General features: G+C 52.9%; 1 protein-coding gene across 1 annotated transcript; it reads left to right on the forward strand.

Annotated features, from left to right (window-relative positions):
• The first annotated feature begins 8,660 nt into the window (after positions 1-8,660).
• On the forward strand, positions 8,661-37,641 carry Micall2 (MICAL like 2). Its single transcript, XM_041649335.1, has 17 exons — positions 8,661-8,965; positions 20,925-20,973; positions 24,044-24,185; positions 25,017-25,207; positions 25,849-25,964; positions 26,506-27,606; positions 29,874-30,136; positions 30,930-31,023; positions 31,612-31,772; positions 32,626-32,778; positions 32,944-32,999; positions 33,074-33,197; positions 33,663-33,753; positions 33,853-33,926; positions 34,426-34,540; positions 35,984-36,030; positions 36,183-37,641. The coding sequence occupies exons 1-17, from the start codon at positions 8,823-8,825 to the stop codon at positions 36,254-36,256; spliced, it is 2,994 nt and encodes a 997-aa protein (XP_041505269.1). The 5' UTR covers positions 8,661-8,822; the 3' UTR covers positions 36,257-37,641.
• Positions 37,642-70,567: the final 32,926 nt, after the last annotated feature.

A 70,567-nucleotide genomic window follows, 5' to 3' on the forward strand; every position in this document is an offset into this window, starting at 1 on the left:
GGAGTGGGGGAGAGAAGAGGAATTTTCCTGGGAAGTTCAACACATTGATTCCTGCTGAGAACTCAGGAGTCTCACTGATCCTGTGGGCATTTGCACAGGAAGCAGTCTGGTTCCTGTGACTCCAGGGAGGGAGATAAAGACCCAGAGGAGAGAGAGGCCCTCCTGGAGATAGGAAGATGTCACTCAGCAAGGCTTGGCCTCACTCACCCCAAGTCAGGGCCACCCAGAGAGTGGGAAGGGCTCAGGGCAGGAACCTCCGCAATGCCCAGGACCCCACCAAACCCTAAGTTGAGGGGCCTGTGCTGCCTGTCAGTGGCTCTGCACTGGGCTCCTGCTGGGGCTACAGGTCCTGGGAGCAGAAATGCTGGGGACTGCGCTGGGTCCCTGGTCCCCTCATCGGTGGTAGCAGTACAGCAGGGGACCACAAGGCTCTTGTAGAGACCTCTGGGTGTGCTGGGTAAGGTGTGTCACTTAGAGGCTGTTAGCCAGGACTGGATCCTGCTCTCCCTTCCCTGGTTGGGTCCTCAAGCACATTTCTCAGCCACAGGGAGCTGTGGGGAAGAGTGGGATTCCGCGGTGTGCGGAACCGCTTCTGGCGCTACGTGAACAGAGAGGGAATGTGATTTGACAGGCCGCACAGCCAAAAGTACAGGTCGGCTCCCTGCATCCATGGGTCCTGCTGCCCTCAGTGTCGAGTACTGTTTGCTGTTCGTGTAGCGGGTCGGGCCCTATTACAAGGGGTTCCTATCAATGGTATGAAGAGGATTAATAATGTATTTATAGCACATCGTTGCGGTAGCCGAGAATGATCTATAAATGTGCGGTAAATGTTTTATAATGTTTTTGTAACCCGTTATAAATGATAAATGGCCGACTCTAGATGCGGGATCAAATATTTATAATGCATTGTGCGCAACGCTGGCCTGCAACAGTCCAGGAAAGCCATTAATAATAAAGTGGATGGAAATGTAAAAGTTACGGGCATGCCCGGCAAAGCCATTTATAATGAAATGTAAAATTTGGCTGTTGGAAGCAGCCCATGGCCGAAGCTCCAGCTGTGTCCAGTGTCTCCCATCTCCTGGAGGCCAAAGAGAGGTGAGAGGGAATGTCCAGAAGACCATTCAAGGCTATTAACGTACCCACAGTGGCCAGTACTCTTTGGTGAGGCCTAATCAATTAGCTAGAGGGCCTACAACCGGGATTCACAGCCTTCTCTCACTCCGCTCCCTTGCCTGGAGCTGTAGGGATACCTCCCTCCCCAGCCATCCACACAGATCCGTGAGCAAAGTCATGTTGGGAATCTCTGGGCAGCATCAGGATGTAAAGGCCCTGATCGGTCCTGCAGGGAACAGTCTGCTCTGGGTCTTGCTGCGATGTTTCTTTTACACATGCCCATTTCCTACCATCCCGTTGTCTCCCCTCATCAGCCCTGAGCCAACCACCACTTTAGGAGCACACCCACCAGGTGAAGGTCTACAGGCTCCGCTCTGTGAGGTACCCCACCCAGAGCGAACCACCAAGGCCCCTATAGGCTACAGGACAGAAGCGGACCATAGGTCTGAACTAGCTTTTAAATTTATGTGTGTGTTTTTGTACCCTCTGAGACCAGAAGAAGGCACCAGATTCCCTGGAGTTGGAGTTACAGGTGATTGTAAGCCACCACACATGGGTTACAGACCTGGGCCCTCTTGAGCCATCTCTCCAGCCCCCATGCTAGCTTTTGAATTGATGTGAATGATAGATACTTCTCTATCCTGTCCCGGTCACCAGCTCTGCCTCTGCTGCCTTAAGACGATGCAACACAGATAAAAGCAGGAAGCAGGGAAACTGAAGCTGACCTGGAAGTTCTGCCCCAGACCAGGGAGGCCACACAGAGAAAGAAACCACTGCAGTGGCTGGATCTCCAAACCCCTCCCTGGGCTGGGATGGGGCAGAGCTGGCCTTGAAACCTTGTTTTCTTCAGCCAGAGTGAAATGGAATGTGAGGATGGCTGAAGAGGCCAGGCCAGGGCCACTGCCCTCCCCAGCTCTCTCCTAAATCACCCTCTGGTCCCCACCAGCTGCACTTCTGCCCATTCCTGCCCCAGGGCCTTTGAATGCCTGGCCCTCTGGCCCTTCCTCCTCCTGGCTGCTGCACACCTCCTTCAGGGCTCAGTTCTGACATTCTTTCCCTGGAGAAGTCTTCTAGCCTTCCGGACCCTGGTCCTATCGGCATGTCTGCAAGATCCAGCTGCAGTCCCAGCTGCTTTGCTCCCAAAGGTCTTTGCTGTCTGGCCCTGTGGAATCACCACACCACACACACACACACACACACACACACACACACCTGCTAGATGCCACTGGCTAGTTGTAAGGGCTTAACTTGACCTAAGGGAGCCAAGCAAAAGCGTGGTTTCACTAAAACCCATGCCCACCTGCTCTCATTATGGATGCAGTCACCAGACAGCACAGAGGGCAAAGCTCCAGCATGCCTGGTGCTGGGGGATACAGCAGGGAACCCGCAGACAGCTTTCCTGGTCACAAGGGCCGCATCACAACAGGTTGGATGGACAACCATGAGAGGAACTTGGGGTTTGGAGTTAAGCAGGGGTGGTGGAGATCTTTGAGCAAACAGCCAATAGGAGGTGAGCAGGGAACCTAGCAGACATGGGGGCAAAGGTCCTGAGGCAGGAATGTCGGACTGCATCCCAGGCACAGCTGCGGAGTGGGTGTGGGGATGCTGAAGGGACTGGGACAGAGCCCCGTGCTCTGATGTAAATGAGGTGTGAAGGGCTTAGGAAAAGGGATGGGACCAGAAATTGTTTGTTCAAAGAGACAGGCAGCCTGCCCCACGTAGTAGGCCCCATAGAATCCCAGGTGAGAACTAGGGGAGCCATCAGGGTGATATGCAACAGGTAGATTAGGGGCCAGTGCTGAAGGCTAGACTCAAAAGTGTCCAAGAGCCAGCCTGTCTATCATCCAAGCAGCTGACCTGAGTAGTGGCCTCAGCTTTGTAGGGCTGGGATGCGTGGATCGGGGCCAGAGAGTCAGGCCTTCAGTTTGAGCAACAATGAACATGAGGCTGCCTGGAGTCATCTAGGATGCTTGGGCCCAGGCCAGAGGCAGATGCCTGGGATTCATCAGCAAGAATGAGAGTTTAGAAGCTGAAGCGATCACTTGGTAGCTAAGAGCACTTGCTGCTCTCACAGAAGACTGAAGTTCAGTTCCCAACACCAAGACCGGTGGCTCACAGTCACCGTCTTTGACCCTGCTCCAGTGGCTCTCCAATGCTCCTGGCATCTATGGGTCCTGTACCACATGCACGAACTTGCACTCGGACAAACATATAATTTAAAAATAAACAGTCGGGTGGTGGTGGCACAGACCTTCAATCCCAGCAGCACTCAGGAGGCAGAGGCTAGCCTGGTCTACAGAGGGGTTTCCAGGACAACCAAGGGTACATAGAAGCCCTGTCTAAAAAAACTCAAGGAAATAAGTAAATATAAATAAAAAATACATTTTGTTTGTTTTTTTTCAAGACAGGATCTAGCTGTGTAGCTCTGGTTGTTCTGGAACTCCCTCTGTAGATCAGGTTGGCCTTGAACTCACAGAGCTTGAAGGTGTGTGCCACTATGCCTAGCTTTAAATATAAATCTTTAAAAAAAAACCAACAACAAAGCTGGACAGTGTTGGTGCACACCTCTAATCCCAGCACTTGAGAGGCAGAGGCAGGCAGATTTCTGTGAGTTCAAGGCCAGCCTGGTCTACAGAGCTAGGTCCAGGACAGCTATGACTACACAGAGAAACCCTGTCTCAAACAAAAAAAAAAAAATCAAAAACCAAGCCAAATCAAACAAACAAAAAACAAAATCAGAATGTTCAACTAAAGCTGGTGGTAGCTATGTGCCTGTCATCCCAGTACTCAGGAGACTGAGCCAGGAAGGAGTTCAAGGCGAACATGGCTAGCATGGGCTACACAGCAAGACCTTGGCTCAAACAGCAAAAAGCAACTAAAGAACCTGTCATGAATTCACCAAGGACGAGAGAGGGAAGGCAATCAATGGTGAGATAGGAGAGACTCAAGAGTGTGACCAGTGGCCTCGGGATCTGGCTGCAGGCTGCAGTGTGAAGTAGGGTAATGTCCTTACCTGAGTGACTGCGGAAGTGGTGGGATGGGGACCTCGGGCAGCAGATTCCTGGGCACATGGAGGTGGGATAGGGACAGTGTGGTCCACTGCTATTTGTCTTGCTATGGAGGGAGGAGGGGAGGGATGGGAGAAGCCACGGATCTGGAGGAAGGAAGCTACTTAGAAGGGCCTGGTTACAGGAGAGTCGTCACAGCGCAGGGTGGTCACAGGAGACGGCAGAGCCCATGGACTCATTCTGGGACAAGGGGGACAGGGTGGGAGTCCCCGGAGGATTCCTCCAGAGAGGCCCAATTTGAGTGCAATGACATCTACAGTATAGTGGGATGAGAACCTGTGTTTAGCCTCCCTACACATACCACACATACACACCACACATACACACACACACACCACACACCACACACACACACCACACACATACAGTCCACACACACACCACACACACACACCACCCACGCACACTAGTCACACATGCACACATACACACACACACCATACACATCACACACACCACACACATACACGCCACACGCACATATCACACATACACACACACCACACACACACACACGATACACACGATTCTTCTCTGGACAGCTGTAGCACAGTGGACAGTGGCGCGAGCTGTACACTGCACATCTCCAGGGGCAGCCATGTGACTGGTCCCATGTGCTCCTCTGCACATGGCCCTGTGACTCATCTCTGATGGCCTCCCCAAGGCTTTCCAGGCTCAGCCTACCTCACTCACAGGTGTGTCCTCCTGCTCTCCCAACCCTTAGAAATAGGCCACCCAAGGTATAAATCTTGTAAAAACGGTATGGGGAGAACAGGGACCAGGAATCCCTGAGCATGTGAGGGGAGGGCTCACCTCTGACATTGCTGTAGCTGCAGTGGCAACACTTCTGACTCCTTTTTAAATGTATCTGTGTGTTTTCCCAACATGTATGTATGTGCACTGTGTGCATTCAGTGTTGTTATGTAGGGTTTCCGCCAAGACGAAAACACCCCATCCTGCAGGGAAGTACAGAGATCTACCTGCCTCTGTTCCCTGAGTCCTAGGATTAAAGGCTGCTCCACCACTGCCCAACTGAGCTATTATTTTTTTCATACTTTTAAAAAGCCAAATCTCCTAGAACTGGAGTCACGGATGGTTGTGAATCCCCGTGCGCGTGCTGCGGACATAACCTGGGTCCTCTGCAGAAACAGCAAATGCTTTCAGCTTCAGCTGCAGAGTCTCAGAAGCCCTGTTAGCCTTTTCCCTGGAACCGGCCAGTCTTCTGCGCTCTGCCTCTCTAGTCTGTATCTCTCTCTGTCCTGAGTCTCTGTCAGCATCTCTTTCTCAGTCCCTTGGCATCTTCTTCTCTTTGTCTTTCTCTGTGCTTCTGTCTTGCTCTGTCTCTAGGTGTTTCTCTCTGTGTCTCTGTTACTCTCAGATTGAAATTAGCAAAATGCCCTATAGGGTCCACACACCCCCACACACCCAGGGGACCAATCTGAGCAAGAAAAACTCAACTGTGAGCACATGACCCTGCGTTCATTGAGTACCTGTTGCGCATATGCTCCCTTATGGGGGAAGAGCTGTGCTTTCTTTTGCAGCAGGAGAAACTGAGGCTGAAGTTGGTTGGGAAAGCAGTGGGTTTGATACCCATCTTCCTGACCTCCCCGGGCAGGTCAATCCCCTAGACAATGGCCATCACCAATAAAAGTTGTCTTGGTGAGAACTGGGGCTGGGTGCTAGCAGGGTGGAGGTGACGGGGTGGGGAAAATTTTCTCAGACGGCCACCGGGGTCAGAATTTGCACTGATGGTGGAGGCTTCCATAGGCAAGCACCAGTGAGAGCGGGAGAATGAGGGCTGAAGGGCAGGCAGGCAGGAGCATAGAGGGGCACTCAGGTACGTCAGTGGCCCTCTGGAGCTGGACAGTGGGCTCCTGGAGAGTGCTCTGTGTGGTCAGCTGGGGAACCGAGGCCCAAAGGGAACATGGCAGGGTGTGGCCTGCAGAGGCATGATAAGCAAGACGGGCAGGTTCTAGGAGCTGATAAGGTTCCTGGACTTTATTCAGAGGGAGAGCTGGCAGGAGGGGCATTTGGAACAATCAGGGGGGGACCGCAAGGTGGATGAAGGCACTGATGTCATCTTGGGGCGAGATGTGGGAAGGCGGCAGTGGTGGGCAGATTGGGGTATTCTGGCTTCGGGGACTCTGGAAAGGCAGGTTCTGTGAGGTGCTGGTGGTGACATCACTGGTGGCCCCAAGGGACTGTCACAAATGCTGTCCTCAAGCTACTATGGGAACAGGAGCTGGGGGTGGGGAGCCTGCAAAGGTTGGCCTCGAGATGAGTTGAGCACTCAGACTCTGGCATGGCCCTCTCTGCTTTTGCTCACCCTTTCTTACCCCTTCTAGACAGTTGCCTTCTATACCAGCTTTTCCAGTTCTTGTAACTGCCGCTCTGAAGGTCGGGAAAAGCCTGGTTCCGGGACCAGGCTCCGGCTGAATAGGCGTGATGCTGCACTTTGTCCCCTTGATGAGAACCCTCAGGCCGATCAGCTGCTTTGACTGGGCAAGGGTTGGGGCTGTAATCCCAGGCTTGTGCACTGTGTGGGACAAGGACCTCGCTGCCCTCTTACGGGCCCCATGCCTGCTGCCTGTACCCAGGTGCCTCCTCGATGCCAGTCCATAGTTTGGGCATGGAAACCCTGTCTTCAGCCCTTGACAAGGGTGTAAAAAAAAAAAAAGCCACCTGGTTCCAAATCAGATGCCTCTTTTTGGAAAATCCCTACCTTCCTAAAGGTCCTGCCTAGACAAGCCTTGGGGCCCAGCTTGGAGGTGTCACCTCATTGTTGGTTAGTCTGGTTCATCTGACTACATGCAGATTCCTGAGGGGGGAAAAACCAGGTTGTAGTGTAGGTCTTTAATCCCAGCACGCTGGATGCAGAGACAGGGGGATATTTGTAAATTCAGAGCCAACCTGGTCTACAGAGCAATTCTAAGACAGCCAGGGCTACAAATAGAAACTCTGTTTCAAAAAAACCAACCAACCAACCAACCAAACAAACAAACAAAAAACCATAGAGGGCAGCCACCTGGCCAATTGAGGCTCTGAGAGAGGTATTTTCCTTATCATCCCTATCAGCTATGTAGAAAACAAAACCAACAAGAAAGCAGGAGGCCAAAACTCTCCTGTCTCCACAGAGACCTCTGGAGAGTGCCCCACAGCTTCAGCTTCCTCCTCCGTGAATGTGAGGAGATACCTCTGGCTGGCTGGCACCCCTGAGAGTGAAGGGAAATGAGGCTGCATTTTAATGTTTGCGACAGGGTCTCAGGTAGACCAACTCACCCTGGAACTCCATATATATCAGAGGATGAGCTTGCATTTTTGATGTTCTGGCCTCGACCCACTGAGTGTGGGATTCCAAGTGTGAGCCACACACACAGTTTCTGCAGCGCTGAGGATGGAACAAGGACAGTGTGTAACAGGCAAACATTCTACCCACCAAGCTACACCCCAGCCTCCAAACCGAACAGCTTTGTCGACCCTGAAACAGGGAACTTCCTTCTCCACCAAGTTTGCATTAATCCCATCCTCTGTTTTCCCATATGTCAACAGGCCGCTTCCTCCACTTCTGCACCGGGATGCTAGGAGGCACCTGGCAGTACAGGCCTGCCATCCCAGCCAGCTCCAGAGGCTGAGTCAGGAGGACGACAAGTCCAACAGTTAGTTCAAGACCAGCCTGGGAAACTTGGACTCTATCAATCTTTTTTTTTTTTTAACCTTTTTCTTAAAACTGTGGTGGGTTTGGGCTGGAGAGATCAGTCAGTGGTTAAGAGCATTTGTTGCTCTTCCAGAGAACCTGGGGCTTAATTTCCAGCACCCACGTGGCAGCACACCTGGCTCTAACTCCAGTTCCAGAGGAGCCGGGGCCCTCTTTAGGCCTCCTGGGGACCCAGACACACAAGTGGTACAGATGTATGTGCGTGACAAAGTCCATACATGTAAAATAGTATTAAAGGTTAAAAAGGAAAAGAAAGAAAATCGTGGCTGTGGATGCAGCTCAGCTGCTGGCTGCTTGCCTGGCATGCAGGAAGCCCCTATACTGCGGAAACCAGGAATGGTGTAAGTCAGACAGGCTTGTGACCCCAGTACTAAAGGTGGTGGAAGCAGGGCAATCTCAAACTCAACTCAAGGTCAGCCTTGCTTATACAATAAGCTAGAGACCAGCCTGAGCTACAGAGGTTCCCGTCTCAAGGGAAAAAAAAAGAAAGAAAGAAAGAAAAGAAAACCCCGATGCCTCTGCTGGGAGTCCTGGCTGGAGGCCAAGGCTAGAGCACCCGGCCTTTATTCTCCCAGTCCCAGGAAGGAGGGGCGTGGTCTTCTATGGGCGTGGCTTTCCCGGGGTATGGGTGTGGCCTGAGCAAACTGGGGCGGGGAGGCCAGAACAGAGGCTCCTGTGTGGAGCTTGGGGTTTGTGAGACGGGCCTCCAGGGGGCGTGGCCATATGGGGGCGGACCCTAATAGGCGGGGACTTCAAGGGGGCGGGGCTGGCGGCCTCGCAGGCGGCTCCAGTGTGGGGCGCCGGTCGAGTTCTCTTCTTTCAACCGGGCTGGTTGGTGGTCTGCGGGTCCGGTCCTCGTCCGCGCCTCGGGCCCGACCGGGGCCTGTGGCCAGCTCCTCGAGCCGCCGTCCCGGCCCGCCGCCCACATGGCGGCCATCAAGGCCCTACAAGAGTGGTGCCGGCAGCAGTGCGAGGGCTACCGGGACGTGAGCATCACCAACATGACCACCTCGTTCCGCGATGGCCTGGCCTTCTGTGCTATCCTGCATCGACACCGGCCTGACCTTATGTGAGTGCTCTTTGACCCCTCAGTCGGGCTCTGAGGTGCCGCTGCAAACGGGAAACTGAGGCCACGCCTGCCCTGGGATCTGGGTCAGAGTTTGCAGACACACCCCTCTCCGATGGGTCACCCGGGGCAGGATAGGGTACTGCAGGCACAGTCCACTCGGTGGTCCCCAATGCTGCTGCAGTCAAGTGGCCTCTGTGCAGGCCACCAAGTGCAGCTGGGCCAGGGGCCAGGACGTGGGCTGTCCAGCCGGCTTAGTCAGTGGTGACTCAGGGCAGCGTCCGCCTTCCCCGGCTCCATGAGAAAGGGCAAAGCAGCAGCTCCTGGGAACCTTCTGAGACCCTGTACTGTCCTGAGGTTTGACCCCAAGATCAGGGTCATTTAAGGCATCTAGTGGAAATACTACCTCTTCCCCTGCTTGTCCAGGCATCTTTGGGCAAACATTCAAAGAGGGAAGTCCAAGCCTTTTAGCATCCTAGGGTTATTGGGGGGGGGGGGGCACAATGGAGACTGCGTCACTCTCCCTGGAAGTTACAGGAGCGGGCAGGGGATGGAGTCTAAAACCCTTACCGAAAAAGAGGCTTTGGCATAGGACTTTGGGAAGTAAGCTGGCTCAGTTTTGCTGAGGGACCTTGGCCCACGGCTGAATCTGTTCTGTCGGTAATTCACTTAGCAAACGCTTTGGCAGACTGTTAGAGATCTAACTTAGGCTGGTGGCCAGAGTCCTGGAATGGGACAAGATCACCTGTAGCCCATGCTCTTCTGAGAAAAACTTTGTGCTGGAGTCGGGGCGGCTGGCTTGGGAGTGTTTCTCAGGGAGGGCTTGAGGCTAGGTGAGGCTCTAGGCAGCTTCTGTGGAGCCATCCTTATTCAGGCTTCTTGCTGTGCAGACAGGGAAATTGAGGCTCAGAAGAAAAAAAAACCCCAACAAATGAACAAACAAACAAAAACTTTTCTTCAGGTTACACAGCATGGCAAACAGAGCCAGGTCTGGTACCATCCGGCTTCCTTGTGCCAAGTCTTGCTCTGCTTAGGAAGTGGGAATCTTGAGCAAGAAGTAGTATTCTGCCCCATGGTTGTGAAATATGCTGTTCCCCCCACCCCCGCCCTGAGCTGCTTGGGGAGGCCCCGTGGCCTCAATCACCCTCAGGGAGGTGGATGGTATGAGTTCAGTAGGTCATCAGTGATTTGGCAAGCGGAGAAAGCCTTGATGGATATCGGGCCAGGGATGTGGACCTTGGAAGATGGCCTTAGCGCACGGGGATGTGGGTAGCTGGGTCTCTCTGGGTAGTGCAGGGGGAGGCTGGGTGATGATCTGGAGCAGGGAGCCTAGGTGAGAACCATGGGACAGAATTTCAGATGGAGGAGACGATGGCGTTGGTTTCGGCTGGCCTAGCAGCCTCAGTTGGTAACTAGATGGGGACATGCTCTGAGGCAGGGGGTTTATGAGCTCCGGCCTGACACATAGTACCCACCGACCAGGAGGGGCGTATACACAGCGGTGTAGTTTGTGCTTGCCTGTGTGCTTGTGTGTACACATATGCCAGCACCAGCAAGTGCCAAATATTTGCTCATTTGACTGAGAGTTACTAAGTGCCTGCTGTATACTGTGTAAGATTGCCTCAGCCCCCAATGTGCAGGGAACAACTTCCTGGTCTCAGAGACAGAAGCTCAAGGTGATGATAGGGAACCAAGAGACTGACAGGAAGGAGGCTGGAGGAAGAGGCGCCTGCTGAGTTCCACTCTGGGTGGGTTATCTCACACCCTGCTGACTTCCTTGCTGCCTGTTCCAGTTGAACTGAGAGCTCGAGGTGATGGGGGGGGGGGTGTCTCTTAGTTAACGCTGTGTGGAAGCTGGAAGTGGCTTGTCTCCACGTCGCTGGAGTCCCCCAGATAAGGTCGTGCCGCTGGAGCTCGGTAGATGCGGTAGAAGCTTGGGGGGACCTCTGTGGATTTGGAAGGAGTTTGGAAATGACAGAACTCTAGGGAGTCCAGAGATGGAGGCATGAGCTAAGGGACACCCTGGAGTTCCCAGAAGCTGGGAGAGATAAGAAGGACCCTCCCCTGGAATGAGTGTGACCCTGTGACATCTTGACCCTGGATACCTGGCCTTTGGGGATCGGAGGACACGTATTCCTTGGTGTGGACGTCTGTAATAGCAGCGGTGGGAAAGGAGTGTGGTTTTCGGCAGAATTGCAGTGGTTGGTGCAATTCTAAAGCAGCGGTCCTCAACCTTTGGGTCTCGAACCCTCTGCGGGTCGAACACCGCTTTCCCAGGTCATACATATCAGACATCCTTCATATCAGATTACAATTTATAACAGTAGCAACATTACAGTTATGAAGTAACAACGAAAACAGTTGTATGGTTGGGGGTCACGACAATATGAGGAGCTGTGTTAAAGGGTCGCAGCATCAGGAAGGTTGAGAACCGTTCTTCTAAAGTGTGGCTGAGTGCAGGAGGAGGGACTGCCATCTGCATCTAAGCCTTAACCCCCCACCTCAGTGTTGTATCTGGCTCAGAGTTGGGCTTGCCACCAAGCCATATGATCTGCCTTGGCTCTGCGGGACTCACCCACGTGATGGAAGGAGAGAGGTGACTCCCAGAAACTGTCGATTCACCTGCATGTGTGCAGGGCTTCATGCGTGTTCTCCTCCAAATAAATAAATGCTGTTTTTTAAAAAAGCCCCCGGCCTGTGCCCTGCTGTGCTCTGGTGCAGGTGGTGGGTGGGGTGGGGGTGGGGGTGTCTCACTGCAAAGTTGGGTGACTACCAGGAGGGGAAAAAAAGGGGCTGTCCTCTCTGAGGAGCCCTGAGGTCAGTCAAATCTTGGCAGGGGTGGGGGGACACAGGTCCTAGCACCCCAGTACTCAAGTTCACTTTTCCTTCCCCACAAGACCCTCTGGCAGCAGGAAGGTGGACATCCTGTCTCCTTGTCCCTAGCTTTGCCACCAGGAAGTCCTTCCCTTTGTCTGGTCCTCCTGCCTGCTGAGTGTGCTTCCTGTGGCCCTTGGCGGAGCACAGCTGTGAGGGAGCCAGCCTGGGCATGGAGCCAGCCAGGTGGGGCCAGGCTGCAGGCAGAGAGTTCACGTGTGCTGTGTCCCTGACGTCCCTGACCCTCCCACGTCGCTAGGCCCACAGGACTGAAGAAACAGGCTTTCCAGTGAAGCCACCTGGGCCAGCTCCCTGCCTCATGCCACGTGTCCCTCCCTGCTCCGCCTCAGAGCTTGGGTTTTCCACAGAATTTAAGAGTGCCTGTTCGCAAGGACATTTCCGCTATGAAGCCACCACGCAGCGGCCAGGTGAGAGCTGGGAAACCACCCAGCACAGCAGCCCAGCCCACTCTAGTCAGCAGCCCTGCCCCAAGTAGGGCCGGCTTCCTTTTGGACCTCACTAGGAGCTGCCACACGGTTCTAGCTGGGCCATGGGGGCAGAGGCGTAGTATTCTGTTGGTCTGAGCCAAGAGGTAAGGGAGGTTGCTTCAGGGAAGCTCCCCTCTGGCAGGAGAACCCTGTGGGACCCTGAGATTGAACTCAGGTTGTCAGACATGTATGATGGAAGAGCCTTTACCCAATGAACTGTCTTGCTAACCTGTCTCTCTTTTTGTCTTTGTCTTTTTTTTTTTTTTGAGACAGAGTCTCATTATATAGCCCTGCAGGCTGGGAACTCACTATGTAGATCAGGCTGGCCTTAAACTCACAGAGATCTTTCTGCTTTTGTCTCCCAAGTGCTGGGATTAAGGTGTGTGTTGTTACCATGTCTGGCATCTTTTTCTTTTGTTGAAATGGGAGGGTGGTGTCTCTCGTCCAGGTAGGCCTTGAACTCACTAATGTTGCCAAGGATGACCTTGAACTCCCGATCCTCCTGCCTCCGTGGGATTACGTAAGTGTGCCACAATGCACAATTTTTGCAGTTCTGGGGATGATCAGAACCCAGAGCTTCATGCCCACTCTAAGCAAGCCACACCCCCAGCCCCAATGGCACTGTTCTGTTGTTTATTTGGAGACAAGGTCTTGAACTTGAATTTGGAGACAGGCTGGTCTAGAACTCACTACATAGCCCAGATTGGCTCAGATTTGGGCCAGTTCTCCTGCTTTCGCCAGTGAGCTCTGGGATTATAGGTATGCACCGCCATGGATGCTATAAAGGCAGAGTTCTGTGGAAACTTCCTGCTCTTGGTCATTGGTGGGGTGACCTGAAGGTCCTCAAGGTCCCTGCAGTTCTGGAAGCTAACGTCAAGGCCACCGCTAGAAGCAGCAGGTGGCCGAGGCAGCCTTTGTATGGGTCCCTTGTGGGAGGGGTGCCTCTGACTCTTGTCTAGACTGCAGACTGTCCTGCTGAAGGTCAGGGGTTTCCCAGGGTGTGCTCTATCCCAAAGCACCCCTGGCCAGAGCTGAGAGTGGACTGGGAGGCAAAGCCAGCTTCCTTCCCTCCCACACAGGCTCGGCCAGCGGAAAGCTGCTTGGGCATAGAGGCCTTCTGTTCTCCAGCTTGAGGCTGGCTGCCCAGACCCTGCCACTGCCTCTGGCTGAAACTGTCCAGGACTATGGGAGGGGGCTGCTGTCCTCCCAGGGGACAACCCAGCCTCATGCTGGCCTTCCAGAGGCCTGTTCCCTATGCCTGATTCCCAGACTCCTAGGGGGCTGGTCTCCCGCTTGGTCCCCTTGGTTCTACACTCACCCTCAATCCCTCTCTCCACTTTGGAGCCACACCCCCCCTCTTGCTGTCTCTTCTCTCTGCCTTCTTGCCAGTGAGATTAACTCCAGATGTGCTGGATTTGTCTAGCGATAACACTGAGCTGGGAATTCCCTTCCTAGCCGGGTACCTACCCCTACATAGCTGAGTTTTTTTTTTTTTTCAGGAAATACAAGAATGCGAAGTCAGCCACGTGGGAATTTAGAAGGGGGGGGGACTATTCCCAAGAGCCCCCCAGAGGTGTTGGGGGGGCTGGAGGCTGGCTTCCTCCACAGCTAAAGCACACATGGCTGGGAGAGAGGGGCCATTGTGTTCCGTGGACGGGTGGTGGCCTGGTTGTTCAGACCCCAGACTATTCGGCCATCCACACACTGGCGAGTGACTCTTTACCCCATTTATTGATTTGTTCAGTTCCTGATGAAACGAAATACAGCAGGGAGTGGGGAGGTGAGGGCCCAGTTCGCTCCCCAGTGCCCCTGTGATCATGGTGTGATAACCAGGGATAGCGGTGTGCCCTTGTAATCCCAGTGTGGGGAGGCGGAGACAGGAGACTGTCAGAACTTGCTGCTTTGCCAGCCTGTTCTAACGGGCAAGCTCCAGGCCCCAGTGAGAGACCCTGACTCAGAAAATGGGATGGATGGCTCCCTAGGTCGATGTCTGGCCTCCATATGTGTTCACACATTTGTACACCCGCATGACCCACCCCCTGCACACACAAACACGAAATAAAGGAAAGAAGGAAAACAGAAGAAAGGGTAAGAGAATGCCAGGATCTTCCTTAAGATGTCTCAGATAGAGGAATCTAATACACGTGGGCCGCACACCTCTGGTCCCAGCTCCAAGAGGCTAAAGAAGGAGGATCCAGGTTGGTTTGGGTGGTGGAGTAAGTTCCAAGCCAGTCTGGACTGGGGGCTCAGGGAGACACAGTCTCAGTGAGTGTGAGACTGACTGCTGGGGATTGTAGCTTTGTGGTAGAGACCAGCAGTGTGTATGAGGCCCTAGGGTTGATCCTCCCGTACTGGAGAGATAAGTGAAGTTGGAGGGCAGGGCCGTTCTTCAGAGGCTGTGGAGAGAAGCCTTGCTTATCTCTGCTGGCGTGTGTATAGACTGCTGTGGTCCCTCACGGTCCTCACGCCTTCCCTCCTCTGTGTATGTCTCTGTTCAAGTTTCCCCTCAGCATAGGGACACAGGCATCTCTGGTCAGGCTATCCCAATGACACCATGTTTATTTGATCACATCTGTGATGACCCTGTCTCTAAGTCTGGTTATACTGGGAAGTTCTGGGGTACTGTGAGTGCGTGTGCCCCTCCACGTGTGCCCCTGCACAGGCATGCATGCATGTGTGTGTGTGTGTTATATGTGTGTGCTTCAGTGCATGTACGGAATATTATTATTTCTTGGATGTTTACCACATTGTTTTTATTTTTTAAAAAAAGATTTTTAAATGTTATTTTATGTATATGAATATTTTGAATACATATATGTCTGCACACCATGTGCCTGCCTGGTGCCCGTGGAGGTCAGAAGAATATTTTGGGTCCCCTGGAACTGGAGTTACAGAACATTGTAAGCCATCATGTGGGTGCTGAGAACTGAATTGGCCCTTTGGAAGAGCAGCAAGTGCTTTCAACCACTGAGCCATCGCTGCAGCCCCACCTTGTTATTTATTTATTTGTTTGTTTGTTTATTTATTTATTTAATGTATATGAGTGACCTGCCTTCTATGACACCAGAAGATGGGATCAGAACCCGTTATAGATGTTTGTGAGCATGTGGTTACTGGGAATTGAACTCAGTACCTCCTGAACAGCCAGTACCCTTAACCGCTGAGCCATTTCTTCAGTACCCCCCCCCCCCATCTTGTTTTTTGAGACAGAGTTGCTCACTGGCCTGGAGCTCACCAAATAAGCTAGACTGGCTGACCAGAAGGCCTAGAAAGCTTCCTGTCTCTCTACCTGCCCAGCACCAGAGCTACAAGTTTGCACCACCACGCCTGGCTTTCTGCGTGGGTTCTGGGGATTGAACTCAGGTCCTCTTGGTGGCACACGGGCAGACATGGCACTAGATGAACTGAGAGTTCTACATTCAGATCCACAGGCAACAGGAAGAGAGACAATGGACCTGGTTTGAGCGTTTGAAACCCCAAAGCCTCCCCTCGGTGACACATTTCCTCCAACAGGGCCACACCTACTCCAACAAGGTCATAATTCCTAATCCCTGCCAAGAAGCACCACCCCCTAAAGACCAAGCATCCAAATATATGAGCATATGGGTTCCATTCCTATTCAAACCACCAATGGTTTATTTGGTTTCTTACACTTTCAGTTCACACTGTGTGGTTGAGGGAGGTCAATGCAGGAACCTGGAGGCAGGAACTGGAGCAGAAACCACGGAGGAATGCAGCCAACTGGCTTGCTCCCATGGCTTACTCGGCCTACTTTTTTTATAGCACCCGGGATCACCTGCTCAAGGTGTGTGTGGGGGTGCACAGCCCACAATGGGATATACCCTACCATGTCAGTCATTAATCAAGAAAATGTTCCACCGACTTGCCTCCAGGTAATCTGATGGAGGATTGTCTCAGTTGAGTTCCCTCTTCCCAAATGACCCTTGCCTGTGTCAAGTTGACGTCATAACTAACTATCGCAGCCAACTAGGGAGCTCAGCCTAGGCTATCTGAGACATGGCCTCAGACACTAGCTCTGACTGTAAGCACTCAGTTTGGAATGTGATGCTGGATCCATGCTGGGTCCCGGATGCTTTCTGGGATGGTCAGCCCTTACTTGGTGGTCAGGACTCCAGGGCTCACACCTGTAGTGCTAGCATTTGCAGGAAGAGGCAGCAGGATTGGGAGTTCAGGGTTATCCTTGGCCACAGAATGAATCTGAGGTCATCCTGGGCTATGTGAGGGCCTCTCAAGAATGAGTAAGTAGGAGGTGGAGAGATGGTTCATCAGTTAAAAAAAAAAAAAAATTGGCTGCTCAGCCAGAAGTTCGGTTCCCAGTATCCACGTGGCAGCTAACAACTGTTTATTACTCCAGTTCCAGAGGATCCAAGGCCTTCTTCTGGTTTCTGTGGACGCAGCACACACATGGTCCACAGACATATGTGCAGGCAAAACACCCATCCACGTAAAATAAAGATATGGCCGGGCAGCGATGGCTCATGCCTTTAATCCCAGCACCCAGGATCTCTGTGAGTTGGAGGCCAACCTGGTCTACACAGTGAGTTCCAGGATAGCCAGGGCTGCTATCCAGAGAAACCGTGTCAGGGAAAGCAAAACAAAAACCAAAACCAATAGATAAATAAATCTTTAAAGCAAACATAAATGAAACTCCAGGGCCGGAGAGATGGCTTAGTGGGTAAAGATGCTTTCTACACAGACCTGGTGGCCTGACTTTGATCCCCAGCAACCACAGACAAATGAAGGAGAGAACCAATTCCATAAAGCTGCCTTCTGATGTCTAGACATATGAAGCAGACATATCACCCTCCGCGTCATGTGTACACACAATCATAATAATGACAAAGAATTCTAAGGTAGTTCTGATGGACCGTCTTGTTGGCTAGCTCAGGTGACAGCAACTGAGGAACAGAACTGCTACCTGCTGTACCCCATGCTGGCCGGGGACATGAGCTCAGGGAAGGGAAAAGCAAAGGCATATACATGTCCACCTGGGACCTCAGTGTCCTCAGGCGACCCCGGTCAGTGTGTCGGGCAGAGGAAGGGAACAGCTTGAGTTGAGGTGCGGAGGCTGGGCCTGGTGTCAGCAGGATGTGGTGATTGAGGGACTTGGTCAGGGTGCTTCCATTCAGTCATGGAAACCTTTGGGCCCAGGGAAGCAGTTTATACTTGGTCCTGAGTGTCATCTGGAAATGAATGTTTAGTCTCAGTCTCTGTCCCATGCCCCTTCTCAGAGTGTGGCTGCACTGTTGGGGCATGGAAGGCTTTGGAGTACCTGGAACTGTGGGCTAGATGACAAAATAGAGCTGCAGGGAGGCGCTGGGCCCCCTGGGTGTTCAGAGGCGAAAGTAGGAGGCTGGTAGCTCGCCTCTTCCGGCTCTGTTTGGAAACAAAACACAGCTTGTTGTCCCGCCTCAGAGCAGTAGCCATTTAGGTCAGTGACCCTGGGCGCTGGAGGAGAACTTGTGCTTTCAAAGGGGTGGGGGAGGGGAGGGACCAGTGTGGCTGGAGGACTCTGGCTTGTCGGGTGCTGGACACTCCACATGCCCAGCCTTGGGCAGTCTAGAAACACCTGGCATCTGGGGATAGTCTCAGGTGGATGGTGCTCACATAGGTACATGGAGGCCACCCAGACTTTGGGGGCCTGGAACCCGCCCTTCCCCGCTCTTGTCATCTGTTGGCTCACCTCTCACTGTGCGGGTGGTCTTGGCATCTGGGATGCGTTATCGGAGCTGGTCCTGGCCGGAAGTGCCGAGAATTTCCTGAACGGGCTGGGTAGCTGGTAGCTGGCTGGCTGGACTGAAAACTGAAGGGGGAAGTTTTTTAAGGAGGGAAGGGACACACTGCAGCCCCCCCACCCCCACACACACACCGTGTGGCAAGACTGACTGGTCTCATTTCACTTGGTCTATAAAATGAGCTTGCAGCCCAGGCTTCTCCTGATGTAGACTGGGCAAGGCTTGACTTCTGCAGGCAGACTGGCTTCAGAGCTAGGCTATCCCAGTTGAGGTGGCTATAGGCACCCAGAACCTTCAGTTGAGACAGGCTGTGTACTGGGAACATGGCTGTCACATCTGATCAAATGGTGTACTGAACAAGACTCAAATTTGGGACTGGGATGGAGCCCAGTGGTAAGAGGTGTTTTAGCATGTCAGGGAGGGAAGGAAGGGAGGGAGGGAAGAGGGAGGAGGGAGAAAGGAGAGAAGTTGGGGGGGAGGGACTGAGGAGATAGTTCAGTTGGTAAAGCATTTGCTGTGCGTGCGTGAGGCCCTGAGTTCAAGGCCTGGAACCCATGGGAAAAGGCAGGTGTTGTGGCACGCATCTGTAATCTCAGGGCTGGGGCAGTGGTGGTTGGAGACTGGAGGATCTCCGGAGTCCCCAGCCCTCTTAACTGAATCAGTGAGCTCCAGGTTCCCTGAGAGACCCTCAAAAAGTAAGGTGGAGAGTGATTACGGAAGACACGTGACATCGACCTCTGGCCTCCACATACACCTGCACACAACTAAACATGCACACACACATACATAGAAGACTGAGACTGTAGCACAGTATAGTAACATGCTTTCCTAGCATGTATGAGGCCCTAAGTTCAATTCCCAGCACCTGGAAAAGAAAAAAAGAAAAAGAAAAAAAGTTTTAGGCTTGGGCTGGCAAAATGAGTTAATGGGTAAAGGAGTTTCCTGCGAAGTCTGATGACTTGAGTTCAGTTAGGATCCACATAGTGGAAGAAGGGAACCGACTCTGTCCTCCACACACACACACGGCACACCCATGTCCACGCACAAGCACACTGACTAAATAAATAAAATGTGATAAATATTTTAAATAGAAAAATAAGACTAAGGAAAAGAAAGAGAATTCTGTCTCTTTCAGAAACTTTGCTGTCCTCACAGGCTGGGAAACTGGGGTCCCAAGGGAAGTGGCCTGCCCGAGGCAGACACTAAGAAACAGGACACAGTGTTTGGTCAGAGACCCTTCCTCTGTGCCAGGAAGCTTTTGGAACAATTTAGGTCACTCAAGTGGCAGCAGCTGCCTCCTGGGACCCACAGACAGCAAGTGGATAGATGGGCAGTTGTCGGTCTTTAACCAGTTTGTCCAGGGTGCCAACAGGCTCTGACTGACCTCTCTTGGCAACATGGGGCTGGGCAAGGCAACTTGCAGGTGAGCCGGGGTGTGTCATGTTGGGGTGTGTCAAGGGCATGTTGTGGCATGCACATGGAGTCTGGGGCCCACTGGATACCTGGTGGTTCCCTTGGCTTCTCCAAGAAGGCTCTACTATCCAGGCTGCTTGGGTACTTCCTAGGACCCCATGGTCATATAGGAACTAATTTCTGACGCCCCAAGACTCTGGTGAATAGCAAGTCACACCTTCCCGTGAATGGAGGGGTTGGCCCTGCCTCCTACGGAATGACTTGCATGTGCCCCCAAGCCTCTCTGCCTTCACAGTGTTTCAGCCCACAAGACTTGTGAGCATTGAGGAAGTGTTTATGAGTGGGTCAGAACAGCGCCCCCTGCAGGAGGTGCCGTAAAATTGTAAGTGGTGACCAGATTTATATATATGGGCAGTCACTTGCTAACCCTGTGCCATTCCATCCCTCTCTGTTGGCTTTGTCCTCTGCCTTAGGGCCTCTCATGTTCACTGTCTTGTTCTTTCTCCATTGGAAGGGGCCTCCTCTGAGCTGTCTCAGCTGGACCACCCTGGGCTGGTGGCTATATCTCTCTGGATTTGGGTCCTGCTGTTTCTGATGGGGCCAGGAGTGCCAAACAATGGCTCAAGCTCCTTAAGGCGCTGGAGGCGAGAGGGCTGATCTAGGGGCCCACTGTGGGTTACCAGTACCCAGATGTTAGGGGAGATCCAATCTGTTCGTTCCCAGCTGCCCAGACCCAAAATAATCACTCAAAATTTATACTATTTAAATCACTGCTTGGCCAATCACTTAAGCATATTGCTAGCTAGCTCTTATAGCTTTGGTTAACCCATTTCTATTTTATATTTTACCACGAGACTCGTGGCCTACGGGCAAGTTTCTGACTGGCGAATCACATCTTTCTCCTCTGGTGGCTCCATGGCTTTTCCTTGACTCTGCCTTCTTTCTCCCAGCATTCAGTTTAGTTCCCCCCACACCCCCACCTAGCTCTACTCTGCTAAGCCACAGGCCGAAACAGATTCTTTATTCATTAATCAACAAAAGCAACACATATACAGAAGGACTTCCCACACCACCCAGATGATAGGAGGTGGTGACATCATTGTGGTCAGAGTAGGTCACAAGCCAGACCCGGTACCAGCCTGGCTCAAGACCTGTTGAATTCACAGCCCTGCCCTTAGCCTCAGTTTCCTCATTTGGGCAAGATAGCCGCCAAGGCCCCGCTTCTTTCTTAGAGTTGAGTGACTTTGGACATAAATGCTTTGTTTTGTTGAGATAAGGTCTCCCTACCTAGACCTGCCTGTCCTGGTACTTGCCATGTAGACCAGGCAAGCCTTGAACTCACAGAGATCCACCTGCCTCTGCCTTCTGAGTGCAGAGATAAAAGGTGTGCGCCATCACACTTGGTTTGACATAAGTGTTCTTATCTTCCAGAAACTTCAATGCCCTCCGGAAGGAAAACATTTACGAGAACAACAAGCTGGTGAGTTGGCGAGCTGATGCCCTCTGCCCTGTCCTCTAAGCCCTCTGCCTTGAACTCCCAGCTCTTGTTTTGTTCTGTTTTATTGTTTTTCAAGACAGGGTTTCTCTGTGTAACTGTTCTGGCTGTCCCAGAACTTGCTTTGTAGACCAGGCTGGCCTTGAACTCACTGAGATCTGCCTGCCTCTGCCTCTCAAGTGCTGGGGTTAAAGGCGTGTGCCACCACCTCCCAACCCAGCTCTTTTCTGAAGGGCCACTGCACCTCAGTGGAGCGAACCTTCCACTAGGCTATCCAGGGGTCCCATTCTGGGAATTTGGCCTCCCCACGACTTCTCAGCCAGTCCCAAACTGGTCAGTCTGTGTTCTGAGAGCAACTTTTGATCTTGGATCCTAGGACCCCATGGACCCCTCTCTTCCTCACTGGAACAGTGAGTCCCCAGGGAGTAGCAGCCAATCTCCTTCCCTGTGGATGGCCTTGCCGATCCACCCAGGGCAGAGCAAGGCCCGAGGAAGCTGTGGAAGGGGGGGCTCTGATGGTCCTGAGGGTGGGCAGGACCACCTTCCTGGCCCCTTGATTCCAGACCTGCTCTGTATACCCATTGTGAGACCCTTCCTTCCCTGTGCCAACTTAAGTCTCCCTGCTACAAGATATGCCCCACTATCCCTTGGACTGATACATATCTGTTCTTGCTCTGAGCCAAGCAGGATCTGCATGGGCCCCAATACTGGTCTTTGATGCCGATGCATGGGAAGTGGGGACAGGGGACCTCAAGAGCAAGCTGATTAGCCAGACAAGCCCAGCTGGCTAACTTTGGATTCAAATGAGGGACTCTGAACCAATACATACGGTGGAGAGTGACCCAGGAGGACCTTACATGTGCCCACATGGCCTCTACATGTGTGGGCACATAGTACACACATACTGCATGACACGCACACACACACACATTTGAACATGTGTGCACATACCCCCCCCAAGCATATTAAAAAACATAAGGTAGAGAGCAATTTTGGGAGACATCTGACCGTGTGCTCTGGCTGCCATAGGCATGCACGCATGCACACAGGGACACACACATGCACACACACCAAAGAGAGTTTGTTCATTGTTGGCCGCATTGCAGTATACTGCGCTAATTGCACTGGGCGTGAGGTGGGAGGTGAGGCTGGCGTCCATGGATACCTTGTTGGCAGGTCTGTGGATGGTTCCAGGAAGTCATCCTGGGTGGAGTAAAGGTTCTGGGCTACAGAGTGCTGGGCAAGACACGTAGTTGTGGATCCAGGGTGGGGTGGCGTCCTGAGGCAGATGCAGGGAATGGTGGAGAAAGGATTCTGGGCTTCTCTCCAAGCCAGTGAAAGTGGACCCCTGGGAAGCGTGAACCTGGAGGCTGTCCTCCAGACACTGCAGGAGAAAGGAGTGTCTGCTGAGGTCACACGGGAGGTACACATGGCCTTCAGTGGAAGTGGCCAGATTCTGAGCCTGTTCTGTGGGTCAGAGGAGATTGGAGGCTTGGTATGAACGTGGCATGGGACCCTAAGGAATTGCACACGTGCGAGCAGGTCTACGACCCCGACTTGGCCTCCACATGGAAGCCACACAGGCATCTGGAAGAGAAGCCTCAGGGAAGGGATCTACGAGAGAGCCCTGTGAGTCATCAGGGGCCGGATGAGGACACCAGTGACCTCTGCCCTGGGCTAAATGGAGCTGGTGGAGTTTTACATTTTTTAGATTTTTTTATGTATTTTGTTTTGCAGTACTGAGACTTAAACCTAGGGCATACGTACTCTACCACTAAGCCACACCCCAGCCCCTCACTGGGGGATTCTGGGCCGGAGCTCTACCACTGAGCCACACCCCAGCCCCTCACTGGGGGATTCTAGGCAGGAGCTCTACCACTGAGCCACACCCCAGCCCCTCACTGGGGGATTCTAGGCTGGTGCTCTACCACTGAGCCACACCCCAGCCCCTCACTGGGGGATTCTGGGCCGGAGCTCTAAGGCTGAGCCACACCCCAGCCCCTCACTGGGGGATTCTGGGCCGGAGCTCTAAGGCTGAGCCATAGTCTCAGTCCCCTTTTTACTTTTTATTTTGAGATAGTATTCCTAAGTAGGCCTGGGTAGCCTTGAACTCAGTAGCCCAGCATACTGTTGAACTCATAATCATCCTGCCTCAGCCTCCCAGGTAGCTGAGCTATGCTTGCATCCACAGTTGGCAATTGGAGAAGGGCTTGAGTGGGTAGAAGTCATCAGCAACCACAAGTGGGTATCTCAGTGAGGCCAAGAGTCAGATGCAGACAGGGGATATACAGGGAATCCACCACATTGGGGATTACTTGATAAGGGAAGCAAGTGGGGAAGGCCAAGCATGGCCATCGGTCAGTAATTGGAGCCTCCCTGGGACTTTGGTGCTGGAGGTGGGCAACAGACAGTGAAGGTGGGAGAGACACTGAGCTGTCAATCATCAGCCCAGCTGGCATGCAGCAGGTACTCTGTATGTGTAGGTTCCTGGTGTTCCCAGCACAGTGCGTCCTGTCCCCATCACAGGGTGACAAGCTGCTCTCAGTGGATGATGTTTGGCCCAGGAGGGCTGAAGAGCCTCAGGGCTGTTTCTAGAGTGATAAGCCCCAGGGGTGGGGCGAGTAACTTACACCAAGAGCCTTCTAGAGCCAGGCTGGGTGGTACAATCCTGTTGTCATAGCTACTCAGGAGGCTGAGGCAGGAGGATTACAAGTCCAGGGCCAGTGCTGGCACTCGGGGTGTGGCTCAGTGGTAGAGCACCTGCCTAGAATCCCCCAGTGAGGGGCTGGGGTGTGGTCTAGCAAGTTGGAGGCCCTGGGTTCAATTCATAGCACCTGCTCCCCCCTCCCCCATACAACATAGCCTTCTGGGTCTGATCTCCTGAGGAACTTCTGTTGGAATGTTGGTACTTTGAACCTTTTTACAAATAGACACACTGAGCCTGGGAGTTCACTCAGGCAGGGGTCCTTGGACTTGTAGCCTAGGCTTCTCTCTCATCTGGGCTGGTAGCTCAGCCATACTTCTTTCTACCTTGCTGATTTAAACCTCTCTCCAGGCCTTCCAAGTGGCTGAAGAACAACTGGGCATCCCAGCCCTTCTGGACGCTGAGGACATGGTGGCCTTGAAGGTTCCAGACCGGCTGAGCATTCTCACCTACGTGTCACAGTATTACAACTACTTCCACGGCCGGTCCCCAAGTGAGTCCCTGTCCAGGAGGGCCCTCCCGTTCCAGCGACATGGCCAAGACTGCCGATGCTGTCAGGACCACCAGCCCAGGCTGCAGTCTCCCTCTTTGGGCTCCATGCATACCCTCAGTTCTCATGCCACAGCACTGGGCCCAAGGGTGGGTAGAGATGCAGGAAGGGTACCTTTCTGAGACTACTCATGTGGGTCCTCGTAGCTGTATCTGTTACCAAGGAGACCAGAGGCCTTTGTGCAAGTATAGAGTGAGGCGCCTGGGCTCCCTTGTTCCCCAACCTAGTCCTGCTGGGGGACATTTAGCAAGGCTTGTGCCTTCCCTATGCTCCTGTATGACTCCTGTCCTCGTCTTTCTACCCTCTTTGCTCATCTTGACCCCCAAGGTCTTAGACAGCTGCTGGAATCATTCAGCAGACCCTGCTTGACTGTGACCATGGAAGCTGTATGTCCCGGGCAGGGGTAGGCAGGGCAGGGCGCACAGGCCGGGTCTTCGCCCAGATCCGTGAGTGGGGAGCTCTTTGGCTTCCCACACCACATTCCTCTTAGAAATCTCCGGAATCCCCCTGGGCCGAGGGCCAGCCCGGAATGGTGGTTTGGAAACAGAAAAGTCCCTTTCCGTGACCCTACTTGGGGTTGTCGGCTGGGAGATGGGGTGAGGGCCAGGTCAGGGTTTGCTGGAAAGAATGTGCCCTGGGGCTGTCCTTTCCCAACTCTGCACCCCGCCAGCTGTCCTAGGAGGCCCAGGCCTTTCACTGTGGGCACAAGGACCTCTCAGAGGGTACAAGTGCTGGGTGGGACCCTCCTGACCTGTTTCCTGTGTCTCATGCCAGTTGGGGGCATGGCTGGTGTGAAGAGACCCTCATCCGATTCGACTGAAGAATGTCCTGGAAAGAAGGTCCTGCCCTCGCCTGCCAAGGTGCCCTCACCAGCTCCAGCCCAGAGGTCACCACTGTCTCCAGCTAGGACAAACCCCGTAGTTCGGAGGAATGAGAGTGGCTCAGAGAGGCCATCTCCAAAGGCTGTAAGCATGTCTTGATTGAGTGGGCATTATAGGGCTAAGTATATCCCAAACACAGACCTGTGTGGGATTTTCTCTTAGGGTACAGTACCCCTTCCCATGCTTTGTATCCAGTGTACCCACTGAGGTGGCTCTGCTCAATGTGGCCAAGAGTTGTAATTCCCATAATACAGATGGGTAAACTGAGCCACAGGAGGCCATCCAGGTGGGATGGAGCTGGAGGAAGGGACACTGGGTTGGACCTTGGCCAGCCCTGGCCAGCCCTGGCCAGCCCTGCAGTGCTAAATTTGAGTGCCCCCTGCTGTCCATTAGGGGTTACTGCAGCTTCCATGAATGCAGAGCAAGGCAGGCCTGGATGCCCAGGGGGGTTGGCCTGATCTCAGAGCCTGGTGGGGTAGCAGAAGGTACTAGATTTGTCTTTAGCCCCACATTGGGTCCCCAGGATCTCCGAAATCAGTCTCCTGCTCCCCGACAGGGCCAGTGCGGAGGTCCCGAGTGTGCAGCCATGCCCATGCTGTGGCTAGCAGCTCCCCAGGGTCTCAGCTCTCCAGTCCATCAAGTGGGATCTGTTGGTCACCTCTGGGCTGAGGTGGGAGTCTGGAGATGTCAGCTGCCCCTCAGCAGCCCCTGACACTTCCCTGCAGGCTCTGGGAACTGCAGGCAGTTCCGTCAGCAGCATCTGTGGGATCTGTGGCAAACACGTTCACCTCGTACAGCGGCACCTGGCTGATGGGCGGCTCTACCACAGAAGCTGCTTCAGGTATGATTTCCAAACACTGCATGTCTGGGTCCTTGCTTCTGTCTTCCACTGGGGACAGTACCTATATTCTCCTTTAATGTCGGGGTTGTCCTTTAGACACACTGACTCGATCTCCCTTGTTGTCTCAACCCTTTGTGTTGGTTTTTATTTATTTTTTTACACTGTGATCCTTAGTAACCTCCTTCTTGCCTCCCCGAAGCTTCCAGATTTGGGAGACAAGGAGTGAATCTCATGTCCATCTTCTTCAAGCTTGGGGGGGACTCCTGAAAGCGGGGCACACTCTGTAGTCTTTATGTATGCATCTGCTGACACATTTGAGTGCCTTCTGTGGTGTCCTCACCCCTGACCAGTGTGCCAGTGGACACTGCAGCTCACAGTGATGGATGTCACTCATGAGCAGCTGTCGCATGAACCGGTGACGGCACGCGTGGATACGGGAGTGTGGCGACGGGTGCTTCTGAGAGGATGAAGTGTATGAGCAAGGGATGCATGAGGGATTGAGCAAGGGCTCGGAATTGATCTCAGTGGCTTCCTCCCACAGGTGTAAGCAGTGTTCCAACACACTGCACTCAGGGGCCTACCGTGCCACAGGAGAGCCGGGCGTCTTTGTCTGTACCCATCACAGCCAAGAAGTCACCTCTGGGAGCCCCAAGTTGTCAAAACTAGCCTCCAGACAGCCAGGGGCTGTTGCTGCAGACACCAGGCCAACCAATGCCTCACGGAAAGTTCAGGAGGCAAATGGACCAGGAGAGGGGACACCGCCGAGGACCAAGGTAGCAGCCTGGGAGCCCACTGTAGGCAACACAACTGCCAAAGGTTTTGTCCAGACTGAACTTAACCGGCCAGCCACCTCCCGTGTCCATGTGGGGAGCCCTGCAGGGCCCAGGCTGTCCACGAGCCCAGTGACCACCACTTCTGTGACTAGCAAAGCCATCACCCATGTGACTAATAGCTCCCCGACAGGCTGGTCATCACCTGCCAAGAGCAGCAGCACAGCGACCATTGACTCCCGTCCCCTTGTGCACCCAAGTACTCTGAACTCTCACCCGTCTGTGCCCCAAGGCCAGGCAACTTCCAAAGGTGTTAAGACTCCGCTCAACTCGAGCACAGCATCTCCAAACACAGCGGCCACCCCAGCCTGGACCTCCGCGGCCTCTAGGACTCAGCAAGCCCGAGAGAAATTTTTCCAGAATCCTGCCCCAGCCCCATCCAACAACAGTCCTGCCAGCAGGGTCCCCCCTGTGGTAAATACCTCTACTAGCAAGGTCCCCACTGTGGAAAATACCTCCACCAGCAAGGTTCCCACTGTGGTGAATGCCCCCAATGGCAGGGTCCCCTTTGTGGTGAATACATCCACCAGCAAGACCACCACTGTAGTAAATGCCCCCACCAGCAAGGCCCCCACTGTGGTGAATTCCCCCAATGGTAGGGTCCCCCCTTTGGTGAATACCTCTACCAGCAAGATCTCCACTGTGGTAAATGTGCCCACCAGCAAGGGCCCCACTGTGGTGAATGCCGCTGCCAGCAAGGTCTCTGCTGCTGTGGATACCCCTGCCCAGGAGAGCAGCCGTGAGCAAGCGCTAAGTGTACTTAGGAAGGCCCTGCCGGGGCTGACAGGAGCTGGTACCCAGACGTCAGGCAGGTAGGTGGGAGAGATGTGGGGTGTGGCTGTGATCTGCCCACCAGGACATGGAGAAGTTTTGTCTCTCCATGACTGTGTGGCCTTAGCTACCTTATCTGGGAAGTGGAGGTGGGGGACAGGAGAGAAGCAGGAATGCAGGGTATGGTGGGCTTACAGGCATTGCTGGTTACAGGTGGCCCACACTAGACTTTTATGCTTGTCTTGTGGACAGGAAGAGGGGTGTTAAAATGGAAGTCACACTGCCTGGTTCCATGCGTTGGATGACTTGTGTGTGTGGAGCTGGGTTCTGAGCATCCCTTTGTGCCTGGCACCTATAGTGTCTTCAATTAGACTGACCATATGATGCAGGTAGGGGGAGGGGCAATAGTCATCCCTCACAGGACAGCTTCAGTGGCAGAAGCATATCCTGTGGTAGGCCACATGCCCCACCAGGGCTGCAAAGGAGAGAGTCCTTTTAACCCAACATCTGCAGGTTCCTGGCAACCCTTGGTTGGTAGCAGCCTTCCTCCATGTCTGATTTCATTATCTATGGACTCCACTATCCTCTCTTTCCTTTTTTTCTTGTGAAGAGTGCTGGAGATGGAATTAAGGGTATCCCACATGCGAGAAAGATGCTCTGCCACAGAGCCACGCCCCAGCCATTCACTGGGGGATTCTAGGCAGGGGCTCTACCACTGAGTCACACCCCAGCCCCTCACTGGGGGATTCTAGGCAGGAGCTCTACCACTGAGTCACACCCCAGCCCCTCACTGGGGGATTCTAGGCAGGAGCTCTACCACTGAGTCACACCCCAGCCCCTCACTGAGGGATTCTAGGCAGGGGCTCTACCACTGAGTCACACCCCAGCCCCTCACTGGGGGATTCTAGGCAGGGGCTCTACCACTGAGCCACACCCCAGCCCCTCACTGGGGGATTCTAGGCAGGGGCTCTCCCACTGAACCACACCCCAGCCCCTCACTGGGGGATTCTAGGCAGGTGCTCTACCACTGAGTCACACACCCCAGGTCCTTTTTATGTATGTATTATGTATGATGTGTGTATGTATGATGGGGAAGAGTGCATATGTCACAATGTCTGTGTGGGGGTCAGAAACCAATTTTCTGGAGTCGGTTTTCCCCTCCACCTTCACGTGGGTACTGGGAGCTGAATTTGGGCTGCCAGGCTTCCATGGCAAGCACTTTCATCCATTGAGCCATCTCACCAGCCCAGTCTTTGTGTTTCTGAGACAAGGCCTCATGTATCCCAGCTGACCTTCAACTCCAAGTCCTCTTGCCTTAGCGTCCCCAGTGCTGAGATTACAGGTGTGCATCCCCACACTTACGCCGTCTGTCTCTTAGAAGGTTAGTGGTTTTGAATGGGAGCCGCTGTATTCTAGTGTGACTGCCTTATAATGTGGTCGCATCTACTGCGCCTCCCCGCCCCCTTTTTTAAGACAAGGGTTCTCTGTGTAGCCCTGGCTGTCTTGAAACTCCTTCTGTAGAGTAGGTTGGATTCGAACTCACAGATTTGCCTGCCTCTTCCTCCTGAGTGCTGGGATTAAAGGTGTGTGCCACCACCACTCAGCACCTTCCCCCCACTGTAAAATTAAGATCACACATCAAGTTCCCCAGTACTTCTGAGTTTTAAGGTACCCATTCAACCCATTACAGCTGTTTAGTGAGTCAAGAGGTTCTATCCTGGGTTGGTCCTTGATTTTAGGGTGGGACATTCTTGGCTCATAACTGCCGGAACCTACCCCCACTTGGTACCTAGAGGCTCCTGGGCTGGTGCTGGGGTCAGGAGGGTTATACACTGCTGCCTCTGGGCCGTGATAAGCACCTCTGTCTTGGCCCGAGTGGTGCCACGTGTTGCCTGGGCTCTGTGTACCTGCATATGAGCTGCCTAAGGGAACGTAGGTGACCCAAAGCCACACAGCTCAGGTGGAGGCTGGTGCCTGGCTGGACCGTCCATCCTATGAGTAACTTAATACTTATCTGAACAAGTGCAGGCCAGCCTGTGGCTCCAGCCAGGGCCCTCCTTGGCCCTTCAGCTCTGCACCCATGCATGGTATATCTGGGGGACATTTTAATTCCAGTGGACATCAGATTTAATAGCATAAAAGAGCTACCAGTGCATGTAAATGCCACAAGTAGATGCCACGGGCCATCTGGCCTGGGGTAGATTGTCCTCAGTTCATTGGGGTCACTCAGAAAACTAGCTTCTTGTGTGTGTGTGGTGGGGTGACTCGTGGATTCGCCCACACTTGGTACCCTCTTTCATCTCCACAGGTCCTCCCCAGCCACTTCCTCCACCCCAGTCTCTCTTCCCAAGAATGAAGTACCCCAAAAAGTTTCCTCACCCAAGCTATCACATTCAACCACTCCCCAACCCCCCACTTTGAAGGTGGAGCCTACCGTCCCCCTGAATGTGGGCAATACTTCATGGGCATCTGTATCACTCCAGACTGGCAACAAGAGCCTGGGTATATCTCCAGGGGTTGGTAAGACCAGTCCCGGCTCCAGGCCACAAGCAGAAGCGGCAATACCGAAGGGTAAGAGTTCCTGCTAAGGGATGGGGAGGGGTGGAGAGGTGCAGGGCTCTGGGGTGGCCACTCCCCAAGTATTGCTATATGCCCAGGCTGCCTTTCTCTTTGAAGGCTGTTCTTGGTGTCTGCTGTTTTGTTGCTTAGCTCTCAGAACCCCATAGTCCTCTATGGATCTTCATCTGCTGCGTCTCTGTGGCTGTGGCCAGTGTTCCCAGGGTTTTACCATGATCATCGTCCTAGGTTCATGCGTATACCCAGGCTGTGTTGTCTTTTGTCCTTGGCTGTGTCCCCAGGGTGCAGAAGGAGGCCCTGTCCACCTTCACAATGGCTCTGCCTGGGACTGGGTTCCTGCTGTCCTCCAGGAATGCTTCCCAGACCCTCTGGGTCTACATAGCCCTGCCCTTTCTGTGGGTGCTTGGGGAAGTAGGGTTCAGGATGTACCACAGAGTTGTCTTTTCTGTAGCTTTCCCTTTGACTGAGCTCCCCATTGAATCCACTGCTAGGCATGAGCCAAGAGAGACTCTGAAGAAGGAGCAGTGCCCATTCATTGCTCATCATGTCACCGCCATAGAGGAGGAAAACAGGGTTTCCCTTCCTTGTCAACACCCATTTGACAGATTGGAAATTGAGGCCTAGAAAGGGGCGGTGATTCCCTCAGGGTACACAGCACAGCAGCCAGGCTGGAAACCCTGCCTCTGTCCTGCATGCTGGGCTGGCTCTGGGCTGTCAAAAGGAACAGATGACAATGGCCAACTTGTCTCAGCCTGTCTCACCTGCTTGATCTGTTTCCTACACTCAGGTCCGGGTTCCACCTCTCAGGAAGGCCGGGAGGAGGGCCCAGAAGGATGGAGGGCACGCCTGAAGCCTGTGGATAAGAAAAGCTCTGCCGGGAGGTGAGCGGAGGTGGCTGCTCACTAGCGGGGCCACACCCGTGCCTGTGGGTCTGCAGTATGAGCTGAGCCCGCACACAGTAGGTGCCTAATGAAGTGTGTGCGCGAGCATGGCAGTGTACATCCAGGAACTGGTGTGACCAGAAGGCACACACACACACCTGGACTTTTCAGTATCCACAGAAAAAATTGGTTCACACCAGCTTGAGTGTCCCAGAACTCTTCACCTGCCAGGTGATGGGGACAGAGTGACAGAGACGCCTCATCCCAATGGGATGACTTAAGGGAAGTGGTGAACTCGGAGCAGCAGGTGTGCCATGCCAGGCAGCTCCCATGAGCCTGGCTTGGGGCGGGTGTCCGTCCATTTGGTCTCTGCAAGCCAGAGGCACCCCTCCTGCCCCACATGGAGCATGTGGAGGCCCACAGCCCTGTGTCCTGGGCAGGTCCGGGAATTAGAGGCCAGGATGATACAGGCCTGGCCAGGTGGCTTCCTTCAGACCATGTGGACCTTGGACATAGGCATATATATGGCTCTTGAGACACTTCTGGGTGTCCCCGTCTGGGCTGGGACTCACCTTATCTTCCACCTAGGACTTTGGAGCCAAAGGAAGTACCTGTCCAGGCAGAGCCGAGGGCAGGGGATACTCCCAGCAAAGTCTCCAGCAGCTCTAGCCCCAGCGCTCACATCTTCTTGACTCCCGTTCAGAACAAGAGGACACCGTGCCCGGCTGGTTCCGGGCCCAGCCCTGCAGGTAATGCCTGTGGGAACTCAGGTGTGTCCTTGTGTGTCGGGGGTACATGCTCTTGCTCTGTCTGTGGTCAGGCAGAGGCCCTGCTCGGCCAGAGGGGCTACTTATGTATGTGCATGTGTGTTCCTAGATGGGTTTAATGTACACTTAGGTATTCAGGCACAAATAAGTATACGCATGTGGTCTTATATGAGACATGTATATGGGGGATGAGCTTACATGCATGTTCAGAAACTGATTTTATGTATGCACACATATTTGGACATGGGGTATCAACATGTACATGCATGCTTAGATATAAGAGATATGTGTGACTATGTGTGTTCACACATGGGGTAAGTGTGAATACATGTTCATGCATGGTTCGTATGTGTACTAGGCATGTTTAGGTATAGTCTGTGTGCTCATGTGTGTTCAGGCATGGAACTGTACGTGTGTAAGGCATAGCCTATACATGTGTATGTGTGTGTGTACATGCATGGGATGTATGTGTGTGAGGCATGTTCAGGCATAGTCTGAATATGTATGTATGTTTTGTTAGGCACATGCATGTTTAGGTGTGCCTGTGAATCTATATGGTGTTGGGCCAAGTTTGCTCTCAGCACAGTTGAGCCCTTTGTGGGCCACTTCCCAGGTCACATTCTGTGATGTCAATAGCCTTGTGGGTCTCTCGGATGCTGCTTCCCTGAGTGGATGTGGTCGGTTTGGGCAGGACAGGGGCCCTACCTTGGGAGGTGCATGGACTGCAACCCTGGCTGCTCTGGGACAGAGTAGGAGCTTAGAGCCCTGGTTCCCCTCAGTGTCAGGTCTCTGGCCAGTGGGTCTCACACATCTTTGCCCCCCACCTTTGTTCCAGCAGCCCCTTCTCCTTCTCTGTCACACCGTAAGAAACTAGCTGTCCCTCCCAGCCTTGATGTTTCTGCTGATTGGCTCCAGCCAGAGCTCAAGAAACAGGAAGCTCAGGCCAGGAACAGGAAGGAGGAGAAAACACCCACCTGGGGGACAAGAGGTCAGTCCCAGTGATGCCATCTGGTTTGGAAGATAGTAAAGGGGGCAATGCCTGCTGGGCCTCATGGCCTAGAATAGATGGGTCTGGTCATGCCCATGCCAGTCCAGGTTCTGTTGGGCTTGGTGCCCTGAGCCTGAGGGCCTCAGTCATCTGTCTGTTTTCTAGAACGGTCTGCAGTCCTGGACAGTACACATGGTGAGACTGTGACCTCCCCAGTCAGGGTAAGTACGCAGGGCACTAGGGGGTGACTCAGCTTTGGTCCTGTGCTTGCGCTCATGCTCCGTTTTCCCTCCAGCTGCACCCCGACTATATCCCCCAGGAGGAGCTGCACAGGCAGCTGCAGGAGATTGAGAATCAGCTTGACGCCCTGGAGCTCAGGGGTGTAGAGCTGGAGAAGCGGCTGCGGGCAGCCGAGGGAGGTGAGCAGCTTGGGATACGCCTCTACCAGTGAACAATGCTGCAAAACTGACCACGCACCCATTGGTGGCCACACTCTATACGCTTTCCATGCCCCTAAACGATTGTCCACAGCTCTACTGGCTTTCCACACTCCCAGTGGCTGACCACATCTCCGAGGGCTGACCACATGCTATAGCTGGCCATGTCCATGAGCTGGCCATACCCCAACTGGCAGGCCATGTTCCTATAGGCTGGTTATACCTACACTGGATGGCCATGGCCACACTGGTTGGCCACCCCTTACTGGTTGCATATTGACCATGCCTCTTACTGGTACAGGCTGGCTCCACCCATGCTAGTTGCGGACTGGCCCTCCTGAGTACCTCTGGCTAGCTTCCCCTGTCCCAGGTCTGCGCTTCTGCACCAGAGGGGCGGGGGTGTCAGGCACACTGTGGCCTCTCTGCCCCAACTGTGTTTCTTCACAGATGCTGCGGAGGACAGCCTCATGGTGGACTGGTTCCGACTTATTCATGAGAAGCAGCTGCTGCTGAGGCTCGAATCAGAACTCATGTACAAGTGAGACCCCTGAGCCTTGCAGCGTCCTGCCGGGACCAGCCCACAGATGTGGTGGGAGCAGCCTGGTCGGGCTGGGCCTCAGACATGTGTGTCCTGCAGGTCTAAGGACCAACACCTGGAGGAGCGGCAACTGGACCTTCAGGATGAGCTGCGGAAGCTGATGGACAAGCCAGGTACGTGTCTGTGTCCGGGAAGCCTGGCCTGAGAGCCATAGACCTGCCAGTGTGCCAACTTCCCCATTTGCCCTGCCTTGACCCATGAGAGTCTAAAGGTGATATGGTTGTGGCTAAGCCACGAGGCTTCTGGCTTCTGTTCCTATGCTGCTTCTGACTGTGTGACCTTGGACTAATGCCCTAGCTGTTCTGTTCCTGTGACAAAGTCAGGACCCCACAGTGTGCTCCCTGCCCTGCTCCCGACAGCTAGTGTGAAGTTCAAGGAGATGACACGGGAGGGGCACTTTGAGCAGTGGGGACAGCCTTCACACCACATCCTGGCTGGAGGACCCCTGCCTCAGCCTTGCATAACGAAGTCATAGAAACCAGAGGCCCCACACTCAGGCTCTGGATCAAGTTCTTCCATCCAGCCACAACACATAGGCAGTGTGCCTATCCTGTCCCTGATCCTGTCCCTGAGCACAGTGGGGCCCCTACTGACAGCAGGCTGTCCCCACAGAGGGTCTGAAGTCCCTCCAGGACCGCCAGCGGGAACAGGAGCTGCTGAGTCAATATGTGAACACCGTGAATGACCGCAGTGACATCGTTGACTTCCTGGATGAGGACCGGCTCCGGTGAGGGACAGGGGACCCAGGGAGGGCAGACTGGGGTCAGGGCTGCTCCCGGCTGGTAGGCTACTCATACTCAGTGGGACCCAGGTTGCATGGCACAAGGACTCAGGTTGGGGGAGGCTAGTCCTCGCATGGGGCTCTTTCGCACTCAGGTCCCTAGTCTTCCAGGACTAGCACTGGCCAGGACAGCTAACGAAGGAAATAGACTGTCATTCATGATGTCCAGTGTGGCAGCCATGAGTGGTTAACAGACCATGACCATTGGCTTGTGAAGCTGAACCGTTGAGCCTAAAATGACTTTTGAAAAATGATTTATTTACTACTTTTATACATGTGCCCGTGTTCCTACAAGAATTTATGTGCACCGCATGTGTACAAGGTCAGAAGAGGGCATCAGATCCCCTGGAACTACAGTTACAGGTGGTGTGGGCTGCTATTTGAGTTCTGGGGCTGAACCTGGGTTCTCTGAAAGAGTAGTAAGCACTCTTAACTGCTGAGCCGTCTCTCCAGCCCCTAAAGCTACTTTTATCTTAAACTTAGCCTCATGAATACTAGGCAGGTGCTCTACCACTGAGCCACACCCCAGCCCCTCACTGGGGGATTCTAGGCAACAGCTCTACCACTGAGCCACACCCCAGTCCCTCTCTGGGGACTCTAGTGTGCTATAGCCCCAGCACTGATGTTACTTTATTTTGAGACATGGTCTTACTAAGTTGCCCAGGCTGGCCTTGAACTTACTCTTTGGTCCAGGTAGACTTTGAATTCCATCCTCCTGCCTCAGACTTAGCTGGGATGTTATCCAAAAAGTAGCTGGGATGAAAGGCCTACACCACCAAGCCTGGCTTAGCACTTTATTTTAACCAGATATGTGTAGCTGTGTGTTTCCTGGCGGCTGCAAAGCTTCTCCATGATCCTGGATGTGACAGGAACTGGAGACAGCCAGTGACGTCAGATCTAGTCACAAGCAGAGGGACATGAATGTCAGCATGCTTGTGCTCGGCTCTCTAGTATCCAGTGAGGCCCAATGCCCAGGGTACACAGGGTCATCCCAAAGCTGAACTTAAGCTGGATTCTGTGTGACCCCAACATGGGCTTAGCTAGTGTCAGAACAGGCTGTCTGCTATCCCCAGGTTACTGCTGAGTGGCTGGTCTGGGGAGGGCAGACACTGGGGAGGGCTGGGGATGGAGAGAGGAGTGGAGTGTCTCATGCCATGTTGGGGGTGGAGATAGCCAGGATGAGTGGGGCTGACTCTGGTATTAGTGTGGAGAGAGAGACAGAGACAGAGAGAGAGACAGAGGGAGAGAGAGAGATAGAGAGACCAAGGCAGACAAAGAAAGAGACAGACAGAGAGTGGGAGAGAGAGACAGAGAAAGAGTATGTGCACACATGTTCTCTGTAGCTCCCCAGGGCCCATGTCCCTCACAGTCACCCTGTCCCCATTCCAGGGAACAAGAAGAGGACCAAATGCTGGAGAACATGATCCAGAACCTGGGTAATGATGGGTGCCCAGCAGGGGGCAGGGAGGATGGCCTTTCCGGACTGGGTGGGGTAGAGCTTCCTGTGGGAGTGGCAGCTCCGTGGAGTGGTCAGGGAAGGAAACACAGGAACCTCAGTGGGAGCTTCATGGTTCTGTCCTCCCCTCAGGCCTTCAGAGGAAGAAGTCCAAGTTCCGCTTGTCCAAGATCTGGTCCTCAAAGAACAAAGGCGGGCAGACCTGAGCTGCCCGTAGCTGGCACCAGGGCCCTGGCCCTTCTCAGGAAGAGACTAGTGCTGGGACCCCAGAAGGATGCTTGGGGGTGCCGGGGCCCATGCCTCCCACTCTGAGTCCCTGTATCCTCAATAAAGACAGCGACCCTCCCACATCTGCCATGTGTGTCCCTGTGCCAGGTCAGTGCCAGGTGCTTGGGTGGACACTCATCCTCTGTTCCATTTCTTCTCTGTTGCTGTGGCGATGTATCTGAACAAGGCAACTGAAGGGAGAAGAGCTTGTTTGAGCTCTCAATCCCAGGTTACCTCACTGCAGTGAAGTCATGGAGGGCAGGCCTTGGACCAGCTGATCACATGACAGCCACAGTCACGAACAGAGAGAAATGAGTATGTGCACACTTAGTGCTCAGCTTTCTTTTTCTGAGACAGGGATTCTCCATGCAACCTCCCTGGTTGTCCTGGAACTCACTCTGTAGACCAGGCTGGCCTCAAACTCACAGAGATCCGCCTGCCTCTGCCTCCTGAGTGCTGGGATTAAAGGCGTGCGCCACCACCACCCAGCTCATTTGGCTTTTCTACTTTTAGATAATTCAGGTCCCAACCCCAGAGAGTGCTGCTGCCCTCTTTCAGGCTGGGCTTTTCTACTTCAATTGAGGCAATCAAGACAATCCCCCACAGATGTCCCTCCAGACCAACCTGATCTAGGTGGGCCTTCACTGAGACTCTAGACTATGCCCAGTTGACAGGTGAAGGTAACCGTCACCCCCTCTGGACATGTTCGTTACTCTCTGTCTGTGCAGATGGACAGGAGGACAGAGTGGAACACTATAATAATTATGCCCCCATGGCCTGGGATCTGTGCCCTGGACACAGGTGGCCCTGGGGCAGAAGATGCCTAAGGTTGATGATAGGTCCCTGAGTAGCTGCGAGGGTGTGTCTTCTCAGAGCTGGGGTGTACTCTACAGGCTTGAGAGAGACCAGCGGGGTAAGAGAGGCCTGGGGGAGTCAGGTCACGGATGGGTATGGCTGGTTCGGTAGCAATGTGGCTAAGTGTGGCAGTGTGCTGCCTAGTTTTATGCCAACTTGGCACAAGCTAAAGTCATCTGAGAGGAGGGAACCTCACTTGGGAAAATGCTTCCATAAGATGGGGCTGCAGGCAAGCCTGTGGAGCGTTGTATTAATTAGTGATTGATGTGGTTTGGCCCAGCCTATTGTGGGCGGTGCCATTCGTGGGCAGGGGATCCTGGGTTCTGTAGGAAAGCAGTCTGAGAAATCCGTGGAGAGCAGGCTGGAGCATCCTCCTCCGTGGCCTCTGCATCAGCTCCCGCCTCCAGGTTCCTGCCCTGTTTCTGTTCCCGTCCTGACTTCCTTCAGTGATGGACTCTGGATGTGGAAGCATAAGTCAAATAAACCCTTTCCTCCCCAAGTTGCTCTGGTCATGGTGTTTCCTCACAGTGATGATAACCCTACCTAGGGCAGAAATTGGTCCTGGGAGTCGGGTATTGCTGTGGCAGAGCCGACTATGTGCTCTGGGGAGAACTGTGGAAGGACTTGGAATACTGAGCTAGAAAAGTGATCGAGTGTTGAGATCTCAGTGAGCTGTTCTGTGGGAGCTTGGAAGATAAGAGCGTTGACAGCCTTGCCGATGGTGAAGGCCTGGCTTGTGAAGTTTCAGAGGGAAGTCTGCGAGTCCCTAAGGACTCTACCAGTCGTTTGTCATTCTGAGTTAAGGTTCTGGTTAGCAGGGGCTGAAGAATCAGAGTGATTAACAAGAGAGCGGAACCACTGAAGTAAAACCTTTGCTTTATGGGTATAATGGATGCTGGTTGGCTGGGGCTGAAGAATCAGCTGGGATTAAGAAGAGTCCAGCAGCACTGAGGTGAAATCTGGGAAGTGTTTCCTGAGAGCACACAGAAGCTGAGTTCCGGAGGCCGCCAAGGTTGTACCTCGTGCTGGCGGCTAAACTTGGACGTGTGTAAGAGTCACCCAGGTGATGCTGGTTTTGAAGACATGAAAGGGGTCATGGAGAGCAGCTGAGGTCTGGCACCAGGAGAGGTCAGAAGAGGCCATTGGTGAAGGAGCCACCGGAGTGGCAGTGGAGAGCCCAGGATTGAAGGGTGATGGAGAAGGTTGAGACTTGGCTGTTGGTGAAAGTGCAGGCTGGTTGCAGCAGGTGACCCAGCATTTGGATGCCAGTACCAGGGGATGGCCACCAAGAGCAGCAGCAGAGGATGGAGTGGAACCGGCCTGAGCCTAGCAGTCAAACTGTGCGTGCTGGTCAGGGTGGAGCTGGAGAAGTGACCCAAGCCCAGAAGATCCTGAGTGGATCCCAGATATTGGGCATTGAGTTTTTATACTGTTGGTGTTTGGTTTTACTTTGATCTGATTGTGGCTGTTGCCTGGTTCTTCCCTTTTGAAATAAGAAATAGCTAATTTTATTTTGTAGGATCCCACAGTTGAAAGGCATTCTATTTTAAAAGAGACTTTGGACTTTAAGAAAAAACCCTGGGTTTTTGTTTTTTTTTTTTTAAAGAGACTGAATTTTTAAAGCGTTTGAATTTGTAAGGTGGAAGGACCTTTTTTTGTCTATAAAACGGTCTTTATTGTGATGGCTACTTAATGTGTGATCTTGGGGGTGAGTAAGAGAGAAAAGGCTGTGGCTTTACAGCAGTGTGTTTGTGGCTCAAGTTGGCCAGTTGTGCTAGATAGTTTTATGGCCCGAGCTTGACCCAAGCTTAAGTTATGAGGGGAAGAAACCTCAATTAAGGAAATGCCTCCATGCCATGCATGGTGATGTACACCTTTAATCCCAGCACTCAAGAGGCAGAGGCAGGCAGATCTCTGAATTTGAGGCCAGTCTGTTCTACTGAGCAAGTTCCAGAACAGCCAGGGCTACACAGAAACCATGTCCTGAAACTCCCCCCCACCACCCATAAAGAAAGAAAGAAAGGAAGGAAGGAAGGAAAGAAAGAAAGAAAGAAAGAAAGAAAGAAAACGCTCCCATAAGACTGGACTGTAAGCAAGCCTGTAGGGTATTTTCTTAGTGATTGATTGGGGGAAGGCAACCCATTGTGGGTGGTACCATCCCTGGGCAGGTGGTCCTGTCAGGCTGAGCAAGACATAGGGAGCAAGCCAGTAAGCAGCACTCTTCCATGGCCTCTGTATCAGCCCCTGTCTCCAGCTTCTTGTCCTGAGTTCCTTCAGTGATGGGCTACAATATGGAAGTGTAAGTCAAATAAACCCTGTCCTCTCTGGAGTGCTTTGGTCATGGTGTTTCATCGCAGTAACAAAAAGCCTAAGCAGCGTGTCCTTGTTCATTGAGCCTTGGGCTCCACGGTCAGCTTGGAGCTCCAGGAACTTTTGCGCATTGAGGGCACAAGGCTTGGAGGGGCCTGGGCAGACCTACCTGGCCCTTGAGTTAGCCACTCCCCACCTCTCCCACCCCACCCCCTCTTAAACCATCCAGGGACCCACTGCAGTTCAACCTCTTGATCTCCAAGGGAGGCAGACTGTCACACAGTAGGGTTGACTGGGGGGTGCCAGGAGCAACTCAACTTTATAGATGGGGTGATCACTGAGGTTCAGAGAGGCTCTGCAGTTCCTGGAAGTCACACAGCAGGTCAGCCTCATGTTGGAGACTGGAACCCAGAGGTGAACGGCTCTCTCAGCTCTTGGGCTGTGTCCCATGGGATGGTTACCTAGCAGGTTATGTATGTGGAAGAGGAGCCAGGACACTGGTCCCCCACCTGTTATCTGGCTGCTCTCCATAGACCTCAGATGTCTTGGGACTGCCAGCAGTGCTTGGTAACCTATAGGATGGGACAGAATCTGACCCAGGCCCGTGTGGCATCCCTGCTATTTCCCAGGGGCCCAATGCCTGCTGCTCCACAGGGCACAATGGCAGAGGGGGCCAGGAAGTCACCCTTGAGGCACAGGAGTTGACTGTTAAGCCCCTTCAGTCAAGAAGCAGAGCGTGAAGGGCCTCCGGAACATTGTGGTGGCCTGTGGGGACAGATGGGGCTGTCTTCACCTGCCACCCCCGGCTTGGAATCAAATCAACTGCAGACTCCACTTACTACAGGCCACCAGGATAGCTCACAAGGATGAGAGGGGTCCTATGTACACTCTTTTGGAGTCAAGAGCCCTGAGGGCATCAAGGTATCACAGTCGGATGCTCTTTGTTGCTTATGTATACAGTTAGTGCTTAATATATGTGCCATTTCTGTTTCCAGGCTTAACCCAGAACAGTAATATTCCTGTGTCAGTATGGAGTTGGGTATGGGAGTTCTTAGGGGAGGGCATGTATCCCTCATGTTCACATTGGTCTTCAGCCCTGAGGATCGGAGGACGCTGAAAGATATCCTGGGCTTTGGGGAGCAGGTGGGACTAGGGCCTGGCTCTGGGCTCCCATGACTGAGGCAGGGAGAAGTGGGGGAGCTGAAGCTGAGTGAGCCAGGTGGAGTAAGCCAGTAAAGAGCAGCTCCCCTCCATGGCCTCTGCATCAGCTCCTGCCTCCCAGATCCTGCCCTGTTAGAGTTCGCTGTCCTGTGATGAACAGTGATGTGGAAGTGTGAGCCAAGTAAACCTTTTCTTCCCCAGCTTGCTTTTTTTTGGTGTGTTGGTGTTTTGATGCAGCAATAGAAACCCTAACGTGTTGTAGGGAGCAGGGCCCCTTGTTTGTCCCGGCCGCGCTGCTAGCTTACACCCAAAATACACCCAGAATAATCACACAGAAACTGTATTAATTAAAACACTGCCTGACCCATTATCTCCAGCCTCTTATTGGCTAACTCTCACATATTAGTTTAACCCATCTCCATTAATGTGTATCGCCACTTGACTGTGGCTTACCGGCATGAGTCTAACCAGTGTCTGTCTCAGGCAGGAGAACCATGGTGTCTGACACACTGCCCTTCTTCCCAGCATCCTGTTCTGTTTACTTGCCTATCTGAGTTCTGCCCTATCAAAAGGCCAAGGCAGTTTTTTTATTCAGCCAATGAAAGCAACACATAGACAGAAGAACCTCCTACACCACTAAAGAAGACACATACTATGTCTGGGCACATGGGCATGACCTTGTCTTACAGGGCTTCACCTCCCTGAAGTACCTCCCACTTCCTCTCCTCCTGCCAGGCTCCTGTGCCTGGGGTCTTTGCACAATGCTCTCTGGCTCACAACTGGCTCCCTACTCCCAGGCCTCTGGGTAACTCTGCCCTTCTGTTCTCATGGAGGGTCCTGGGCCAGATTCAGGTGTTGCTTTGTTTCCTGATGTCTAAGGTGCATGACCTGGAGGTCATGGGGTGTTGGGGAATATTATTTTAGGGATGTTGCTTTTGTTTATGCTACATTTGTTTACCTCTGAGAAGCTGTGATTCTCTGCCTGTCTAAAACACCTGATGGTCCTAATAAGTTGCTGAACAGCCAATAGCGAGGTAGCAGAAAGGATAGGCGGGGCTGGCAGGCAGAGAGAAGAAATAGAAACGAGGACGAAAAAGCAGACGGAGCAGCAAGAGAAATGAGGAGCAGGAGAGAACAAGGAGAGGAGGACGTCGGGGACCAGCTACCCAGCCAGCCACGGAGGAAGAAGGAAAGTAAGACATACAGAAATAAGAAAGATAAAAGCCTAGCGACAAAAGATAGACAGGATAATTTAAGATAAGAAGAGCTGGCTAGCAGCAAGTCAAGCTAAGGCTGGACATTTATAACTTAAGAATAAGCCTCTGTGTGTGATTTATTTGGGAGCTGGATGGTGGGTCTCCCAAAAGAGTAAAAAGAGCAAAAACATTCACAACAAGGGGGGTTCATTTCTCTCCCACTGAGGACCCCATGTGCCAGTATAATGCCTCACACACGGGGTGGGGTCCTCTGATATTTTCTGAATAAATGAATGAATGAAGAAGACCTGTGTCTTGGACCACCAACTGCTTTTTGAGCCTCAGCGGGCATCAATGCAGCCAGTGTCCATTGGCAGAGACAGACACTGGCTGAGCTCTGCCCTGCACCATCTTGCTGTGGGGCCCTGGAATTGCACCTTAGAGCCAAACTGCGGAGGATGAAGGGTAAGAGAAAGTGACTCCCGAGAGCATCTGAGCTGGGGACCATTCCTGGTGTCCAGGCCTAAAGGATGCTGTGGGCTTGCTTAACTGTGTCCCTAGTGACTCAGTGCTGTCTTCATAGTTGCTCAGCCACAGCTGAGTGTGAACACCCCAGCATGGGAAATACACAGGGCTCACTGGGGTGTGCTTAGGAGTCCCAAGCTCTGAGACGCTCAGTGTGAAGTGGGAGGTGGACATGAATTCCATGGTCACTCTCATCTTCCTGGAGGCTTCACCCTTCCAGGACTGGGGAGGCAAGGGATGGGACTCCAGCTGTGATACTTGCCAACCACATCCTTCTGGGCTCTGCGTCTTGCAGTTGCTCCTCCCATAGTGCCTGCTTTGGCTCCTGCCTGTCCCACACATTTGGAGCCCAGCCCACCAGGTCTGCTCACCAGAGATCTCCGAGCAGGGGCCTGTGGCATGTGCCAGGAGTCTGTTGCTGGTCTGCTGAGCTGGCTTCTCCTCAGGCTGGGCTGCACTGAGGAAGCACATCCCTCCCTTCATTCCCAGACTGGAGTTCAGGGGTTCTGCGTTAACTAATCTCTCAGGTGATTGGAGCCCTGATGGAGATGGATAGCCCGAATGCGGCCCATTAAACTTCCAATAAAGAAAATCCCCTCACCTTCGTCTGAAGCCGCTGGCACTTTATAAAACACACTGGATGTAATCCAATTGAAGGTGCAGCCCGGAGGACACCTTTATCTTATCTCAAATTGAAATTACATCATATTCTCTTCTTAAATTAAAAAGCAAGAATCTTTATGTTCACTTTCACATGGTAGTGTAAAACTTAATCAATGGTTTTCAAACATTAGACACCCAATATGGACTATTTCTATTCTTGTTATTGATGGGGAAGAAATTTCCAGAAAGGAGTGGTGGGTTTGTAGATGGAGATGTCAAATGCTGGGCTTGTGCCAGGTGAGATGGATGTGTCCATGTGCCATGGCAGGTCAGGAGCTGGGGTACAGGGGGACCACTTTGGGATGGGTGTGTTGATGTTTTAAGATTTTCCTGTGAGTAGGGACTTGCAGTACAGGCTTTTCGTTCCAGCTACTATGGAGGCCGAGGAAACACCACCAAGAGTGTAAAGCAGTGGTTCTCAACCTGTGGGTTGTGACCCCATTGGGGGGCAAACGATCCTTTCACAGGGGTCGCCTAAGATCATATGAAATCTTGTCTCAGAATAAAACAAAGGGTTGGTAAGATGGCCCAGTGAGCAAAGGTGCTGCCAGAAGACCTGAGCTTGATTCCCAAAGTCACATGACTGAAGCAGCAACTCCTACAGGTTGGTTTCCTCTGACTTCCATACATGTGCCATGGCTCATGGACACAGACATTCTCACACTAACATTAAAAAAATGTAAAAAACAAGTTGGGAGTAGATGTAGTTCAATGGTAGAGTACCCGCCTAGAATCCCCCAGTGAGGGTTGGGGTGTGGCTCAGTGGTAGAGCACCTGCCTAGAATCCCCTAGTGAGGAAATGGGGTGTGGCTCAGTGGCAGAGCCCCTGTCTATCATGGGTGATGCCCTGCATTCCAACTATAGCATCATAAAATAAAACTTGCTGTAACTTCTAGTTTCCCCAAACCCAGTCCTGGCAGCTGAGGACACTTGGCTGTCTTTTGTCATGTGACAGATGACAAGGGGCATGAAGGTTAACCACTGCTGATGGGGAAACAGATTCTCAATGCTCAGCAGCATGCTACAGTGGCCACTGGCCACAGGTGGCTGTTGAGACCTGAATCGTGGCCAGAGGAATAAAGGTGTGCAGGAGCTTTAAATATGAGGAACTGCCTCCTTTTCCTGATGTTGGGGATTGCACCCAAAGTCTCTAATACACTATATATATATATATATATATATATATATATATATATATATATATATATTTCCTCTGACTTCCATACATGTGCCATGGCTCATGGACACACACAAACTCTCACACTAACATTAAAAAAATGTAAAAACCAAGTTGGGAGTATATGTAGTTCAGTGGTGATCTCCAGTGACTCAGTGAAGAGCCACGTGTAGGATCTGAAATTCACTGAAAGCCACATTTAAAAAACCAGTAAAGTGGTTGACAACATGGTTGGCCCATTAAAGATGCTTGCCACCAAGCCTGCAGATATGAGTCTGACCCTTGGGATCAACAGAGTGGAAGAGGAGCACTGACTCCCCAAGTTGTCCTCTGACCTCACACATGCCAGAAGTATTCTTTGGGTGTTTAAAATAGCAAAAACTAATTTTTCAAAATGGAGAGTTCTAGAAGCCAGAAGTCTGAGATGTAGGAGTCAAGGCACGGTGCTCTGGGAAGGCTGGGAAAGATTCTACTTCACTCAGTGTGGGGTGGCTGTCAGAATTCTTGGCTGTGGACTTACCTCCCTAGTTTTCTCTCCATTTCTCCTTCTGGGCATCCTTCCCTGCACCAGTGTGCCCAAGTTGCCCTCTCGTGTGAATGCCAGCCACGGGCCTGGGGTCCGTGACACCCAGGACAGCCTCTGCCAGCCAGCCTTGCTGTTAGGAGTGGAATGGGAAGTGAACACCCTGAGGCTCCTGGTTTAGCGCCTGGTGTCCAGCAGGTGGCACTATTTCGAAGGCCCTGGAGCTTTTAGGAGTTGGAGCCTCGCTACAGAAAATAGATCACGCAGGGTGGTGGTGGCACATGCCTTTAATCCCAGCACTTGGGAGGCAGAGGCAGGAAGATCTCTGTGAGTTCGAGACCAGCCTGGTCTATAAGAGCTAGTTCCAGGACAGGCTACAAAGCTACAGAGAAACCCTGTCTCGAAAAACCAAAAATAAATAAATAAATAAACAAACAAATAAATAAACAAATAAATAAAAATCACTGGGGGCTGGTCTTGGAAATTATACCCACCTCTTCTTCCTGCTCCAACATGTGTGATCATGTGATCGATCTCCACTCTTTTTTTTTAAAGATTTATTTATTTATTATGTATATAACATCCTGCCTCCATGTACGCCTGCTGGCCAGAAGAGAGCACCAGATCTCATTATAGATGGCTGTGAGCCACCATGTGGTTGCTGGGAATTGAACTCAGGACCTCAGGAAGAGCAGTCAGTGCTCTTAACCTCTGAGCCATCTCTCCAGCCCCTCCGTCTCCACTCTTTACCCCTTCCACTGTGGTAGATAGGAACCTCTGAAACCATGAACCCAAATGCATCCTTCCCCTTCTGTATGGTGTTTTGGTCACAGGGACACAGCAGCATGAAGTTACATTTGCCAAAGACTATTTCCAAGGAAGAGCTTTGGGGTACTCCCTGTCCCCTCAGGTGGGATTGCAGCAACCCCCTGCCTAAACTACATTGGTTTTCACCAAGGCTGGGGAAACTGTAGGAAATATTCCCACGCTGGTCTGCATTAGCTGCCTCCTGCGGCTTTGGAAAAGGCAGAGGGAGGGGGAGAGGGAAGGGAAGGGAAACGAGAGCTGGTCGGTGGCAGCCACTCTGAGCACTAGAGGAATTACAATCTAGCAGATGAGTACACTGTTTGAACCAACACCTGTGCTGGCCAAAGGCTCGGTGAGTTGGTGCGAACACTGATGCCAATGGAGGTTGGCACTCAGAGGCTTAAAGGGAAGAAGCCTGGAGGATCTAGTTCTTTCTGAAAACCTCCTGTTACCTTAGCTGGAGAACACCCGGGATGTGGAATGCTTTGGTGGGATGTGGGACTCAAGGAGCCTCAGCAGCCAGATTGGTACCATGAGGACTAAGAGAGCCGCTAAGCAGAGACCGGCGGGGCAGAAATGGGGACTGCTCTTAGTGGATACCCTGCTCATGTCCCTGCGCCGTGGATGAGACAATCTGGGACTTTCTGCCCAATGGACTTCTGGCTTGGAGGGGAAATGAACCCAGAATTCTTTGAGGTACCTGATAAGAGATTTCTAATGACCTGCCTAGGCTCCAGCTAGATCCAACCACCTTGTGCCATCCTTGGTCCTCAGACTGAGCTCCCCAGAGATGGAGCCCTGACTCTGACCACAAAATCCCATAGCCCCCTGGGGCTTTCTCTGGGTTCCCCACTGCACTGTCCAGGAGTCATTCAGGTCCACACTACCATGAATCAGAGAGGCTGCAGTTTGGGGGGCATGTTGGCCGTCCTCATCCTCATGCTTTCTGGGACAGAGTGGCTAGCCTCAACCTCTCCTCGCCTCTCCTCTCCTCTCCTCTCCTCTCCTCTCCTCTCCTCTCCTCTCCTCTCCTTCTCCTCCGCCTCCTCCTCCTCCTCCTCCTCCTCCTCCTCCTCCTCTCCCCCCCCTCTCTCTCCCTCCTCTCTGTCATTCTTCTCATCCATTCTGGCTTCTGGAAGGATTAGGAGGGCTCAGGAAGTTCTACCTCTTATCTGACCAGTACAAGAGACTGAAGTGTTACTGCTAGGGGCCACTCCATCCCTTTTAGACTTGAATGCTGGCCTGTGGTGAAGCCGAGGTGGGGGGTAAGGGGTGGGGGTGTTTCCTACCTCTCAACTTTCTCTAATAACCTTTATGTACCCCCCCCCCCGCCAGTGGGTGAGCTATCAGACAGGGACCCTGTACTGTGAAGGGAAGGGGACAGTACCAGCTTTGCCCTGAGGCCTCCCCGGACTTGGCAAGGCTCCAGGTAACAGCCAGGTAGCTGGCTGTGCGCTCCCTCCCCTGGAAGTGTGTGTGGGGGGTCCCAGGGGAGGCCCCCCGCATCACATGACCCCATCAGCTGATGGAACAGGATGACTCAGCCGGCAGCTGTCGGCCCCCTAGAAATAATGACAGAAACAATTAGCAACTCAAGCAGTAGCCTTTCCTTAATTATCTCCTCCGAGTTTAATTAACTAGCTAAATTATCAGCAGTAATGTAGGCATTAATTATGTCAAATTACAGCGTAAAACTCACAAAGTGTGGAAAACGTCAACTCAGCTAGCCTCACCTGCCAAGCGCAGTGGCGGGTGCCCTGTACCTGTGTGCTGCGACTGGGGGCTGCCGAGCAGGGGCCCTGCCAGTGTCCTGGGGGCCTGGGCGAGGGGTTCAAGCCCTGGGAACAGGGCAGCCAGGTCCTTGAGAGCTCATGGGGCTGAGACAAAGTCTTGGCTCGGGCAAGAGGGAGGGAGAGTACCCTGCTCCTTGGCCAGATGGCCAGGATATTGAATTATTAAATTATGAATATTAACACAAACCAGACACAAAAGAGGTAATAATTTTGGTGCCTTAAAGAAATAATTAACGTAATTTTGATAAATTACATGATAAAGGGATCTCAGAATGGAAGGAGATTTATCTTAATTAATATCTTGGACTGGCTTTGGAAGGTAAATGGCTCCTGTGGGGACAGGGCAGGTGAGGCCAGGTGGCGATCTGGCCCAGCCTGGGACACGTTTCCTGCTGTTGCAGAGTTGCTGGAGGGAAGAGACGGGACCTCAGTTGGTCAAGATTCACGGGAACATCTCAGCTCTGTGCCTTAGTTTCCCTTTTTTGAATCTGGCCAGCTTTTTCAATGCCTTTAGCTCTGACTCTCTTAGCTATTTAAGATTATAAGATTATAGTATGTTCTGGCTTCTAGCAGACTCAGAAAGTTCTACCTCTCGTCTAACCACTACAAACAGTCCAAGCATCCCTGTCAGGGGCAGTCTGGCTTTGGTCAGCTTCTCCCTGTGAATGTTCCGGTTGTGCCCTGGATTATCTGGTTATAGCAGCAGGGTTGCTGGTAAATAATTGATTACTTCATCCCTGAAGGACCTAAACTAGGACTTCTCCCTTCCAGGCCTCAGTTTCCCTCAAGTGCACTGAGCTTGGGTTGCTCAACTTTAAAGATTGTTGGCTGCCTCTTCCCTCACCTCTCCATAGGTGCCAGCCAGTCCTTTGGGGACATTCTCAATCATAGGCACCTCCAAAATTGGTGGGCCAGACTCCTGCAGTGGGGTTCCCAGAGTTTCCCAGTCCTGGTTAAAGTCCCCTGTCTTGGTGTTCTACTGCTGTGAAGAGACACCATGACCATGGCGACTCTTATAAAGGAAAGCATTTCACTGGGGCTGGCTTACAGTTCAGAGGTCTAGTCCATTATTGTCATGGTGGGAACTAAGGTGGCAACGTGGGCAGATATAGAGCTGGAGAGGTAGCTGAGAGTTTTACATCCAGATCTACAGGCAGTAGGAAGAGAGAGTGACACCTGGCCTGGCTTGAGCATCAGAAACCTCAAAACCCACCCCCAGTGACATACTTCCTCCAAGAATGCCACACCTCCTAATAGTGCTACTCCCTGGTGACCAAACATTCAAACATATGAGTCTATGGGGGCCATTCCTATATCAAACCACCACACCCTCTATTCTAGAAGCCTGGCTTCCTGTGACCTGGGACCATGAGTGTCTAACTGGGGAACTTGCTACCTGGAGGCCCAAAGGCTCTCCTCTCCTTCCCTTGACCCAGCAGCACAGGTTCCTATAGGCCAGCAGCCTCCTGCCTCTGGGCCTTTGCTGGTTGTGTTGCTTGGAGCTGTCATTCAGTTCCCCTGCCACCCTGGCTGTCAGTTTCCCAGTGGCCCTGTCTGGCTCCACCCTGGAGTCCTGTCCCCTCTCCTCTTGTTTGCCTCCCCTCAGTTCACCTTGACATCTGGCTATTTGTAGTCACCAGCCTTCCCCAGAACATGAGTCCCACGAACACAGAGGGGCCATCCCCTCTCCCTGCTACTGTGTTTTGGTGCCTGGTACTCAGTAGGTCTCAGCCAACTCATAGATTAACATGGTAGATGTTTTCCTTGGTCCCAGACTGGCAGATATGCCACAGCACCTGGTCCCTGGGCTCAGCAAGCCATGTCTCAGCAGCCACACATGTGTATGTCCTGCCGTCATGCACTCCGTGGCAAAGGGCCTGTTACTTATGTGTATTCCAGTGCATTTTCTGTGGCAGACACAGGACATCCATGGGGCATGTCACACATTTGCCACACCACATATACCTGTGTGTCACAAGCTACATGTTTTGTGTGTGTGCTTTATGAGCAAAAACATATGAGTGTGTGTGTGTGTGTGTGTGTGTGTGTGTGTATGTTCTTTCAAGAGATACTGAGAGCTAGCTATGTTGTTCCTGAGGCTCTGGGCAAGGCCCATTCTTCTTGCTGGGCCGTAATTTCCTTGCCTCAGGGTCTCTGTCTGTCCTGGACAAGCAGGAGTGGCAATGTCCCTGGGCCTGTCCCTACCACAAACCTGGGCTTGGGATAATATGTCAGCACCATGAGAGGAGGAAGCTGACGCTTGGGCTATGTGGGGCCTCTAGGGTCACACAGAGCAGGATGAGGAGGGATGAGGGCTTCTGTGGCTAGCATGTGGCCTGTTGGAGTTGACAGGACAGCTTTGCACGGCAGATACAGGAAGATGCCCAGAGAACCAAGGCTACTTGACAAGATCCAGGCCATTGAGAGCCCCCGTCTCGAAACACAAGGTGGACAGCTCCCGAGGAATGACACCTAGGACTTGTCTCTGGACTATGCATGCACACACTCACTCATGCATACATGCAGTTCTATGGGTTTAAAAGTTTCAACCTGCTCAGAAGCAAGCAAGCCAGGACCCCGTGTTTCTTTTCAGTCCGGTACCTTTTCAACCTCCATTCTTCATGTTCACAATCCATCCTGCTCTGACATCATGAGGAGCCTGGCCAATCTGTAAAGCCACTTCCTGTGGCTCTACCTCTGTGACATCACCAGAAACAGGCCAATCCTGGGGCCTGGTATCTATAGCTCCACCCCCTGTGCTATTCCCACCCCCCCAGAGCCTGGCCTTGAAGTCATCAGGCCCCCTGCTGGAACGTCTAAGGAGGCCCCTGTTTGAGTAAAAGAAAAAAAAAGTTCTCCACAGCCTGAATGTAATGTTGCACCATCCACAGGGTCTCTGGCCCCTCAGAGTCGGGAAGACTGAAGTGAATTGGGTGAGACACGTGGCTCCCTAAGGTGCTGGAGGACAGTGGTGGAGAGCTGCCAGGGGGCAGCAAGAGATGGAGGGAGTACCTCTGGATGGACTTTGGGAAAAGGAGGGTCCCAACACCCTTCTCTGTGAGGTCCGTGCTTGGAGGCCCGAAGTCCAAGGTCCATATGGCTGCAGACCGTTGTCCTGGTCCAGGAGGTGCCTTTTTGGACCTCTGGGACCCTCCAAAAGCCCAACAATAGTCTCTTCCTACCTTCTGCCTTAATCTTCCCACCTACGTGATGGGGCTCAGTAAGAGAGGAACCCTTTTTCACTAGCAAACAAGAATCATGAGTGCAGCCACACAACACCCTTCAAGGATTCTATGTCATTATCTTCTCACCCAGATGTCGATCATCCATCCATGAATCCATCCCTCCATCCATGTACCCATCCATCCATGAATCCATCCATCCGTGAACCCATCCATCCATCCACCCATTCACTTACCCATCCATGCATCCATTCACCCATCCACCCACTCACCATCCATCCACCCACCTGCCCATTTACTTACCCATCTATCCACCCATTCACCCTTCCTTCCTCCCTTCCTTCTTTCCTTCCTTCTTTCCTTCCTTCCTTCCTTCCTTCCTTCTATCCATCCACACACCCATTCACTCATTCATCCGTCTACCCACCATCTATCCATTATCCATCCATCCAACCATCCATCTGTCTACATCTATCATGTATTATCTATCCATCCACATATCCAACCACCATCCATTCATCCATCACCCATCCATCATCCATTCATCCACCCACTTGCTCATCTTCCCACGATCCATTCACTCACCCACCCACTACCTACACATCTACCAACCATCTACCAACCAGTCGATCCATCGATATTCATCCCTCCACCTAATATCACTCCTGGGTTTTCCATCCTCCATGCCTCCTCTCTCCCCCATCTCCCTATACCCTCATCAGCAGCTGTGTGTGGGTCAACTGGCATCTGAACACCCGAGTGCAGGTGTGTGACTGAGCTCAACCAGGAAACACACTTTCAGCCAGCAGGCAAGGTGGCAAGTGTGAGCACACACATCCCCTGTGTGTGTATGGACAGCGCCAGGCAAATGCTCACAGCCTGAAGGGACAGCATGCGCAGTGGGAACAGAGCTGACCATACTCATCCGGAGCTGGAGAGGAGCGGGCCCCACCCCCTGATCCTGCTGTGACCTTCTGTGGTGCTGGGGTGTGACTGGTGTTGATGCCGCAATGTGTGCCGCTTGCTGAGATCTTTGGGGTGCACAGGGCTCTCCTGGATTCATTTCAGCCTCAGCTGTTGGCTAACAAGTGCACTGAGGAGTCCAGCCAAACTGCTCCCCTCAGGGGTAGCACAGTCAAGTGTTAAGCTTCTGGAGGGGTGTGTGCTCCACCCCCCAGAGTATGACCAGGTCCTGGACCTGAGGATGAGGTGTGGCTGAGCCATGTCTAAAATCCCTGCCTATGCTGACTCATGGATTGGAAGTCACTTCTCAACTGTCTTCATTGAAGCCTCTGTTTTCCTGTCTTTAAAATGGGTATATGAAGGCTGCCTGTGAGGATGGAGTGGTACAACGGGTTGAACACAGTGCCCGCATACCATGGGCCTCTGAGGCTTCTCTGGGAACAGGCCCAAAGGTTACCCCTTCTACTATCCTGCCCCCAGGCCTAGATTTTTCTGATGAAAACCTTGATCCCAAGGCTCAGAGAGGTTAAGTCACTTGCTGAAGCTCACAGAGTCTGTTGGTGGCACTGCCTGGGTGTGAAGGGAGCTGTGTGTAACAGGGTCCTGAGATGATACGGTGCACAATGAATGGGAGAGTCATGACAGCAGAGACCGGGGCAGGGCAGCAAGGGGGCGCCTTCCAAGGTCACGCTGCTCAGACACAGCATCAAGTCGGGTCCCCACACGACCCCCCCCCCCAGGTGCAGCCAGAGTTCATTCCTGCCACAGTTCTTGGCATTGCTCTCAACACCAGCAGGCTCTGCCTGGATCCAGCTGGGTTGGCACCCGGACCAGCACCATCTGTCCCTTACCTCCATCTGAGATGCCTCCCTCCTGTGAGGCCAGCGGGGTGTAGGAGGGCCGTGGGCAGCAGTAGATGGAAACACTAGACTTCCTGCCAGTGACAGCCATAGACTCCGGGGGACCCCACAAGGGACAGCCCTGCCCCAGCTTGGTACTATAGAGACTTCTGTTAACGCATCCAAGGTGTGGGGAGGATTTGAGAAAAGAGACATTGTGGCCTCTGTCCCATACATGGTGCAGGTGGGGAAACTGTGGCACGCGTGTCTCGAACTATTGGAATGCTACTCGGCGAGGCTGAAACCATAACGTCACGGACCATCAGCTGCATTTGCTCCTTTAGCCTCCTAATGCCCAGGTTCTTACCGCCCTCTCCTAAGTGCCCGGACTTGGAAGGTTCTTTGTACAGCTCAGGATCTTGGGTGTTGAGACCTGTCCGTGCTACTTCCTGGATACTGATACAGGGTATGAGGCTGGCATGGGTATAGCACTGAAAAATAATTTTCCGTAACTGGTGGGTGGCTGGTAAGATTCTGCAGCTGGGTAAATGGTGAACCCATTTGGTTGCTTTCAACTGAGGTCATAAGCTACCTTTTTCTCGTCTCAGTTTCTTCGTCAGCAAAATGGAGTCAAGGAATGAATGGCTCAGTGACACGTTTCGCCTTAGGGTGGTCCCGTGATGGGCCCCTAAGTCCAGCCAGCACAGCACCGCCGAGCGTGGCCGGCAGGTGGCGCTGCGGCGTTTCTAAGAGCGCTGGCCTCTGCGGGGTGGTGGCCCTGCCGACGTCCCAGAGGCTGTGTAAGAGGCAAGCTTCCCTAAGCCACCAGCCCACAAATGCCTGCACGACAGTCCAGGGGCACCTGACTGAGCCACCCTGAGGACGTCCGGCAGGCTGTTGTGGCCCAGGCCTGGCATGTCTCCTCTGGGGCCGAGCTGGTGCCCTGGGCTCGAGGAGGCCTTAGGAAAGAGGCCTGGTAGGAGGGCACTGGCTGGCTTGTCTACAGATGAGGCCCATAGGGCAGTAACATCGCTGGCTCAAGCGGTGACTTCAGGAAGTACTTGGTGCCATTATGTCCAGTAACTAAGTCGGAGGGGTGGGCGCTTGCCTATGTATGTGTATACTGGACAGTTGCTGGCCTCAGACAGAAGGACTCTGGATCTTGGTCCTTCTTCGTCCCTCTGGGGATAAGTGATTTCTTAAGGGTGAAGGGTGGGGCCTGGAGGGCCAGGGAAGAGTCCAGAATTGCACTGTTGCACCTAGGGAGGCGAGCATCCCTCGGCCTCATTGTCTCTACCTGTCCACTAGGGTGGCAGATTCCCTTGGCTTTCTCCCCAGGACAAACGGCAGGCTCTGTCGCTGTGTTATTTCCTGACTGGACTGAGCCTAGCCATGTCCTCCTTAGTCACAGGCAGGCTCCACACAACCCCACCAAAGGGAGGACCCTCCCACAACAGAGGACAGCCCCGCCTACCGCAAGGATAGCCCGCCCACTGAGCAGGATAGCCCGGCCCAGTACTCTGAGAAAGCCTGGGTGTATAAGGCCCACAAGCACTGGCCCAGACTTGCAGAATGTGCCCCCGGAGCGTACCCCAAGTGCACGGAGGGAACGCGGGCCGAGAAAAGAGCCGCGTGTGCGCACAGCAGCCGGGTGTGTGCAGGGGACTGTTGGAGCGCCCGGCTCCGCAGCGAAGCTCCTTAATTAGATTCTGGGAACCAGACACACAAACAAAAGATATTAATATCAAGCGGCGCCGCATCAATCGCAGTTTACACAGATCAGAGAGTGGTTTGGGCGCAAAGAGGTTGTAGCGTGACAGGGTTGTTACTTTACAAGTTGGGGGTGGAGGACGCGTGGCAGGCCCGAGACTGCAGCTACTCCGAGAAGGTTTCCATGGCTGGAGATGAGACTGAGGAGGAGGAGGACGTCGTGCAAGACTATGACAGGGCCTGGCTGCCACAGAGGCCTGTGCAGCTCAGGAAAGGGTTATACATCTAATCAATTCACAATAACTGCGGTAAAGTCCTAACCCTAATAACCAGTGAATGTGATCTTATTTTCAATGTATTTTATTTTATCTTTTTTTATTTTTGAGATAGGACCTCATGCACCCCAGGCTGGCCTCAAACTGACTATAAAGTCAAGGATGACCTTGAACTCCTGATCTTTCTGCCTGCCCCTCTTGAATGCTGGGGTTGCAGTGTGCACCACCATGCCCGGTTTATACCACGCTGAGCATCAAACCCAGGGCTCCAGGTATGTGAGGCAAGAGCTCTATCATCTGAGACAAGGTCTTGGTCTGTTATCCAGGCTGGCATGGAGCTCCTGATCCCTATGCTTCCCAAGTGCTGGGACGACAGGCCCGTGGCACCATATCTGGCTCCAATTTTTAGAAAGAAAGCAATATAGCTACATAGTACACACAAAAAACTTTAAGACAGTATAAAAGAGATTAATTCAGGATGTGATGGCACACATCTTTAATCCCAGCACTCCTAACAGAGGTAGAGGCAGGAGGATCTCTGTGAGTTCAAAACTGCCCTGGTCTACATAGAAAGTTCCAGGCTAGCCAAGGCTCCATAGTGAGACCCTGTCTCAAAAATGAGGGTGGGGGTTAAACTGAAACATATATTTCCTTCTCGTCGGTCTGGGGGCTGTGGCTGCTAAGTGGGGAGGGGCATGTGGTGACACAAGGCCTGGGGTCCCTTCTCAGAGTCTCCCCACAGTGACTGCAGAGCGCCTGGCTGCACAAGCCTCAGAACCTGCCATCCTGCAGCAGAAGGACTCTTGTTAATGCTCAGCCTCAGGGGATTCCCTGTACACCCACTATAAGCTACCACCTCAGACTTGAAATCTTTAGGCATTTGAGGTCCCCTATTGTTGGCAGGCTTCCAACATGAACTTGAGGGCATGTATGGGGAAAGTGCCCCCAAAACAAAGTTGCCAGGACATTCCTCCAAGTCCAGACAGGGAAACTGAGGCCAGGAGAGGCTCTGGAGCTTGTCCGCGTTCCCATAGAAAGTGATACTTTCTGATACCATGTAAGGTGTGTGCTGCTCACGTATAACCCCGATGTCTCAACCTTCACCCCCACAACCAGTCTCCTGACTCCTTCTCTTGTCCTCTGGTTCTTGCAGCCTCTGACTCAGGCCCTGCCATAGGCGAGCTGCCTACTCTTCCTGTCCCATTTCCCATGTGATCTCAGACATGTGGTCTCCCTTTTGGATCCTAGGTTTCTACTCGGCTCATGTTGGGGTGAGGGTGGGTGTCAGTCTTGGTACCATCTGAGAGGCCTGGGTGCCCACAGGGCCAGTTGCTGGTACTTGCTGAGTTCTATTCACATCAGCTGTTTCATGTCTGACACTAAACGATGGCCTGGCTAGATCCTGGAGCCAAGGGCTCCCTTGGAGTGTCTTTGATGTGTGAAGGATCCCACACAGCATCTTGCCCATGGTCCCTAGCGGGCACGGGGCAGTTTGTAAACCTTAAGGCTGAGAGACCCTATGAGGTTATCTGAGGGAGGGGCTATAACAGATGAGAAAACTGAGCTCAGAGAGGTTATGCTGCCCACTGGAATGTCACACAGCATGACAGTGACATTGTTCTCAAAGCTTCTTGGTCCCTTCCTTGGGTGGAGTGAATCGGGCCGCCCCACGCCTCTGTCTCCCTCTCAGTGCCGGGGTGTTCTCAGAAGTGCTGACGGAGTTGTTAGGTGAGGTTGGCCCCCATGTTGGGGAGGAGAAGATATGCCTGTTTAAAGGAAACTGCCTCCGATGTATTCAATTACATGTAATTTATATAATAGCCGCCGGAGTTTCCAGCCAAAATAATAATAATAATGATAATCATATGATTTTCCTTCCAAAGCCCCAGAGACAAATTAAAGTACTGCAAAGTGAGTTTGTAATTGACGTGGGCCGTGAGAGTCTGGGGATATCCAGGTGTGTGCCCGACAGGGCAACGGCTCCCTGTAGCGTGGCTGGCCCTCCATTTTCTAGGTCTTGTGACCCTGCCCATGGCCTTCACGCAGCCTGCCCATAAATGATTGACCTGGGCTCTTCTCATGAGCCAAGGACCCGGGTGTCAGGGGCAAGAAATGACAGACAGAGGCTGCGAGCCCACTCCCAGCTTCAGCATCCAGGGCATGTCTCCAGGGCCCAGCTCCCTGGAGCCCTTTCCTGAGCAAAACAATCTTTCCATTCTTAGAGACTAAAACTGTGTGTCAGATCCAGGGCACCCCAGCCTGGCATTCAAAGAGCATGAGAAAGGCCCGTACTAGGCTGGACAGACGGAGGCATGCTAGCCTGGAGTCTGAGCCTCATTCTTTGTCTCTGTGAAATGGAGCCATTCAGACCCAGAGACAAGCTGGCCTTGCTAACCCACGGTTGATGCTGTGTGAGGCTCTGTCCAAGTGATCTGAGTGGCCTTAAGTGGCATCAGGACCGATGGCTTTCCCATTTGGCAGGTGTGACTCTGGAGGTCCCATGAGTTCACAGCTAGCTAGCCCTGGCACGTACGGTAGGGTAGAGTGGGCCCTGAGTCTCAAGCCCTTCCACGCGGGATCCTGGTACCTCACCGCACCCTCCAGTGTTCACGAGAGTAAAGGGTGCTTGGCCTGAACTGCAGTGGGGAGACTCAGAGCATTACAGCCTGTGACAGTCTCTTGGTCATCCCTAGGCCTCCCACCTTGTGATGCCCCTGTCCTTTATCTCCACCTACCTAAGCTGGGCATGGCAAGGCTACTCCCCCACAGTCTCTCATTGGATTCTCCTGTATTGCTTGAGTCTGACAGGTTCCCCATCATTGGTACAGTGTCATAGAGCTCTCCCAGCATGCAGGATCCCTGCCTTGCATAGCTGGTCACTTTGAGGCCCCAGAGTGGGAGCAGATCGCCCACCAGAAGCAGCTTTGGCTGGTGGGATCTTGGTGGCAGGGGTGGGGGTGGGCTTGTGTTGCTTCTAGCTTGGAATTAGAAACAGCCAGCCTGTGTTCACTGATTCTTAAGTTCAACAGAAGGTGTGGGAACCCTCACATGAACAGAAATTGCAGAAGGAAAGGTGCAGGGGAGAGTGGGGAGGCCTTCAAATTGATGCTGGACAGCCTGTGCCTCCCTAGTCCAGGCTCCATCTCAGAAGCTGGGGCACTGGGGGTTGTGCTGGAGGGGAGGGCCAAGCCAGCCCCCTCTTCCCTTTTCTCCAGCATCAATAGCTTACACCCGAAAGGGACAGACTCATCTTTGACTTAGGAGGACTAGACAGATGCAGGGTCTTGAGGGTGCTCCATCCTTGGAACTTCCTGGTTCTCACTGCCTACTGAACTCATGTCCCCAGGGGTAGCTGCTGAGACTTCCTGCCACCCTTAGTCCTGATGGTGGGGTACCTTTGGCTGGCTCCTAACAGACTGGGTTCCCAAATCCAGATGAACCTAGGGAGTGGAGGCACCTGGGGAGGATTGCTGGCGACTGGGCTGCCTGGTCACTTATGGTCTGTCCCCATATCCTTTGTGGACACTGGTTCTCTTCATTGCTGCAGGATACCTGCCCCTACCCCACCCCCAGCTTCTTGGGGGTCCTGTGACTGATGTTTGTGCCCTTCTTCCTCCCCCCTCCTCCTTCCTATCCCTCCTTTTCCCCTCCCCTCCTCTTCCTCGTCCCCTCCTCCTCTTCTCCCTCCAACTCTCTCCTATGCCCCTACCTCCTCCCCTCCCCATTCCTCATCTCTCTTCACTCCCTTCACCTCCTTCCTCCCCCCCTCCCCTCCCCCTCTGTCTCAGGCTCTGCAATTACAGCTAATCAGATACCTGAGCCGCTCACGAAGCTATTAGCAGCTCTCCCTGTCCAGTGGGAAATCAACCGGGCCGGACAATTAGCTTTTTAGTTCCAAGTCGGATTCTGATGCATAAACAACTCAAGCGCTCCCCGCCCCCACCTCTCGGCAGTACTTTCCCTCCTCCTCCTCCTCCTCCTCCTCCTCCTCCTCCTCCCCCTCCCCCTCCCCCTCCTCCTCCTCCTCCTCCTTCTCCGGCTCCTCCACCTGGACCAGCCCCACCCAGATGCCAGCCAGCAACTCCCACATCCTCCTTCCATCCTGCCGGGCCTGGCCCAGAGCAGACGGGACCGTGCCTGGACCGAGGCCATCCTCTGCAGGCCTTGCTCTCTGCTAGGCGTGTGAGTGAAAAGGCAGGAGGAGGCGACAGTGACCGCAGTATTTTCAGGGGATCTGCATTGCCAGCTTCCTACCCCGCCCCAGGCTAAGCCTTCCCCACCCTCTCATCTTATTGAGTATGAACACGTGTGTGTGTGTGTGTGTGTGTGTGTGTGTGTGTGTATGTGTGTGTGTGCCTGCGCGCGCCTGCCTGCGCACGCGCCTGTTTGTAATTAAGCAGCTAATTGTGCCGGTTCTTGATTAGCTTGGGGGTGGTAATGTTCTAGCGAGATGAGGTGTTGTGTACAGTTCAGAACCATTTAGAGAAATTGGAGCTAATTTTGCTGTCTGCGCTTATTACTGCATTAATTTAATTTGGGTTGCTTTTAGCTCATTAACACATCTAATTAATTCGTTGACATCACTATTAAGATGTCTCTTTGAAATTGGCGTCTCTAGATAATGGGGATGGAGAGGCTGACGCGCTGAGCTGCTTGGGAAGGCGGAGAAGGGAGGGGAGGGGGCCGGGGCCACTAATGAATTTTCCATCAGGATCTCCCAGTGTGGCAGAGGGGGTGCAAGGCAGGCGGAGGGAGCAGAGACAAAGAAAGGGGGAAGTGGAGAGCTTGCGGCTGGCCGGCTCTTAAATATTGAATCGCTTATATAAACAAACAGACGGGTCTGCAGGAGCCAGTGCCAGGCTGCACCCTACCCTGGCCTGCTCCCCTGTGCTCTGGGTTTACAATAAGCCAAAGTCAAGGTCAACTCTGCGGGTGGCAGAGGATGGAGGGTGAGGTCCAAAACTACCTGAGGGACTCTGGGAAGGTTTGCTGAACATCTGGGGAAACCGAGGCTGGGTGTGGAAAAAAGAGGTGGTGACTCATGACTCCTAGCGCAGGCATTGGCACAGGTCCCTGAACGTAGGGCTAGCTTGAGCAGGAGGATTAAGTTTTGGACCAACCTGGGCCACATCATGAAACTCAGGCCCAGAGATTAGCAGGTTCTCAGGAGCTTTCAGGGGAGACTTCCTGTTGCTGCTCCTTCTTCATCAGAGCCCTGAGGTGACAGACACACAAGAGACCAGTTCAGTCAGGGTGGTAAGCTGGCTACTCTCCTCTGGGAATTGAGGCCAGGTAACCTTCATGGAGGAGGTGGACTCCTGAGCTGGGCCTCGAGGTGTGGAGAGTGAGCCAGGATCTGTCAGCCTGACCTCGGCAACTGCTTCCACCGTGGCCAAGAGGGGTTGGATTGGCTAGGAACCAGAATGGTGCAGCTTGCTGTCGTCTACCCTCAAGGTGGCAGGTGGGAAGACGGGATCTGGGTCTCCCAAGGTCATTGGAATGAAGGTCAGACCTGCTGTATGATGACATGTCCTGGGCCTCACAGGCTAGTACAGAAGCAGATGCTGATTGTGATTCTGCTTTATGGATTATATGAGACCAGGTCTCACTAGATAGCCCAGGTTAGTCTCGAATCACAACAATCCTCCTGCCTCAGCCTTCCAAGTGCTGTTTTATAGGAGTGGTGAAGAAGTGGCTCAGCAGTCAAGAGCACATGATACTCTTCCAGAGGACACAAGCTCGGGTCACCATCATGGCAGCTGTTCTTCTTTGTTCAATACTGCAACTGGAACCCACCAATGGATGAGCTATATCTCTGCCCCTCACTGGGGGATTCTAGGCAGGTGCTCTACCACTAAGCTACACCTCAGCCCCTCACTGGGGGATTCTAGGCAGGGGCTCTACCACTGAGCCACGCCCCGACCCCTCACTGGGGGATTCTAGGCAGGGGCTCTACCACTGAGCCACACCCCAGCCCCTCACTGGGGAATCCTAGGCAGGTGCTCTACTATTGAGCCATGCCACTAACCCTTTATACTTTTTTAGGTCTTTTTTTATTGAGAAAAGGAAAAAAAAAGTATCCGCCTCCTCCCAGCCTCCCATTTCCCTCCCCCTCCTCCTACCCTTCTCCCCCTCCCCCAAACTCCTCCTCCCTCCCTCTCCAGTCCATAGAGCAGTCAGGATTCCCTGTCCTGTGGAAAGTCCAAGGTCCGCCCCCCTCCGTCCATGTCCAGGAAGGTGAACAACCAAACTGGCTAGGCTCCCACAAAGCCAGAACATGAAGTAGGGTCAAAACCCGGTGCCATTGTCCTTGGCTTCTCATCAGCCCTCATTGTTCGCCATGTTCAGAGAGTCCGGTTTTATCCCATGCTTTTTCAGTCACCGTCCAGCTGGCCTTGGTGAGCTCCAAATAGATCAGCCCCATTGTCTCAGTGGGTGGGTGCGCCCCTAGGTCTTTTTTTTTAGGGTTGCTTTTTTTTTTTCCAAGATAGGGTTTCTCTGTAGCTTTGGTGCCTGCCCTGGAACTAGCTCTTGTAGACCAGGCTGGCCTCGAACTCACAGAGATCTGCCTGCCTCTGCCTCCCGAGTGCTGGGATTAAAGGCGTGCGCCACCACTGCCTGGCTCCCTTTAAAGTCTTGAAGGGTTGGGGCCATGTTTATTGTTTAACAAGCACTTTGAAAATGAATGCTGAGGCCCTGGCTTCCAGGTTTGGAGGCCAGAGGCTAGCTTCGGGTCCAGGAATCTGCTGCTGCCGTGGCCAGGCTCTGGACACACTTTTCAGGTTGGCCAACATGGACTCAGGTAAAGACAGATTCTTCTAGTCACAGCTCCGAGTTGCTGGGTCCCTTGGGGTCACTCCCACCCCCACTCCCAGAAGAATCCCGCCTGGCACCCAGCATGGAGGCCAGATGGGGGAAAAGATGAGTGGGTTCAGGTAGGGGGCATTAGGCTTGCCCATTTGGTACTTGGCTGGGCTGTGGACAGTGCTTTCTTGTCTATACCACCATGTGGGTCCCTTTTTCCCCAGTCCACTAGTGTTGTCCTCAGCTGGGCGGAATCTTGGACCTACTTATTGGATTCTTGAAGTGTTACCTGGAAATGGATTAAGAAATTAAGATTATTTCCATTTTAATTGCTTATTTATTTTACGGCTTATTTATTATTTTTGAAATAGGGCCCCTCTACATAGCCCTAGTTGTCTTGGAACTCACTCTGTAGACCAGGCTGGCCTCGAACTCACAGAGATCTGCCAGCCTCTGCCTCCAGAGTGCTGGGATTAAAGGGCTGCGCCACCATGGCTGGATAATTCCAGTTTTTAATTGTGTGTGCTGGTGTGTGGGTGTGTCTAACATAGGCGCTGGGAACCAAACTCTAGCCCTCTGGAAGAGCAGTATGATTCTGAACCATTGAGCTTGCTCTCCAGCCCCTCAAAATGGCATCTTTAGAATTTTATCCAACACCTCAAGTCAGCAACAACCTGGCGAGGAGGCTCTGCCCCAGGTTCCCGCATGTAGTATCAACCAGTTACACCATTTAATTTATGAACTTCCTTCAAGTGTGGTTGGCTATGGCGATGGGAGTGCCTTGAAAGTACACACACGGTTGGGGGCCCATCTATGCAACTTCTGCCCCCACCTTCATTAACAAACGAGACACTCTAGATTGCCCTGTGTGGCAGGAAAACACGGCGCACACCCTATTACAGGTCCTGTGATGGCATACTGTCTTCTTCCTGGTCTGTCTGCCTGAGCTTTGAGCATGGATGAGGCCTCTGTTCCACCCCTCCCCCACCATCCCAGACGTCCAGGAGACTGTGGTAAGCCCATAAGGAGTGTGATACACAGACACACACCCCGGCTCATCCCTGTGCCCACCGCCCATCACATCTTACCTTCCAGCACTTGAGTGTGCGTCTCACCTCTCCCCTGACCAAGGGGCAGAAAACACAGCTGGAGACTTGCAAACCTGGCTGTGCTGTGCCATGTGACTGTGGGCCACCCCCCCTGTAGCAGATAGATCTCAAGGACTCCCAGGATCCAGCTTCCCAGAGCTCACATCATACAGGATGCCCTCCTCCCAGGTATGAGCAGAATGCCTGCCTCACCCCTAAACCACAGGACGTGGGACCACTGTGTCGTGTGACTGCCAGGTCCATTGATGTTTTAAGAGACTCGCTGCCAGTAGACATGTACTGGCTGGAATGGAGAGGTGGCTTCCTCGTCTTAGGAGAGCCCAAGAAGCTGAGGAGCTGTCCAACAAAAGGTCCCCAGCCCTCTGGTACAGCTGCAAGGACAGGCACCTAGTCCCAGCTCCAGCAGCTTGGAGGCAGCTCCTTCCCTTGCTGAGCGCTGTTGTGACTGGCCCGTAAAGTGTTCCTTCCTCCAAGCAGAGAATCTGGTGAGCCTTGTCTGGTCCCTGACCCACAGAGCCTGTGTCTGGGAGAGTGGGGCTATGGCATGCTGCGCAGGACTAGAAACCAGCCTTTAAGAGCTCGTCACTGTTCTATGCTCCATAAATTGGGCTCTTTGGTGGCCACACCTGCCACTGATCACCTCAACTGAAATATCATCTCTGGGAAGGCACCAGGATTGTCCCACCTGATCAGCCACAAGTGACCAGGGTTCTTGGCTGGTTGGAGGAGGAGGACTGAATAATCTTGACACCTCCAGGACCCAGCCAGGTCTTGGGACATCTCTGAGGTGGGCACTAGGTCTGTAGAACCTTCTGTCTAGGTCTCAGCTGGCCAGCTGGCATGGAACTGTTCCGAATCCTTGTGCCCATCTGCCTAGCTTGGGGATATGCATCCCCAGTACACAGCCTTGAGAATTCCCAGACCCCAGTACTTCCCAAGCCTCTAAATCCATCAGCCCAAGAAGCTCATGGTTGGCCACCACTGATACCCACTTGAAGCCTCTGAGCAATGGGATCACTCATTGCTCAGCCACAAAGTATGTGTGTGTGTGTGCGCGCGCGCGCGTGCGTGTGCTTGCCTACGAAGGTCAGAGGCCACCTCTGGTGTCATCCCTCAGTACTCAGTAGCCTATCTTTTCTTCCTTCCTTCCTTCCTTCCTTCCTTCCTTCCTTCCATTCCTTTCTTTCCTTTTAAGGCAAGGTCTATCACTAGCCTGGAACTCAGATTCAGCCAGGCTGGCTGGCCAGTGAGCCCCAGGAATCCTCCTGTCTCTGTCTCCCCAGCATTGGAATCACACGCTCACACCACCATACTTGGCTTGTTTCTGCAGGTTCTGGGAATTGAATCCTGACCCTCATGCTGACAGGCCAAGCACTTCACGGATTGAACCGTCTATTTATCTCCCCCTCTCTGGATCAAAAATGTTTAAATCTCACACCAGTGCTCAAAACTTGTGGATTTCAGAGCATTTTAGACTTCTAGATCAGGATGCTGAATGTAGATAAAGTCTGTACAAATGTTCTCGAATCCAAAAACAAACAAACAAACAAAAAAACACTCCCCAACCCTCCCCCAAAATACAAAAATCAAAACAAAACAAAACAACAACAGAAAAAAAAACCCTCTGAAATCTGAAACACCGTCAGTCTCCAGTGCTTTAAATAAAGGATCTCCCACCTGTGTCAGACTTGAGAAAAATCTGGGCTCAGAGATGTTGGGCGACTTTACTGGAGACACACAGCAGAGACAGAAGTTGAACTCTGGTCTGCCTAACCCCATAGTCCAGGTCTTTTCTCCTGTCCCTCCTCAGCTTGCTCTACAGTGTGGGCCTCTTGGGAGCTCAGGACTGCTGACTACCCAGGTCCCATTCTCCACTAATAAGCTCGGGTGGAGGGAAATTTCAATCCGATAACACAAATCTGCAATAACAGTTATAATTAATTTATACAGAAGGCATTATGTAATTACCCTCCGTGCATTCCAGTTCCATGGACGAGGTTCACCAGCTCTCCAGTTAAGCTACGGGGCCTCGTGAAGACAGACGGGAAAGCGGTATTTCAATATTTCTTATAATTTTATATTGTCTCTAATGTCTCTCATGCTAATTTCATTATGCAACACAGTCGGCACAGTGATGTAATTATTGAAAAGTAATTTTGCAATAAATGGATTTAAATGTGTTGGCGTCCGTTGTAAATTCAATCTCACGGCGAGGGTGCCGGGTGCAGACGGGAGGCAAGAGGGGATCAGGGGCCCCAGGGCTGGAAATTGAGAAGTCCTGTGTGGTTCCAAGTGGGAGTCACCTTACACCTGCCAACAGCACTGGGGACTCTGAGGACTCGATTGCCACTCATTCCTGTCCCACCCACAGTCATATCCTACCTGATCTGGTGCCACCCTCCGCGCCCAGGGACATGGGGACCCTTCTACAGCCAGTGAGTCCAGGCCAGGCCCTCCAGTCCTTGTCTAAGACTTTGAAATAAAATCCAGACCCTTGTGGTGGTGGCCCCTCTCTCCTGTGATTTCTCGGCTCACCTGCTTGCTCTCTGATCCACCTGCCAGTGGGCTCCTGGCCCGGTTTCATGTTGTATCCCAGGGCCTTTGCACATGTTGATGTGGTTGCTGACAGTCCCTCCAGGTTGGCTTTCCCAGATCCCTTACACCCTGGGAGCCTCTTTGATCACATTCACCGGGGCCTCAGCCTTGGGCAGTACATCCGGATGGCCATGACTGCTCTTGAATTCTTCCTGGGGCATTCCGGTGCCTCTGTCTCTCTTGCAGGACTTTTGGCTCCAGGATGCCTTCCTGAGCACGTTCTGGCTCGAGCTGAGCTAGGAGGGCACACCAGAAGCAGCAGGTTGTAGGGCTAAGGAGGCCTAAGCAGCTGGTAGACTTGAGTTCCTGCTCCCAAGAGCCCTCCTTGACTGCTGAGGTTGCGGCTGCAGAGGCTCTGTAGCTGGTTGAGGGTGGGAATACAGGGGTAGGGGATACGGCAGAGCTGGGAGGTCCAAGCTCAAGCCCAGCTTCCTACTCAGCACCTGACGCCCTTGCCTTGCAAGTGGGGAAACCCACCTGATGTGTGGACGCAGTTGGCCTGTCCTAAAGGATCACTTGGCTCATAACTGCCCAGGGAAAGAAAGGGTGGTTCTCGTCTCCTAGGCTCAGGCCTCCATGACGGGCAACAAGCGAGCGATATTACCTGGCTCCTGGTACGGTTCGCAGCTGTTTCCGTGGAAGGGACTTTCTCTCTCCACCTAACAGTGCAGCGTGTGAGGCAGGGTCCCCACCCACACCGGCCCCGCACAAGTGGGAGCCTTTCTCCCCTCCACTCCACAGATGCCTATGTATCCTGCTCCAGTCAGCCCCCCTCCCCATCACTTCTGGAACTCTGGCTGCCCCCTGGCTGCTGGCTTCAGAGCCCCCCGTGTCACAGCCGAACCCGATCTGCCATTTGTTCCTGGGCGATGTGCGAATTGGCAACTCATCGATTATTAATGAAGCGTTAATTGCTCTCTGCAGCCGGTTCCCACGTGATGCTGTTTCGCAGTTTGGATGGGTTTTCCAGCATGGGCTTCCACAGCTGTTGATACCAAAGTCCCTGGACTGGGGACAGGACCATGGGACACTCAACAGCTTTCGGGGTCCCATTGTGTCCCCATAGATGGGCTGAACAACACAGCTAGAAGCCTGTGTGGAAACCACTTTCCCCAGAGAGAAACAGAAGGTGGTGGTGGCCCACTTAGGACTGGCCCCATCTCAGATGTGATGACAGGCCCCCTACAGGTGGCGATTGCCCTCTGGCCTGGGAAAAGGAGTTCTTCCACGGTGTCACTGCTGGGTTCCTGGTGGACATCTGGCTATGAGGTTGTGACGACCAGGGTCCAGCCTGCCCTGGGGACAAGGGCAGAAGGTGACTCTAGGGGCCAGCAGCGCTGATGCAGTGGAAACACTGTTGCCTGGGGTGAGGCTCAAGACCGCTGTTGCCCAGGTACACCACGCAGTTGCCTGGCAACTGGGGCTCAGGGGCATCCCCACAAGCAGATCTGGCTTCTCAGGGGATGAGTTCCCAGAGGACAGAAATGGGGAAGGAGCAGGAAGCCCTAGCTCCAATGCTGTCAAGGTCAAGACCACGAAAGACCCCAGAGCCTGAGACCTGCAAGGGTTGTCCTTGAAGTCCACAGTTCTGGGGTTTTTGGCTACAGACTGAGAGTTCAGTGAGGAAAGGGAAAGGGGGTGGGGGAGAAAGAGAGATAAAGGAGAGGGCAGAGACTATTTGGACAGGCCAGCATTAGCACCTCACTGGGGGCATGATTATAGGACTTGTGGGGGGAGGGCTAAGCTTTTTCATGGCTGTGTAGTATTCTACTCAAAGGTGTTTCATCACTGTCCAGTGATATCGGACTTATTCCCAATTCTGAGCACTCTGGCTGACAGAGGAAGAAGGTTCTAGTATAGATCTCTATGGGTCATACATCAAGAGGATGCCCTGCACCGTGAACATGCTCCTGCCCAGACAGCTGCACACACGTGCACAACTGGGTGCAGAGAGTTGTCCTCTGTGACCCAAAGCTCCAGGCTGAGTGACTCCTAGGGTGACTGATGGTGACCATTCCTTCTGCCCTCATCCCCCTGCTCACCAGGCTTCTCTGGATTCTATCCATGGGTGTACACATCATGACGGCTCCCTTCCCTCCCCATCCCTCTGGTTCCTTCTCGTTTCCTTTAGGGAGATGGTCTCAGTTTGTAGCACAAGCTATTCTTAAACTGTGACCCTCCTGCCGCAGCCTCCCCAGCCCTGGGATGACAGGCCTGCATCCCCATCACTGACTGCCTCTCGGCAATGCTCTCTGCCCTGGTACCCTGCTTGATGCATCTGTTCTCTTCTGTGTCTTTTTCTCCAGCTTCCTGCATATCACCTTTGTAATCTGAAAGACAAATCTCCCGTTAGCTGGGGGATCTGGGAGGGCAGAAGAGAAAGGGGGAAGACCAGGGGTCCCACTATGGGGGGAGGGGAAGTAGCTACGGCAGGTGGAGCAGTATCAAGGCCTTGTGGAGTTTGGTGTTCTTTTCATGATTCTGTCCCCTGGGGACACATTGCCAGTCCCAGCTCCTATGTCGCTACCTAGGAGTGGGACTGGGCTGTACTGGGGTCTCCAGGGGTGTCATTTTGGAGAGGCATACCTGGGGACAGCTGAGCTGGGCCGGCACTGCCTGCTGACTGTGACACAGGCAGTTGGTGAGGTGGGACAGGGGACACAAAGCAGAAGAGAGACACAAAGACGCGGTCCCTAGCTGGAGTGCTCCCATTCATGGAGCCGTCACCAATCCCCACTGTCTCCCTCCCCTTCTGTCCCTTGCCTCTGGGTCTCTCTCTGCCACACACTCATCCCATTTTCAAGTGGAGACTCCTCAGAAGTGGGGTAGGGGACTCGTGGGGGTAGAGTGTGTCTTAAGTACGCCGCAGACCCAAAATACAATAAATATTTAATTTTATTTTATTAAATACCAAATCGGTGATGGCTGACACTTTATTAAAGTGTCAGGGCCGGTGTTCCTACACTCTAATTACTTATTCTAACGAGGCAGGAGGCCTGTGCAGCAGGTTCGGGTGTGCGGGAGGCGTACTGCGTTAAGTAACACCTATTAAACTCGCATTTGCACCTAGAGGCATCTCATTAATGCCCAGGCCAGCAGCATCACCGCCTCCACTCAGGCTGACCCCAAGCTGTGAGGGAAGGACCGCCCTGGATCGGTGCCCGGTGTAGCCTCTCTGACCAGGACAGCCTGTAAAATTAACAGCAACTTTCTAACTAATTGAATCCCTGACAAATAGGGCTCCTCCCCTAGCAGTAATTCCAGGGAGCAGGGCTTGGACCTCACGTCCAGGGCTGTTCCTCTACGTCCTTGAGCTGTCCAGACTGGGAAAGCTTAGGCATTAGCTGTACAGTGGCGACTGCCCCAAGGTACTTCATGCTCCTTGGGGGACTCTGTATTGGACGATGTCTTGTCTCATTCCTTTGACTGTCCCGGGGAAAACCCATGTGCACTAATAGTCACCCTCTTTGGGAGAGCTTGGAACTGACTGGTGCCTATCATGGTTGGTCTTTTATGGCTGAGTGGATCTGAATAAGATTCTGTTGTATCATTCTTTGAGTCTCTTGTGTGAGAACAAATGTGACAGAGATGGGGGAGAAGACAGGATGGCTCAGTAGCAATCGGTCGTCCCCAGACCAGAGCTCTGGCTGGAGAAGAGGGGAGTAGAGAGCAGAGAGAGCCAGGTGTGGCACAGTATGCTTGTAGTCTAGCATTCAGGAGCCTGAGGCAGGAGGACCGCTGTGAGTGAGTTTGAAAGCAATCTGGGTTACATATGAGTGTGAAAGCAGATTGGGCTGCGCTGTGAGACCTTGTCTCAAAAACAGAGAAAAATAGGCAGGGGGACAGAGCAGGTGCCTCAGGATGAGGACGCATGAGAACCCAAATTCAGATCCCTAGAGGCCACACGAGGAGCCAGATGTCACAACCAGGGAGCGGGCCCAGCAGGGAAAGGCGCTTGCAGCCACAATGACAACCCGAGTTTGACCCCCTGGACCCAGTAGGTAAAAGGAGAGACTTGATTCCTGCAAGTTGTCCTCTGCCCTCCACATGCATGCCTTGACACACGCGCCAACCTCTCTAATAAACAGATTCAGGCACTAACTTTAAAAAAAAAAAATTAGCCGGGCGGTGGTGGCGCAGGCCTTTAATCCTAGCACTTGGGAGGCAGAGGCAGGCGGATCTCTGTGAGTTCAAGACCAGCCTGGTCTACAAGAGCTAGTTCCAGGACAGGCTCCAAAACCACAGAGAAACCCTGTCTCGAAAAACCAAAAAAAAAAAAAAAACCCACAAAAACTAGTTATGGCATCTTGAGTCTGTAACCCCAGGGCTAGTAGATGGAGACAAACGAACCCCAGGGAGTGTTGGCCAGCCAGCTTAGCTGAAATGGAAGAGGTTTAGGGAGAAACCAAGATGGAGAGACATTGAGAAAGACTCTCAGCTTCAACCTCTGGCCTCCAAATTTCACCTGCAGACAGACAAATAAGCAAGAGAGGGTACGTAACCTCCACACTGCTGTGCGACAATGCTCTTGAATACTGTAAACATTACCCCACAGCTCCATACTTCAGGTCCGTCTCCCCTTAGCGGCCACTTCCTTGTGGCCCTCCTGTCCCCCTCCTTCTCTTGACACTGTGCAGGTCTCAGGCACTGGCCTCGCCTCTCTCTGTCCCTTTGTCCCACTGAACATCACAATAATCATAGGACTCCATGCTATAACCAGAGGTCAATAGAGTCAGAGACAAGCTGTCAATCCCTCTGTTCATCCATCTATCTATCATCTATCTATCTATCTATCTATCTATCTTCTATCTATCTATCATCTATCTATCATCTATTTACCTATCATCTACTATCTATTGATCTGTATATTTATAACCTACCTATTTATCTACCTACACGCTTTTCCTCTGTAATGTTCATACTAGTTATGATGATGTACTGCTGTTGTCTCAACAATTGGAGGGCTGAGGCAGAAAGATTAAAAAATTCAAGGCCTGCCTGGGTTAATGAGTGAACTCAAATTCATCCTGGACAACTTAAGGAAACCCTGTCTCAAGATAAATAGTAAAACTAGGACTGAAAATACAGCTTGGAGGTAGAGCCCCTGTCTAGAATCCCCCAGTGAGGGGCTGGGATGTGGCTCAGTGGTAGAGCACCTGTCTAGAATCCCCCAGTGAAGGGCTGGGGTGTGGCTCAGTGGTAGAGGACCTGTCTAGAAACCCCAGTGAGGGGTTGGAGTGTGGCTCAGTGGTAGAGCACCTGCCTAGAATCCCCCAGTGAGGGGCTGGGGTGTGGCTCAGTGGTAGAGGACCTGTCTAGAAACCCCAGTGAGGGGTTGGAGTGTGGCTCAGTGGTAGAGCATCTGCCTAGAATCCCTCAGTGAGGGGTTGGGGTGTGGCTCAGTGGTAGAGCATCTGCCTAGAATCCCTCAGTGAGGGGTTGGGGATGTGGCCAAGCAGAGCAGCATTTTACAAGCATGGACAGGCCCTGTTTTCCATCCCTGACTCTACAAAAGAAAACAAACAAAGAAACTCCTTCCAAGTCACTGAACTGCCCAGGAAAAACCGAGGTACCTCTAGGGGAAACAAGTGCCCCACAAGTGGGAACTTTCAGTCAGAGATCCAAGTACCTCCAAAATCCTTGCTGGGACACTGTACTCTTGTACCTCAGGCTGAGCAGGCTGGGCAGTGTATAGCCTGGCTCTGTGGGTCCCTAAGCCTGGGCTGCAGCCTTGGCCCTACCAGTGTGTCAGCCTGTTGTCAA

The sequence above is a fragment of the Microtus oregoni genome, unplaced genomic scaffold (assembly GCF_018167655.1).
Source record: "Microtus oregoni isolate MIOR12 unplaced genomic scaffold, Mior012 000003F_ref0000135, whole genome shotgun sequence".
Classification (NCBI taxonomy): domain Eukaryota; kingdom Metazoa; phylum Chordata; class Mammalia; order Rodentia; family Cricetidae; genus Microtus; species Microtus oregoni.

What these genes read in the sequence shown, in the direction of transcription:
- Micall2 (XM_041649335.1), top strand. Translation starts at nt 8,823, where the DNA reads ATGGCGGCCATCAAGGCCCTACAAGAGTGGTGCCGGCAGCAGTGCGAG. An exon ending in TTTACGAGAACAACAAGCTG is followed by an intron (nt 20,974 to 24,043) that starts GTGAGTTGGCGA and finishes ACCTCTCTCCAG; the next exon opens with GCCTTCCAAGTGGCTGAAGA. An exon ending in GAACATGATCCAGAACCTGG is followed by an intron (nt 36,031 to 36,182) that starts GTAATGATGGGT and finishes TCCTCCCCTCAG; the next exon opens with GCCTTCAGAGGAAGAAGTCC.